The sequence below is a fragment of the Mandrillus leucophaeus genome, unplaced genomic scaffold (genome assembly GCF_000951045.1).
Source record: "Mandrillus leucophaeus isolate KB7577 unplaced genomic scaffold, Mleu.le_1.0 Scaffold874, whole genome shotgun sequence".
Lineage (NCBI taxonomy): Eukaryota > Metazoa > Chordata > Mammalia > Primates > Cercopithecidae > Mandrillus > Mandrillus leucophaeus.
Window position 1 is genome coordinate 186,685 of NW_012109519.1, and position 72,089 is coordinate 258,773.

At 34.6% G+C, this 72,089-nt stretch overlaps 1 long non-coding RNA gene across 1 annotated transcript; it reads right to left on the bottom strand.

The window, feature by feature from the left end:
* Window positions 1–16,523: 16,523 nt before the first annotated feature.
* LOC105531240 lies at window positions 16,524–43,073 on the bottom strand. The gene is made up of 3 exons (XR_001004762.1): window positions 43,024–43,073; window positions 17,508–17,564; window positions 16,524–17,258 (listed from the first exon to the last, which is right to left on the bottom strand). It is a non-coding gene; the product is annotated as an uncharacterized LOC105531240 (long non-coding RNA).
* Window positions 43,074–72,089: the final 29,016 nt, after the last annotated feature.

A 72,089-nucleotide genomic window follows, 5' to 3' on the forward strand; every position in this document is an offset into this window, starting at 1 on the left:
CTGATTTTCAGACTTTTCACCATTTTTGCTCTGGTTTCTCCCCATCTTTGTGGTTTCATCTACCTTTAGTCTTTGATGTTGGTGACCTACAGATGGGGTTTTGGTGTAGATGACCTTTTTGTGGATGTTGATGCTATTCCTTTCTGTTTGTTAGTTTTCCCTCTAACAGTTAGTTCCCTAAACTGCAGGACTGTTGGAGTTTGCTGGAGGTCTACTCCAGATCCCGTTTGCCTGGGAGTCACCAGCGGAGGCTGCACAACTGCAAATATTGCAGAACAGCAAATATTGCTGCCTGATCCTTCCTCTAGAAGCTTCATCCCAGAGAGGCAGCCTCCTATATGATGTATCTGTCAGCCCCTAAGGGGAGATATCTCCCAGTTAAGCTACATGGGGGTCAGGGACCCACTTGAGGAGGCAGTCTGTCCATTCTCAGAGATCAAATGCCATGCTGGAAGAACCACTGCTCTCTTCAGAGCCGTCAGACAGGGATATTTAAGTCTGCAGAAGTTATCTGCTGCCTTTTGTTCAGCTATGCCTTGCCCACAGAGGTGGAGTCTAGAGGCAGTGGGCCTTGTTGAGCGGCAGTGGGCCTTGTTGAGCTGCAGTGGGCCTTGTTGAGCTGTGGTGGGCTCTGCCGAGTTCAAGCTTACTGGCCACTTTGTTTACCTACTCAAGCCTCAGTCATGGTGAATGCCTCTCCCCAAGCCAGGCTGTGGCCTTGCAGTTTGATCTCAGACTGCTATGCTAGCATTGAGCAAGGCTCCATGGGCATGGGGCCTGCCGAGCCAGGCACGGGAGAGAACCTCCTTGTCTGCCGGTTGCTTAGATCTTGGGGAAAGCACAGTATTTGGGCAGGAGTGTCCTGTTTTTCCAGGTAGTCTGTCACAACTTCCCTTGGCTAGGAAAGGGAAATCCCCCGACCCCTTGTGCTTCTTGGGAGAGGCGACGCCCCACCCTTCTTCAGCTCACCCTCCATGGGCTACATCCACTGTCCAACCAGTCCCAATGAGATGAACCAGGTACCTCAGTTGGAAATGCAGAAATCACCCGTCTTCCACATTGATCATGCTAGGAGTTGCAGACCAGGGCTGTTCCTATTTGGCCATTTTGGAACAACCATAATTTTTATATTTTTAGTAGAGATTGGGTTTCATCATGTTGGCCAGTCTGGTCTCAAACTGCTGACCTCAAGTGATTCATCTGTCTCGCCCTCCCAAAGTGCTGAGATTACAGGCATGAGCCACCACACCCAGACTTCGTATAATTTTATGTTAATTCACTTATATAGTATGATGCATATTCTCTTATGTCATTCTTCTTTCACTGGACACACCAATTTTGAGATTTACAAATATTGTGTGCACTGGCACCAATGTTCTGGGTTTTTTGCAGAGTAGTATTCTTCTGTATGGACATACCTGTGTATAGACATTGGTTTTTCCATTTTGAAAATTAAGCTGGTATGAACATTCATGAACAAATCTATGCATGGGCATATATTTTCATCATTCCTCCTGGGTAAATACCTAGAAGTAGAATGGCCAGGTAACTGAATATTAAAATTTGAATAAGCTCCCAGTGATTCAAAGTGATTGTAAGTTTCATTCCCTCATATTCTGACACTTAAAATTATCAATCTTTTGTTTTAGCTATTTTAGTAAGTGTGTCCTAATATATCATTGAAAATATATTTGCCTTTGCCCTTGGCTGATTTCTTCAAATTGAGTGGAATATTTTGATGATTTTATATATTTTAGATACAAATCGTTCATCAGATAGATTTATACTGTATTGTAAATGTTTCCCACCATTTTATGCTGACCTTTTCATTTCTTTTTTCTTTTCTTTTTCTTTTTTTTTTTTTTTGTTTTTTTGAGATGAAGTCTTACTCTGTCACCCAGGCTGGAGTACAGTGGTGCAATCTCAGCTAACTGCAACCTTCACCTCCCAGGTTCAAGCAACTCTCCTGCCTCAGCTTCCCTAGTAGCTGGGACTATTGGCATGCATCATCATGTCTGGCTAATTTTTGTATTTTTAGTAGAGATGAGATTTCACCATGTTGGCCAGGGTGGTATTGAACTCCTGACCTCAGGTAATCCACCTGCCTCGACCTTCCAAAATGCTGGGGTTACAGACATGAGCCACATCACCTGACATTCATTTCTTTAATGACATTTTTTGTATAGAAAAGGCCTTTAATTTTGAATAGTTTCTAGTTATTAATTTTTATGTGTGGTGCTTTCCGCACTTTAATTTTTAAGATAAACATTTGCTTAAATAAACTTTAAGACAAATATTTATTTTAAAGTATTTGCTTATCTCAGGTTGCAAAGAAGTTCTCTTGAGTTTTCAGTATTTTTATACTGTTAGCTTTTATATATAATAAATTTCTTGTTAAAATATGTGTACTATTGATATGGACAGGAAGCAGGGAAATATTGGGTAAAAGAGGGCAGTCCCCGGTGAGAGTCACACCCTTAAGCCTGGACCCATGGCCAAAAGTAAGAACATGCAGTACTGTTTTCCTGCCCAAATGTTGCCTTTTCCAAAACCAATCTGGCCCAACCCACCCCCTGTCTCGTACCCGTAAAATCCCCAGGCCCCAGTGGTGGAGCAACAGAGTGGCAGAGAAGGAAAGAGAAGCAGCAGCCATATGTTGGAGGGAAGCAGCTTGACTTTTAGAGGGATGGCTTGACAGTGGGACCTCAGAGAAGAGTTTGGCCAGAGATGCCCAAACTCCAAAGGAAGACCACCTTCCCACTCTGTCCACTTCCCAGCTCCCCATCCAACTGAGAGTCACTTCCACCACTCAATAAAATCTTCCACATTCACCACCCTTCAATTCATTCAAGCGACCTGATTCTTCCTGGATGCCAGACAAGGACCCAGGTGCGGGTGCAAGAGGCTGTCACACTGACCCTCTACTGAGCTGTTTAACATTTAAACTGTTCATAGATGGCAAAGCTAAAAGAGCACTCTCTAACACACGCCCTCTGGGACTCCAGGGATTGCAAGCAACCCCTAGACACTGCTGTAGGCCCACGTAGAGTCCTGCTCCTGCGAATTGCACAGATATGCTTGTCCCAGCCTCTGAACCCATTCACTTGCATATTTCCCCTCCTGCAAGGGGTTGAGAGCAGTGTACTAAGTAAACAAGCCAACCCCTTTGCAAGTCCCACAAAGAGGTCAAGGGAACTATCCTGTTTCACTATGGTCTAGGGTTCATATTTATTTTATTTCATATGAATATCCAGTAGTTCTAAGAGCATTTGTAGTAAAGACTTTTTTTTTTCTTTTTTTTTTTTTTTTTGCCTTTGAATTGCATACGGACCTATGTTAAAACATGTATGTATCTCACTAAAATCACATTGTTTTGATTACTCTAGCTTTGTACTGTCTTGAAATAAAATACTTTAAGTCCTGTAACTTAGTTAATTTTCCAAATATTTCATCTATTTTAGGTCATTTGCAAAACTGAGTTAAGAGAGCAGGGATGATTTACTTTATTCCACTCTTGTGAGATGGCAATACAAAACTGTAATTTGACAATTACAAAATTAGATACTGTTTGTGAATTACACAAGAAAAGCCTTTTGGACTTTTTATTAGGATTCTGTTGAATGTAGATCAAATTAGGAAGAATTCACACCCAAGCAATCCAGAAACATAGTCTCTCTTTCTCTTTATTATTTATGTCTTTTAAAAATGATTTCAGTAAGGTTTTGTAGGTTTTATAATAGATGTCTCACATTTACTTGTAAAAACTTATTTGGAAATATTTTATGTTTTTGGCAAGACTTAACAGAACTTTAAAATTCATTTTTCATTTTTTCCTGCTAGTGTATAAAATTCAAATTATTTTAAGAGTAAACTTATGAACACTTGCCAAATTCATGTATTCTAATAGCTGTCTTGTAGATTCTTTAAGATTGTATAGGTAAGCTATCATGTCAATAAGAAACAATTTTATTTCTTCTTTTCTGCTATTTATGTCATTTATTTCTTTTACATGCCTATTTTGCTATAGTTAAGACTACTAGCGGAATACTGAATAAAAAGGGCCATTCTTACATTGTTTTCAATTTTAGGAGGAAAGTGTAGGATATTTTACTATGAAGTAGCATAACTGAAGGTTTTCCATAAATGCCCTGAATCAGAAAGAAAAAATCTTCTTGTCTGAAAGTCTATATCAAAATGGTTACTGAACTTTGTCAACTTCTTTAATGCATCTTTGAAAATGAACATCTGTTTTTTCATTTGATTCTGTGAATATGGTTAGGTTATATTATTTGATTTGTGACTATTGCACACATGTTACATTCCTGGAACAAATTCTATTTAATCATGATGCATTATCTTTTTTATAAGTTTTATATTCAATTTGATAGTATTTTGTTAAGAAATATAACTATGTTTATGTAGGAAGTTAGTCTGTATGTTATTTTCTGCAATGTCTTTTTGGGTTTTATTTTTAGATTCATGTCAACTTTTTATATAAAAATGGTAAACACCCATTCTTTCTTGTGAAAGAGTTGTAAGATTGAGTTTTTTTACTATGAATATTTATTAGAATTTGCCTGCAAAACCATAAAGTCCTAGAACATTTTCCTTTTAATACAGAAAGATAATGAACTCAATTTCTTCAATTGATATTGAGATAGTCAGACAGTATGTTTCAGCTTTGTGAATTGATTAGGACATTTTATTTATCAAGAAAATCATACATTTCATTAAAGTTGTGAAAGTTTGTGGTCTATATTTATTCACATTATTCTGTTATTACTGTTTTCAAGTTTTTAAGATCTGTAATGGTAGCCCATCTTTAAATACTGATATAACTACTTTCTGTTATATTTTCCCTGGATAATTCTAGATAGGGATATCTTGATTTTTTCTTTTAATTCAAATTATTGGCTTTGTTCATTTTCCAGATTTTTATCTTTTTTATATTCCACTAAGTTTTTCTATTAAATATTTTAGTTCTGTCTACTTTGACTTTATTTTGATTCTGGAAGTTTTTTTAAAAAGCCTATGTAAGGTATTATGTCTTAGATTACTAAGTTCAGCTCTTTCTTCCTTTTGAATATTATCATTTCAAGCTAAGACTTTCCTCTGAGCACAAATCTAGATGCAGCTATCACATCTTTATATTTTTATTTTATTATAATTTAGTTTTCATTATTTTCTGCTTTCCTTGTTATTTATTTTTCTTAACTCATGAATTATTTAGAAGTGTGTTGTTAAATTTTCATATTTTTTGGGTGGGAGCTTCTTAAATACCTTATTTGTATTGTTTTCTAATTTAGTCCATTGCAGTCAGAGAATATACTCTGTATGATACCAATAATTTTAAGTTTATTATTACTTGCTTTAAGATTCATTATATGGCTTACTTGGTGAATGAACCTTGTATGCATATTTACTTGAAAATCATTATTCTGCACTTACTGAGTAGTGCTCCATATGGTGCTTAATAGTATGGTTTAGATGACTTGTGTATTTACTGATTTTTTTAAATCTAGTTCTTCCATTGGTTGCCCGGAAAGAATTGTTAAGACATCCTGTTATAACGATGAAATTGTTTATACTATGAGTTTTTGCCTCATGTATTTTTAGGCTCTGCTTACATGTTTATAATTATTAGCTCTCCCGTATGAATTAAGCCTTAATCTTTATGTAATATTCCTTTTTATCCTTAGCAATAATTTTTATCTTGAAATATGATTTTTGCTGATATTTATGTAGTCACTATATCCTTCCAAAGTTTACTATTTGCAAAGTATATGTTTATTTTTTCCACCTATTTTCAACTTTTTATTTAAAGTGGCCCTTGTAACCATTTGCTTTGCTCTTGCCTATTTCACCTTTTTGGTAATCTGGTAATCTGTGCCTTTAATTAGGGTATTTATTTGATATTATTAAATGTAGATCCTTGTAGAGTTGGACTTAGAGCTATCACTTTATTACGGTTTTCTCATCTGATTTTCCTTCTGTTTCCCATTTTCTAACTTCAACTGAATTGTTGAAATAGTTTTAGAATTATATTAATTCATTGAATTTTATGTGATACTGTTATTCATAATCCTTTGTTTGGAATACTGTAGCATGAGAACAACTTCAAAGGAATGTTTCAGCTTGACGAGTTAGGGAAGGATTCTTACAGAGTTTTACTGTGATTGGTCAGCTGAAGTCCCACTAGTTAGGGAAATAATTGTCTAAAGATGATCCTCTAAGACAGAGAGATTATTCTGTGGCTCAGCAGCCAGTCATTGGGAAGTTATCAAGAAGAATAGGAGGGATGGTTATGAGAGCCAAGGTCATATGTAGGCTAGAGTGAACAAGTTTTAGTATTTAAAATTTGTTTACACTACTCTACTTTGTTTTGACTTAATCTATTTCACTTTTACTCACAGTAAATATTTCCATTCTAAATATTTTACCTACTTATTCATTTCCTTTGTATCATTTGTTTGTCTGTTTGGAATGGAAACTTCATAAGTGCAGAGCTCCTGTTTATCCTGTTCTAAGTGTTGCCCATGTCTACATCAGTGCATAGCACTTAATAGAAATTCCAGAAATATTTCTTGAATTAAATTGCCTTAGAGAATAGATGATCTTTGGATACTACTCTCAGATTCCCTATCACGAACGAAACTAACTCTTTAGAATTTAGGTAAATTCTTTCTTTTGTTGCCTTCCAGTTCCCTCAAGTTCTAACTTTTTACAACATGAGGACTAAGTGTAACCATTTTTTTTTCTTTTCAGTAGACAGCAGTATACCAAGGATATAGCAAGCAAACAAATAAGGAGAAAGAAACAAATGGGTATAACCATTATGATGCAGAATGTGACCCTCCTTTACAGGGTATTAGGCTCATTCAGGTTCCGAGTACAATTGAAGTTTATTTTAAAATATCTACAGCAATGAGAGAAGAAACTAGACGGACAGGTAATGACTTCTTTCCTCTCTGACGCAGATGAGATTTGTAATTTCCATTCCATTAAAACACCTTTTCATACTTTAAAGTCAAAATTATCTTTACTTGCATTCCAAATTATACATTAATATAGACTCCTATTTGCATTTTAAACTAGGCAATACTACTTTCCAGTCCGAATCTTGATGGTTTCACTTTAATTTGCAATATGTTTTAAGGGAAGTCATATTTTCTCATAGTAGTTTCCCACTGAGAAATTTATTCTATTTCAAAACACATTTTGAACTGTGTTGTTATGTTTTCTCTCCTAGTGTTCATTCCTTTCTTCCTCCAGGACCAGATTGTGTGATTCGATGCCTACAACCCATTTCTTACATTCCTTAGCTCCTTCTTTTGTACTTTGTGTGGTCATATTTAATGTTTAATACCATTAGATTTTAATTATACCAAAAAGCAAAAAGATTTTAAAATGGAGATACAGAATTCTGAATATACAGCTAGTGTCCTATTTTAACAATTCTTAATAAGTAAATGCGTTGTAACACAAATTTGCTTACAGTATAATTGTTTTTATCAACATCGATGCTCTAGACAAGAAATTCTGCAAGAAGTTCCTCATTATTCCATTTTTGTTCGGCAAATGTCTTTACATTGTAATATTTTCCAAGTTTGATTAGACACCTCTAAAGATTTCTGAATAATTAACATCTTTTTCTAACACATTTTCCTCAAGTTATATTTCTATCTGTTTACAGGCTTGATCTCAGTTTGTGACTTGCCTGCAATGTTTTCCATTACAGTGCACTGTTTGAAAATGCCTTGATGGTGATAATCACTAGGCTCCTGGAGTGTGATTGGTGTGGTGAGCATCCCTGACTTGCCTTTTAAATTTTCTTCATTTTTCCACAGTTAAACAGATTTTACTCTTGTTTACAATTGGCCTCTTGCTTTTAATTATTTTGTCAACTAGGTAGTGTCATTATCTTTCAGTATAATTTTGTAATATGTGATTTTCATTTTCTTCAAATTTCTATCCTATGATTTTTTTTTCTAACTGCCAATTGACTACTGAAACTAATTGACTTCAAAATGTAGGGATAAATTTCATGAATGTTATTCATGCAAATTTTCTTGCTGTCTCTTTTCATGTAATCCTTTTGCCTTAAATGGTAATATTGCTATGTTTTATGTAAGATAACATTTTCTTTATATTCTTTTTCTTCTGGTTCCAGTCTATGATTCTTTTAAGCAATACCTATAAGTTTCTGGATGAGAGAACTACTAAGCCCTTTCTAAAGCAGGAATGCATGTGCAACGCACAAAGCAGATCCAATCATGTTGCCCTCTTTACTACTTATTTCCATAGCATCTTCAAGCTAATCTTTTAATTGTTCTGTCTAAATCACATTGTTCCAAGATTTCTTCTACAGCATTGAAATATTCCTTTATGTAACTCTGGATCTACAATAAGCCAATAACTGTTCGAATTATAGGACTGATTAAGTACGAATTTCGCTGCTTTTCTCTGTTTGATTTTGAATTGTCTACATATTAAAATGCTACATTTTATTAGTTAATGTTATGAACTGGAAATTACATTCCAAAAATCATATTCAAATTGACTTGTTTTAAAAATTATACTCCTTCTTTAATTGTTCAAAATATGAAAGAACCAATTCAAGTGTTTCTGTGTTACACACACACACACACACACACACACACGTGATCATTTATGCTAAATAGGTCAATGACCTAAATAGACTTGTGGTAATAACAAGAGAGACCATTTAAAATAAAAGATTCTTACTATTTTATACAAGTTTATTGTTTTCACAGTAAAGTCCAGCTCTGTTGTGGTAAATATTTTGTTGAAAGTTCTGTATTCTTATTAGGCATATTCAAATTCCTTTTAAAAATTTAGATAGTTTACTGAGTAAGATACCAAAGAAGTCTTGTATTTTTAAGAAGTATATTGTCTTATTTGTGGATCTCAAAGGCCTATTTGTCATAGGAATCCTTCTGATCCATCTGCACCCAGCCCGTCTGTGAGAACCCTAACATTTTATTAAGCAGGTAGGCACAAACTGTTAGGTTGGCAAGACAGGAAAAATCAAGAGTTTTATAGCAGGTGTGTATCAAGAAACATCCAAGTAATAACAATAGTGTTACCAATTTACAGGCTCTTTAGCTTCCAGGTCTAATAATTTGTTTGATTTTAGACATGATTCACACTACCTACAAATGTTCTCTTTATATAGTACACTTGTATTAAATTGATTTGACAACTTCTAGAATTTTTCTTAAGGGTAAGATACAGGCATCGAGGTCAGATTTGATTGGCTGGCAACAATAAGAACTTTGCAATGGTGTCATTTGGGATAAACAACAAAAAACAGTATCAACAACTTTTGACAAGGAAGAAGGAGACTTTAGAGGACAAAATGCATATTTGTTAGTCACTTTCCATGTGCTATTCAACTTATTCCTCAGAAAGCCCCTACAAATTAGGTATTCCCATTTTACAGATGAAGAAAGATTACTCCAGGTTGCTATAATCAGTCAGACCCTGCAAGTAACGAGCCTCAGTAGCTTTTATTATTTATTTATTTATTTTGAGATGGAGTCTCGCTCTGTCGCTCAGGCTGGAGTGCAGTGGAGCGATCTCAGCTCACTGCAACCTCCACCTCTAGGATTCAAGTGATTCTCCTGCCGCAGCCTCTCGAGTAGCTGGGCTACAGTCGCCCGCCACCAGGCCCAGCTAATTTTTTTTGTATTTTTAGTAGAGACACGTTTTGCCACGTTGGCCAGGCCGGTCTCGAAATCCTGACCTGAGGTTATCTACCCGCCTCAGCCTCCCAAAGCGCTGGGATTACAGACGTGAGCCACTGTGCCCGGCTGACTTTTTTGTGTGTGTGTTTGTTTTGTCTTTTTTAAGATGGAGCTCACTCTGTCACCTAAGCTGGAGTGCAGTGTTGCCATCTCGGTTCACTGCAATCTCAGCCTCCTGGGCTCAAGTGATTTTCCTGCCTCAGACTCCTGAGTTGCTTGGACTACAAGCACTCCACCACGCCTGACTAATTTTTATATTTTTAGTAGACACAGGGTTTCACAATGTTGGCCAGACTGGTCTCGAACTCCTGACCTCTGTTGATCCACACGCCTGGGCCTCCCAAAGTGCTGAGATTACAGGTGTGAACTGTTGCGCCCAGCCCTCCAGTGGCTTACTGATTCTTCCATGCGAGCCCCTGTATCCACCCACTCATAAATGTCATTTGAGCCCAACCTGAGGTTCCTGATGGGGAACTGGACACAGTGGAGTGGGCAGAATCAGAGACATGATGAGGCCTTAAAAAGGTGAAGCTAGGATTTAAGCCTAGGTGTATCTTACTTCAAAGGACTGCATTTTAATACACCATCTTCTGATTGAAGTAAAAATCAATTTATTAATCAAGTTAATGGTCTTTTAAACTTGTAATACATTATAAAAGTAGTTATTGATCATATGCTATAAGCCAAGAGCTCTGAAGGATTATCGTGTATGCATTGGTTATTCTTCCCTTCCCAATTTCCAGTTTTCAGTAAAGTGTGTATGTGCGTGTTTGTATGTGTACGTGTGTCTATATATAGACACACACATATGTATATGTATGTATACCTACATATGTATGTATATGTGTGTATATATACATATACATGTACCTACATATACACATACATATACATGTACCTACATATACACATACATATATGTGTATATACATATACATTTGAGAGATTATTGTGTATACATTATTCTTCCCAATTTCCAATTTTCAGTAAAGTGTATATGTGTGTATATGTCTACATACATATACACATATGTATATATAGCTACATACATGTATACATACATGTGTAAATACATATACGTATATATTTGTGCATGTATATACACACATATACACGTATATGCATTTACACATATACATATATTCATATACACACATACATATATACACACATATGTGTATATGTATACTTTTGTGTTTTTTTATGTGTGTGCATGTGAGCATATACACAAATAATAGAAAGTAGCAGAATGAGGAAATAATTTCCAAACTTCAATCCCTCAGAAAGTTGAGGCAAGAGTCACAGTAGACCAAAACATCATAGGCAACCTCTCGTCCTCCATCTCCCAATTGCTAAGAATTTGAATGAATATCAGGATAGCTGTGGACTCACCACAATATTTAGAGTAAATATTTTATTTAATTTTGTGTAGGCATTAAGGGATAAGATATTGAAACTGATGTTTGAATTATAAATATTTTAGAACTTGCCAGTTTTTAAAAACTTCATATGTTTTGCACTTCATCAATTAATCTGCATCTTAATTTGAATTCATTGATGTATTATTATTAATATTAAGAAGATTAAACAGATATTTTCTGCTTCTGTAAATAAGTAACCTTTGCCATCCCAAGGAAAAAATTCTGTAGGAACATCTGAAAGGAACTCTACAGACAATACACAATTTTACAGTATAATTTAAGGAAATAATTAAAAGTTAGTATGAGTAGAGATAATTTGGTATTTTAAATGGCAGAATTAAACTTTCTGTCTACAACTCTTAGCAAATCAAAAGTCTCTCTATGTCAACTAAGCAACATATGTGTGGTAGTCAGAGCAATGTCCCAACGGAGTAATCCCCAGAACCCGTTAATAGGTCAGGTTTTGAAGTCAAGGAAATTAAAATAGCAGATGGAATGAAGGTTGTTGGTCACCAAGCCTCAATATGGGAAGATTATTTTAGATTACCTGAGGGGCTCCAATGTAAACATTGTCCCGAAAAGTGGAAAAGAGAGCAGAAGCTTGTCAGAGTGATGGAGTGTGAAAATGGTTATTGCTGAATTTGAAGATGGAAGGATACCACTAGCCAAGGAATGCAGGGGGCTTCTAGAAGCTGGAAAAGACAGCAGAACAAATTATTCTGTAGCGTGTCTATAAAGGAGCACAGTCCTACCAACACACTGATTTTAGCCCCTAAGACCCTTTTCATACTTAGGGCCTCAAGAGCTATAAGACAATACATTTTCATTGGTTTCAGCCACTAAGTTTGTGGTAATTTGTTCCAGCAGCAATAGGAAGCTAAGTCCCTGAGTAGTGCTCTGAAGTATTGCTTTATATAGATGCTGAACATGTGTTCATTGGCTGAAGACAGAGAAATTAGGCTGGGCGAGGTGGCTCACCTCGTAACCCCAACATTTTGGGAGGCCGAGGTAGGTGGATCACTCGAGGCCAGGAGTTGGAGACCAGCCTGGCCAACATGGCAAAACCCCATCTCTACTGAAAAAAAAAAAAAGCCAGGGGTTGTGGAACGCGCCTGTAATCCCAGATTCTTGGGATGCTGAATCACGAGGATTGCTTTAACCTGGGAGATGGAGGCTTCAGTGAACTGAGATTCAGTCATTGCACTCCAGCCTGGGCAACAAAATGAAACTCTGTTTCAATAAACATATAAAAATAAATAAATAAATAAATAAGACAGAGAAATTTAGTGCAATTTTGGAAATCTTATGGAAAGATAAATTTAGATTTTTCGATTTTTTATGTTGTGTTTTAAAACCTCAGAGATGACCTTTTTGCCACGTGAGTAGTGATGAAACACGACCAATTTTCATATCTGTTTCTATCTGTATATGAATATATGCACTTTCAGAAAATCTGGAAAAATCTTAGACTAAAGAGTTCCAGAATTCACCTTTGTTATGGTCAACTCTCTACTGTATCCACTTACAGCCCCAAACATCAGGCATTAAACCATGCTGGCACACGATAAATATCCAGTCAAGTTTTAGCACAGTTCATTCAGAACCTTGCAACAGATCATTAAAACCTGACTATCTCTTCTTTGAGGTTTTATTCAGTGCTTCACTTCAGTGCCTAGAATAGTGCTTCACATGTGGTAGTGTCTCAAAAATATTTATCAACTGAATGAGTGAAGACAAGTACTGCTGAGTGTACTAAGTATTCTCTTTAGGCATTTTGTTGAGGCAGCTTTTGTTCAAGCACCGCCAGGGTCCCTGATGACTGTGTCTATTGCTCGGCCTTCCCCAGCCCATTTCAGAAGTGCTCAAATGTATGCAAAGGCTTTCATTTTCACATTTTGCTAATTTAAATTACGCTCAGGTATTTATATTCTCAATGTCTCAAAGGTTTTTGGCGTGTAATGGCTCTTTCAGTTTTCACCTATCCTTTTCTAAGCATTCTTACCTAAGACGTAGCCATCAGTCCATCCAGTAACTGGACTGGTATTGTACTGTACTAACAACCACTTTCGCTCTAATTAAGATTATTTTTTTTCCCAAGAACAACCTCTCCAATTCCCCATTTTAGTAGCCCTTTTTTGAGCTTTCCTCAGTAGTTCTCTAAAATATAACCCTACAGAGTAAAATGAAATTATAAATATGTTAGGTGCAAGCTAATACTACCATTGCTTTAGCTTCGAATGGATTCTTTATTTACCATTAGTAACCTTTAAAAAGCCTTTAACACAAAGCCTGATACAAAGCAGACCTTGAAAAGTATTAATTTTCCCACTCTTTTCTATGAAGAACCATGAAATACTGTCATAGAGTAAAATGTGCTTATATTCATGTGAATATAGTGTTTTGAATTTTTAAAGTCATACATCCAGTGAGACAACTCTTTAATATGATTTTCTAACAGATCTGTAGTTAATTTGAACAAAGTATGTAACGAGATGGAAGAATTTCTGTATATAATAGCTTGAGCTTTTGAAGTCCCATTGCAGAATTCTCCATCATTATGAAGAACAGAAAGTTTATCCTTTTTGCTAATGCTCCACTAAATTAAAAAAATAGCTTTGCCTTAAATTACAATTTCAAATTTGCAACTGAAGCTAATAATTAAATTAGTCAGTACAGTTTCTGTAATAAAATTTTAAACTTTATTCTTTTAAGAAGAGGACAATAATACAAATATGTTTGTTTAAATATTTGCCTTGGTCTTCTTACCTTGTTTCAAAAGTACTCTTTTTTTGTTTGTTTGTTTTTGTTTTTGTAAGAGTGGTCAAAGTATATTAGAAAATATGAGAGAATGCTTTATTTAATTTCAAGCCTTTTTTGAGTATAAGTCATTTTACTTTTTTAAAAAAGCCCACAATCTAAAGTATGTTGACTTATATAGTAATTAATTTTTTATAATCTAATGGGATTAAGCATACTTTTTTTGTGAAAATAAAACTCCTAGACCCCAGGCATTATAAATATAGAAAGCTAGTGTTTCATAAATGTTAGCAATTTTTCCACTTAAATTAGTGGAAATGCGTTTCAAATACTGCCTATGTCTAATCACAGAGAAAAATAGTAACTTTACAGTGAAAGAAGCTGTTGGACACCATCTTACCCAAGTGATCGAAGTTATCATCACCAACAAAAGGATAAATCATTGTCATGTGCCTCCGGATGTGATACACTGAAAAAGCCACTTTGTCATTTATGTGATATTCCTGCTGCCATATTCACAACCTGAATCCAGTTATAAGGAAATATTACACAATCCAAATTGAAAAACATTCTACAAAATACTGCCAGCAGTTTTGAAAGTGTCAGGGTCATGAAAGTAGAAGTACAACTGAGGAACCATTCCAGACTGAATGAAACCAGAGACCAGACAGCTAAATGCAATGTAAGACACTAGATCAGTGGCTAAATCAGGAGAAAATAATAGCTCTAAAGGACATTATTTGGACAACTGATGAATTAGATTTGAATATAGACTACAGATTATGGTATGGCATTAATGTTATATTTCCTAATTTTGAAAATTGTGCTCCAGTCATGTAAGAGAATGTTCTTGGTCATAGGAAATATACAAAAGACTTTCTGGCTGGAAGACACCATGTTTCCAATTTATTTTAATAATATTAAAATATAGAGAGAAATAGTACTAGTAATGATAGTAACAAAGCAATTGTGGTAAAATCTAAGCAATTAGGTGCAGCTGGCTAAACAGGGCAGAAGCTCTTTGTACTATTTTTATCACTTTTCCCTAAATTTGAAATAATATCAAAATAAAAAGTTTAAAGAATAGGGAGTCTGGGAAGTGTAAATTATTTAACCTTATAAGGTAAGTGTAGTGTATATATTTAAAATATAAAGATTTGAATATTAGATAAAGTCATTTTACTTTTCAGGAAATATGTAGTCTGGAAGGTATGTTCCAACAGAGAATGTGTAGTAGTATTCTACTTGCTTCTAAACAGCAGCTGATAACAATTTTAGTGAAAGCACTGTTGTTTGTAACAGTTTTGTTCTTTTCCTATTTCAGAGATCAAGGAAATAGCTCTCTTTTAAAACAGTTATGAGTCAAGGTGAATTCAAACCAGATGTTTAGAGAGTTTCATTTCACTTCAAGATTTCTGATACACTCTGTAGAGAACGTCTAAGACATAATGACCAGCCAACATTTTTTATTTAAGATTGGATATTCATGGGTCAGCCTTCAATGTTTGTTTTTCTAACTGTTTTATAGTGAAGTTTGGTTAAAAGACTTGGCACAGTGCTCTTCAGTTTAATTTTCAGCCTGACAGAAATGCTGGCCTCAGTGTGTGTATGTGTGTAATTTAGTTGCTGTGCTACTGGAAGTCTATGGAAGATTAATGAATGGTGAGGCTCCGTGGCAGTTGTGAGGGGATGCAGGATAGAGAAAACCAGCCACCATCTGTTCAAAATGCCTTTTGTAATGCTTTTAAGGAAAACAGTTACCAGCAGGAGACAGAGGCAAACAATGGCTTTAAATATTAATGTTTCTGTTCTCACAAATAAATATTGCAATTGTACTTCTATTATCTTAACAAATAAATAAGCATATTATGTTGCAACCATGTTGTGTATTCAATTCTCCAAAGCAGGAAAATTACCAGTAATTTAATATACTTACCAATACTTCCTTTCAATTAGGATCTTCAAGGTATGATATACATTAAATCCAAAGAAAAGCTCAGTAAATCATCTTCTACTTTGGAATTAATGTTTATCCTTAGAAGCACCTCCACCATCGTTTCATACAATTTATACAATATGCATTAATTACGTTCTCATAGATTCATTATCCCAATCATGCCTTCAAATCTTTTCAAAAGTGTCACTCTATAACTGGAATGCGAACTGTTATTTATTAATATGCTCACTAGGAAAACTCTAGACTAGCGCTTTTCAAACTTTAATTGAAAACAAATCACCTGGGGTCTTTTAAAATGCAGATTCTGATCAGGACGTTTTTGGCTTAAACCTGACATGATGACTTTCTAATAAACTTCCAGGTGATGCTGATGCTGCTAATCTATGGGTTACACAATGGTTATTATAGATTAATCTCTCTGATGTTTTTTTTTTTTTTTTTGCTGCAAAGAATAGTGGAGGGGGCCATTCAAAAAAGGTAAAAATATACATACCCACCTGAATGTTGGTATCTACTGGGCTCAGTCATTGCCAATGGTGGTGGAATGTCAATCACCCATTTGGCAACTGGGTGGTTAATATTCACCCAGTCACCAAATAACAATGACGACGACAACAACAATAATCATAGAAACTCTTTAATTCTAATCGAATACCATTAGAACCAGTATTGGGTTCTTTTATCAACACTTTTTGTTATATCAGGAAGTCATAAAATATGTACATAAAAACTTATACATTTTATCTTAATTAAAAAACATAAATGTTAATTCTTTCACCTATCTTTGATCCCAGGCCAAGGTATTTTATTTTAGTATAAGTCAGCAGATTAGATTTCCTTGTCATCTTTCATACATAAAAGGGATCCATAATTCATCACCTCAGATTTCCAGTTTTCATTTATTTCAAGTGGAGCAATAACTTAAGTACACTTGCAAAGAACTATGATTAGAAGATTTACAGTAACTTTCAATTTTTTACAATTAACTTCTCTATACCTAATTCAAGTGTAATTATTTTAGGGAAGTCAACTTTATTGGGAGGATCCAAAGCACCCAATACAATTACATAAAAACAAAAAATTCTTCTTCTTTGTGTTTTACTTGTTATTATTGCTATATATAATGATTAACTAAATTATAGCTTCGGGGACAAATATAGCCAAAATGTTTAATTCACTATTAAACATTGGTAGCAGAAATATGTGCGTAAACTGTGCAACTGACTAGCTATAACTGTAACTGTGCCATTAGTATCCATCAGTTTGTTTCACAGAAGGTAGAGAGAATAATAACCAATCAAAAAAGTGGTGGATGGTTAAGAAAACTTCTAATCTTCAAGAAAATCCAAAGCATATCTGCAACATTTTTAAAAAAAAATTAAAGGAATTAAATACATAATCTTCAGAAATGTTTCTCATAATCTCTTCTGATACTTCCCAATTCTGTTGTACATTTGACTCCTTTTTCCTTCCCATATTGAGTCATATTTCCTTTTCCATCACCCTTTTACCATCTCAGGTTTTATTTTGAGGTGTGGGTGTGTGTTTCTGTGTGTATATGTGTGTGTGTGTGCATGTATCACTTTAGCCACTTTACATTCTTACATTTTTCTACATTTTCTCAAGTCTCACCTCTAATTCTTCTTCAGAATCATGAAATATCTGGGGGAAAATGGGAAAAAAGGGCAGTCTAAAATTATTTTCTTGGTAATTAAACTTTTACATCTTACAAATATTTGCCAAATGTATTATCTGCCTGAGCCATCAATGAGCTAAGGTAGTAGTCTTTAAGGCTTGTGCGTTCCAATAGAGCAAATTAAAGTAACACTGCCATTTGGTAGTAGAGAATGCCTTATATAATAATGATCATTCAAATAATATAAAATTAGAGATTCATTAAATACAACACAAATAAATACATATGAATGAATTACCTGGAAACAAAAAGCCAGCCTAGGAGGTTTTCTTCTTAATATAATTACCTTAGTGCCACCAACTAATGGTAAGATCATGAACTATGAGCAAAATATAACTACATTTTTCACTCTTTTCTCTTAAAAATATGTGATTTTTCATTATTCACGATTCTCATGAGAGAAAGTAAACAAGAGCAAAATTAATTTAAAAAATGAAAACACGCTATAGTCAAAATTTCAATAGAACTATGCTAGAAAAAAATTACCAAAGAAAGACTTTGGATATTTGGAAAAAAAAATACATATATAAATTAGCCTAATTACTACTTATGCAAGAGATTTGGTTGTAGCTTTTATATCTACCTAATAATTTCATGATGTAGTGAGAAAAGGATTGAAATTCTGAAAACTTCAGCCTCATATCAGTTCAAATGTTTACTGATCATAGCATCAAGTAAATAATCTTTTGAAATTTATTTTTACTCAGTTATTTTCTGTAATTCTAATGTGCCTTTAAAAATTTTTATTTTCAGAATAAAATCTGGTATAAAATATTTAAAAGCTAAAATGGACAAAGTAGACAACAAATTTTTTAAGGAATTATTTATATGTTATACACATAAGCAGAAATTTAGGTTCAAATTAGAATATGGAAAACAAATGGTTTTAATCATCTATTTTCCTGATAAATAGCAAAATAGTTTTGTAACATTAGATGTTTTATTCAATATCTCTCTGTTAATGATTAGAAGAAGTTAAGAGTAAGTCTCTCCAGGTCCAGAAATTAGACATTTACAGTATTTATCAGCATACAGCTGTCTTTCTAAGGCTTTTGATGTACAGCCATACACATCAAGAGACACACACACCTGCAAACACAGACAAAACTACCAACTGATGTGGCTATGAATGGATGATATTCTATTTTATTCACTATCGGTTTGATCTCTTTAAATAAGTCATGCATTGTTTACAGGGCACTGTATTAGCAAAACTGATTCAATGTGATATTCAGGTTAATTATTTTATTATTCTGGGGTTTTGACCTGGTTTCTATTTCACAAGTCATAAACAGTGCAGATTTGGATTACTGAAACTGTTCTTGCCTATAAATGATTTTCCAATAGAAACAGCTCAAACAGTAAATCAAAAGCAAAAACTACCCTCAGAGAATTGTCATTCTCTAATATAGACACAACATTAAAGAAAAGAAACCCACCAAAACTTCTTACCAGATTTAGTATATTTTCTTTTAGAATTTTTTTTTTTTTTTTTTTTGAGACGAGTCTCACTCTGTCGCCCAGGCTGGAGTGCAGTGGCAAAATCTCAGCTCACTCTAAGCTCCGCCTCCCCGGTTTTGCCATTCCCCTGCCTCAGCCTATCGAGTAGCTGGGACCACAGGCGCCGGCCACCACACTCGGCTAATTTTTTGTATTTTTAGTAGAGACGGGGTTTCACCGTGTTAGTCAGGATGGTCTCGATCTCCTGACCTCGCGATCTTCCTGCCTCAGCCTCTCAAAAGGCTGGGATTACAGGCATGAACCACCGCGCCCGGCTTCTTGTAGATTTTTTTTTTTTTTATCAAGTTTTCCATGTAAATTGTGCTTATTAAGATATAGATATTTAATTGGAATCTAAATGTAGAATTTGTGATCATAGTCATGTCTACCTTACCTTAAGAACAAAATAAATATTGCATAACAATAAAATGAATCCAAAAAATCCTAAAAAATAAAAATGTAAGCAACTGGCCAGGCGTGGTAGCTCATGCCTGTAATCTCAGTACTTTGGGAGGCCAAGCTGGGTGGATCACTTGAGCTCATGAGTTCGAGACCAGCCTGGCCAACATGGTGAAATCCCGTCTCTACTAAAAACACAAAAATTAGCTGGGTGTGGTGGCGGGTGCCTGAAATCTCAGCTACTTGGGAGACTGAGGCAGGAGAATTGCTTGAACCTGGGAGGCAGAGGTTGCAGCCAGCTGAGATGCCATTGCATTCCATCCTGGGTGACAAGAGCGAAACTTGGTCTCAATTAAAAAAAAAAAAGTAAGGAACTAATGTTAATAAACAGCTTAGCTAGCTCACATTGCCTGTGTCCATGCTACAAAACTGTGGACATAAAGCAAAACTAATATCTGATGTTCTCATGTCCCTTTCAAAGATTGGGTTATCTTGGTGTATCCCGCAGGAGACTGTACATTTGACTGAAATAACTCACTATCAGTAATTTTAGAAGTGCTTTCTCTGCATCCCCAAAACAAAACTGTTTCTATTAGCTAGAACCTGTGAATATGATTTCTTACATGGCAAAATACAATTAGGTTTAGAGACCTTGAGGTGAGAAAATTAACCTGATACCTAGGTAGACCAAATCTAATCACACGATTTCTTAAAAGCAGAGAACTGATCCCAGCTGTGTGCAGAGAGACAGCAGCATGAGAAGGATTGGACTTGGACCACATCCAGTTGCTGCTTCTAATATGTATGGGGCTGTGTGCAAGGAACTGAATTGTGCCAACAACCCGAATGAGGGAGGAAATGGATCCCCCACTCTCACCCCTAGTCTTCAGAAAGAAATGCAACCATGCCAAAACTTTGACTTTAGCTGGAGTGAGATTAGCATTGAAATTCTGGCCTGTAGAAAATAATACACTTGAGTTATTTTAAGCCACTAGATCTGTGATCATTTATTAGGACAGCAAAAGAAAACGAATACAATTCCAAATCATACGTATGATTCAGTTGCCATGTCTCTTTAGTCTACTTCATTTGGCAGTTTTTTCAGTCTTCCATTGACTTTCATGACCTTAACACTTTTGAAGATTGCAGACAGATTAGAATGTCCTTCAATATGGGTTTCAGTGTCCATAGTGTTAGATTGAGTTTATGAGCATTTGGCAGATTACCACAGAAAGATTGTTATTTCTCATTGTATTTTGTCAGATAGAGAATGATTTTGATTCTGTCCATTGCTGCTGATATTCACTCTGACCACATAAATAAGTTATCTGCCAGGATTCTCCAACTGTGACGTTACTATTTTTCCTGTGGTAATTCTTAAAAGTTTTGGAGGGAGAACTTTGAACTATGTGGTTATCACTTTTGTCAACAGACTGTTAATTAATTTATTTATTAAAGTGTGGGCTCTTGGTTTCCTCTTTAATTTGAGGGTTACAGTCATTGCTTTTACATCGGTGTCTCTATGTCTCTCCAGTGGATATTCTCGTGACTGTTTTTGGATTCCCCCTTGTGCTACCTGACTATGAGGATATTCTGTTCATACCGTTGGGTTCCATGACTCCACACCAGGTTACCCCAGATCATGCCTTCCTATGGACATCACTTTCACTATTTCTTGGGCTCTGATGTTTCTCACCAGCCAACCCCACCCCTGGCATAGATACCCACCTCATTTTACTGGGCTGTGACTCTTAATTTTCACAATTTTTAAAACTATTTATTTGTTCTTTATGGAACCCAATAATGTAGTGCTGAAAATATATCAGTTACTAATTGGTGCACGATTTCAGGATACCATGGGATCAGTTGCAAAATACTATGAATAAAAATTAAATTATTAATTCGTCAGTGATTAAAGGGAGTTTTTCTTAGTTTTGTTCATATATTCTACAGAGTTAGAATGAAAAATTTCAAATTATTTAATGTGATACAAAAATTACATTCTAGAAAATTTCACAATTGCATTCAGTAAGCTTTAGTAAGGACGTATAGTATGAATGTTTATTCACCTCTTAATTTACTTAAAATGCTAACATAAAACACAAGAGTCATCAGAGTCAACAAGTTACAATGAAAAGTATTTTGAATGCTTACTCAGAAACCCTAGATTCAAATATATACCCTCTAATTTACCACGGGCAAATTAATTACCCTTTTTTTCTCATTTATAAATAGAATAATCTTTGTCTTGTTCACAGTGGAAAGCTCATGATCTTTAAAGTCAGATAAGTTTGGTTTTGGATCTCTGTTTTCGTATCAATAGCTATGTGACTTTTGACATTTTGTTTAATTTACCACATCTTCTATTTCATCATCAGTAAAATGAAGATAGTAATTGCTACCTTAGCAATCAATCTGAAGTAGGAATGAAATGGGACAATATGCGTAAATACCTAAGCCAGTAGCTGTTAGGTGCTTATAGTGTGTGACAGTAGTATCAACGATTGGACAAAAAAAGAGAGAAATATCAAAAATATTTTGTGAATTTTAAGGTGTTATAAATATGTAATTTATTTTATTTTTTAAATAATAATAAAACACTTTGCATTTCTCCTTTTAGGCATTATGGGAATGTAATAATTTATTTTCTAGTATTTTTAAGACCATATTCCCTACTGAAATTTAATGGAGGAAAAGAACCACATTTGTGCTCAATGTCCTAATATTCACTTATAATATTTTATTATAGCTATTTGTGTGCATCTGTATCTTCTTTCACTTGAGAGTAAACTCTCCACAGGCAGTGTCTGTCATGAGGTTTGACTTATGAGTAAGTGTCAAATGGATGTGAAATAAAGAAACTAAAAAAATATGTGTGAAGTTCACATATATTGATAGAAGCAAACAGCAGTATTGGTTCACATTCAGACCATCTTTCTAGTTCAGATCTACTGAACATAGAATATTTTAATAAAACCATAGAACACCTGTGCTTTTAAAAATCTGTTTGAATATGAGAAAATACATGTTACAAGAATTTCAAACTAATTTTAAATATGTAAGATATTAGTTTTTCATTAAATAAAACTGAATTCACTTCCACTACTAGAAATAAAAACAAACAGGCCAGGCGCGGTGGCTCATGCCTGTAATCCCAGCACTTTGGGAGGTCGAGGTGGGTGGATCACGTGGTCAGGAGATCGAGACCATCCTGGCTAACACGGTGAAACCCCATCTCTACTAAAAATACAAAAATTAGCCGGGCGTGGTTGTGGGCGCCTGTAGTCCCAGAGACTCCAGAGGCTGAGGCAGGAGAATGGTGTGAACCCGGGAGGCGGAGGTTGCAGTGAATCGAGGAGCACCACCGCACTCCAGCCTGGGCGACAGAGGGACATTCTGTCTCTAAATAAATAAATAAATAAATAAATAAATAAAGCTAAAATTAATGTGTACATTTTTTAAGTTACACTTTTTGTTTTTTTTTTTTAGAGACAACATCTCAGGTGTATCACTATTTGCCCAGGCTAGAATCAAACTCATGAGCTCAAGTAATCCTCTCATCTCAGCCTCCAGAGTAGCTGGGACTACAGGCATTTACCATTCTGCCTGGCTTATACTTTAAAACCCAAAGTGAATGTCTGGAGGCAATTGAGGAACTGTGTCCAGCTCAAAACTATAAGAAAGGAGTAGCTTGAAAAACAAGTTTGCTATTTCCACTAATCATTTTATTAAATTCCTCAATATTATTAAAACTTCAAATCCTAATAATTTTGTTATCATTACTATTATTGTTAGAAGTGTTTTTTTGTTGTTGTTTTTTTTTTTTTTTTTTTTTGCTCTTAAATCTTTCCCTATAAAGTTGTAAAAATATTCAGCTTTTACTAGTTATTTTATCTGGAAAAAGTAGTACATGTTAAATTTTTGACAAGGGCGTGTAGCATTGGCCCAGAAAGCTAAATAACTTGTTATCTAATATGCTTGAGGAGAGTGAGTGTTGGGTATCTAAGTGAATGTTGTAAATTCCAGAAATGGAGCCAGAATGAGAACTTAGGGTCACTAGAGTGAGAGAGAGATAAATTGTTATGTCATACAATACCCAAACTACAACACTAGAATGATCTTTCAAACGTTTCTAAGAATCATTTGGCTAGTGGAGCATTTTTAGGTGGACTAACCTAAATACTAGTAATTGCTGAATAGCATATAAAACTGGGTACCTGGAACCTAGTTTTTAAACCCAGTTTATATTTAAATGAAATATATTTTATTTATATTTAAATGTTAACTTATGACAAGGTAACATTTTTTCTGTCATCAAAAACATTGACATTATAAAATAAACTACTTTCCCATCTGCGCTATTTTACAAAATTATTTTTAAAAATTCATTTGTGCTATTCTGTCTTCTCTGATATTCTAAGCTAGTGGTAAACACTGTCAAATCCCTTTTAATGTAACACAATCATTTACAAAGTAAATCTTGTTTTTCAGAGAGATGCATTTATATCTAGAAATAATTCACTCGACATGTGATAAAAGGAATTTAGATAGTTTTACATTTTTAAACAAGGGCCACTGACATTTAGGGATTTCTACTGAGTGCTCAAGGAAGTCCATTTAGTAATGAGATAAATTCTGAGTACTACACATGGGAATATCATTTGTAGTCCACGAGGACTTTCGAGTCTACCTAAAAATAATAACAGTTAACACAGGTTGGAATTTAATTAAAAGACTGATGAGAAGCAACAAGAGCAAGTGGAAAGATGGAAAAAGATCCCTTAGTGCTTAAGAGTAAAGAATTGTATGTAGCATTTTAAGGACAGTGGTTTGAAGTGTTAGGATGGTCCAGGACAAATTCAAGGCCATCATATCCCTCTGCCTCTGCATCTTTCCACTAAGACTGGAGAGTGAAGTATCTTACAATCTATGCTCCCTGCTGCTGGTGCTTTTCAGCGATAACCTAAAAGTTATCAAGCTTCCCAAAAACCTAGTACAAGAAATTTCACTTAGTTTTATTGTGATTTGGATCATTATTGCACAGAATATATTATTGAAAGCATACAAATACTTGTAAGCTGTTGGTAGGCAATTGACATTTAAAATGAATATCTTTAAATTAACTTTCAAGACTACAAGTGGTTAATAGTGGGGAGAGAAAATGAGGAGTTTAGGTTTTAAGTGATCCTTTTTTTTTTCACCTGCAATTTTAAGTTTCCCTGGAAAAATCTTCCAAATTATTTAAAAGGCAAACTTGTTCATATTGCCTTCCTGGTTAATATTCTTCTATGACTGTTAATTAAACAAGATAAAACCCAAATTCCTAGCATATAGTCGGCAGGATTCTGCCCACTTTCCTGTTTCTATTTAGCCACTTCTCACAAACCCTTTGGAAGTCGATTTCAGTAAGCTGCTAATTGCTTTCTCTATGCCTTTTATGTGACGTTCTCTCTGCCTCAACTAACCCATTTATTTACTCAGTGAGTGCATACCCATAGGAAAACACCTCAACTCACAGCCCTGCACCTTTGTGAATGCTTACAAGCTCAGGCAGAGTGTGGCACTTTCTTCTTTGTGGCTCACATGTCTCTAACGACACTGCTGTAATTATGCTTAGGTGTTCATGTCTTCCGTTAGTCTTCAAATGCCCCAGAAAGAGAGATCACGTTCTATACCTCCATGATCCTCTTGTGCCTAGACAGAATAGGTGTTTTGTAAAGCACTGTTGAAAAATAAATGAGTGAAATAGATGGACGTGAAATATTATCAAGATGCCAAATAGGTTCAGAACACAGACGAACGAGATGGTTCTAAGAATAACAATTCATTTACTTGACAATTTTCTTAGGAACAACTAATCTAACTTTCCTTGCAAAACCACCTTCCCCATCCCATGTATAAAGAGTAGAATAAAAATGATACCATTACATTCAGTGCACCCTAGTGGTTACAGAGAATGGACAGCACTTAAACATAGGGTTTCACTCTCACAATACTTTTTAACACCTCATCTCTACAGCTCAGCTGACTCCTTAACAATTGAAAAACGTTTGGGTGATTTGAATATTTATAAGATCTGCCATTTGTAATTTTTTGAGTTTTTTTTCTTGCTTATATAAAATGACATCTATAATGCTTTTAATCAACTTCTGTATCTAGCATTCAAATGCTGTTGACATTAAGGTAAACAATATAATTTGCACTAACACTATGGAAACCTTTAAGTTCATGTACACACAATATGTTATCTTCTGCAAAATTTTATGGAAATATTCTGTATTTTTTTTTATTTGAACACAGTAGACAGGTACTTGAACAAAAATGACCTTTTTATATCCTAAGTTCCTCAAATCCACTACTGTGATTCAGTTTTGCATATTGCACCTGCTGAGTTCCTAATGCAAACTATCACAGTGTGTGGTCCCTGCTACTATAAACATGAATTCTCTCATTGTGATTTCATATCTTCAGCACTGATTATAATGATTCTTTGTCAGCTCTAAGCTGTCAACATTGTTCTCAAAGGACTACAACCTTAGCTAAAAAAAAAAAAGAAAAAGAAAAAAAAATACTGGGAGCTAGTCACATGGAATTAAAGGTGAACTAGTGTTCTCAGAAAAAGAAAAGGAAGACAAATGTTTCTCTACTTTCTCACTGACAAGAAAAAAAATGAACCGTATAGTTTTGGTTTTGTCATATCACCTTATTAATGAAACTTAATATTTTTTTAATGAAACACTTGGCATCACTTTTATTTTTTCTTATTTTACTACAGCAATATTCTAAATATAAGCCACTGATAGTTATTTTTCTGCTTAATCCTCCTTAACACATTTCCCTTTTCATAAAAAGTGATAAACTACACAAACACTCAACTGCCTGATTACGCAAATACCTCTGCTAATTTGCCAAGGTTAGCAGAAATGGTGCGTACAGTATTTTGTTGGCTATGCATGGATGAAAGGTGCAGAAACAGCACAAGGCTATATATTTCACACTCCATAAACAAAATGGTGAAACATACACTAGAAAGGTGCAATACTTATCTAATCTAAATTCAGGCAACATCAGTAGCTTTGATCTCTATTAGGTTAAATCACTGTCTCTTCAAGGAATGACCAAATCATTAACCCAACAAACCAGTTGATGAAAATACTCACATATATGAATACTGAGTAGACAACATTTCTGATACAGTGCCAAATAACTTCACATAGTAGAGCGTAATAATAATGACTGGAATAGCTTTAAAGTTTTATCCTTCACCCCCCCTCCGTTTATTTGTCCATTCATACAAAAAATACATTAAACATCTCTGAACTGAGCAAAGTGTTAGGCATTAAAATAACAAAGATAAATAGCAGTTTTTAATGCAATGAATCTCATAGTTTAGTGGGAAGAGCTAGCTCTACAGACAAATTAATAATACAGAACATGGTTAGAACTCGCATTAGTAAGGATAATCTCGGCCATAACAAATGACCCCGAAATTGCAGTGGTTTACAAAAACTAGTATTGTCCTCATCATTGGGCTATGCTTCTCCTGTATATTATATTCACTATGGAACTTAAGCTAAAAGAAATATTCTCTGTGAAATATTTCTGATTCTTAATATTATTTTTATCTGGAAGGGACACATGCCAATTTCACTTATATTTCACTGGCCAGACCAAATAACATTAATGTGGTGGGACTGACATTAATGTGGTGGGAAAGTATTATTCTCCCTCCACAAGGGACAAGAAAAAAATTGGAAATAACTATTCAGCTCTTATAGTACTATAAAACAGAGGTGGACCAAGCACTTTTGGAAGATACTGGGTAAATCAGTGTTAATTCTGAAAGAATCTGAGGTGAAGAGGACATCACGGAGGAGGTGACAATTAAAGAACAAAATATACCCTGTCAATATTACCTTCTCACATTTTTATGGGGTAGAGAGCGTAATTCTCTACAGAAATGTAGTGGTCTAGAAGTATAAAAGAGAATGGTATGCTTGGATAGGAGTGAAAAGTTCAGGACCCAACATACAATATTTTGCAGAGTAGGAGAAGTAGTGACTTTGGTGAAAAAATAAAGTGTCTTCAAGACTAGATTATAGGGACTGGACTATATTTCATTAGCTCTGGAGAATGAGAAATATTTAAACAAAAAAGAATATGGATTGTAACCAGGTCCCTGAGACCTTCTAGGGGAATGGGAAATACTGAGCAGTTAGACTATTCTCAAGAAGAAGATGAAGGCCTAAAATAGAGAGGAGCAGTAAGAATGCGAAAGGGTGACGTGCTGCTTCCTGGGAAGTTTTAATTTCAGATATATTAGTTGATAATTGGGACCTTAGTTAGTCTATCTTTGATAATAAAATAAAATACAAAGATATAAAGACATTTATTAATTGCAACTGACTTTAAACATTATGCTAGTAAAACATTATTATTTAATGTTTTAATAACTTACGTTAAATGTTATGGGAAAAATATATATGAAATTTACCATTTTCACCATTTTTAAGCATATAGTTCAGTGGTATTAGGTGTAGTAACATAGTTGTGCTACCAACACCACAATCCATCAGCAGAATATTTTCCATCTTGCAAAACTGAAACTATGTACCCATTACAAAGCTTCTTATTCCATCCTTCTCCAGTCCTTGACAATCATTATTCTACTTCCTTTCTCTATGAATTTGACTAAATACCTCATATGAGTGTTTTAATTGTATTAAAAGAAGGAAAATTATAATTCTATGAAGTGTATCTTTTTTGAAAGTATATCACTGATTATCATAAACCAACTCATAAAATTATTATGAAATGTGCTATTTTGGTAGACCAATGACTGCACAAGCTCTCTAATTTACTGAAAGGACTCATGTAACTAAACATAAAATTATACACAACAGTTAACAGTTATTGCAGCAAAGCATATAGTGAAAGATTACAGGAAAAAGATATGCAATAGGCAAAGGGGAATGGTCACAAACACAGGCTTCCTTGCCTTCACTTTGTGGGTATCACATTATAGATGCATCATTTTCTCTACCTGCAAATTGTAGATTATGTGGAAGCAATCTTTACCCAGGAAAGCCCACTTGAGTCTTGGGCTCCAACATGGTGCAGACCCTGAACCAGGCATTAGAGGCACATCAGGAATCTTCATGTTTACTCTGAACATGCTGACAACCTGGGCCATCATGATGCACTTGGGATGCACGGATGTACAGAATGCTTGGGATGTATAGAAAGAACATCATCACTCAATAGCTACAAAAATAATTCAAGTTGTTTTGTTCTCAGAGTTTGCATGTAATCACGATTACTAATAGGCAAGAACAGAATAAAACAAGACTGCTGCATTAACTTTTTCCATATATATGTGTATGTAAACTTGTATATATCTAACAAAATATACAAATATTCAAAGTCTAGCAGCTTTCTTAGTTTTAATTTCAGTTACCCATCTATTTTTTAAAATAATTAGACAAAGACCTTGCAAATCGTTTTTGATACAGGTTGGGTGTCTTGAAAAATTTTTTGAGTTCCTGGCATGATGTTCATTGTGCATGTAAGTCAATAAGACTTCAACCACTAGTCACAGAGACAAATTTATCTCATTAATTTATAGTTATTCCAGTCAAAAATATTATTGTATAGTCCAACCTTCTCTTCAGAATGTAGAGAGAGCAAAGGGCACATGAAGGACAATTCCGGGTGCAGAAAGTTGGGTAAGGAGCATTAGCACAATATTCCTTGGAGCCTCAAATTTCAAAATTATGCCACCAAGTCTTCCCTCATTACTAGAAATAAAATGCTTCTCTTTGCCTAGCCAGTCTGCCTATGTTAACTTCTCTCTACCACATTAAGGTGATGTGAGCAAGCAATTTCAGTCCATTGGCTCATAATTTACTCACAAATACAGATTTTGGGAAGAAATCAAAGTCAAATCACAGACTTTGACTTTGTTTCTTCTTTTTTAGATGACATAGAAGCTTAGTGTCAGAGAGACTTTCCCAAGCCAGTGTCAAATAATCAAAAGCAAAGGGCAGGACCTCACACTAGCAGTTGGCTGGAGCCAGGTTTACCAGGAAAGATTAGCTTCAGGAGGAGGAGGAGGAGCTGTGACACTGCTGTGCACTGTATTCCAAAGAGTGCTCAGAGATCTGAAAAGGCTTGTTGTCATCCTGCGGAGGAGAGGCACTGACCTTCGGTCTATTGAGTTTTTGAGTTACAGCCTTCGTTGGGAAGCAGTAGTTCCACCTCTTTTTGATGGGGGGTTGGTAGCATTACAAAGTGGCAGAACCTTGGTTCCTGCTCTAGTCCATTAGAAGAGCAGTAATGATTTGGTGAGTGCCAGGCCTGCTTCTGGAGTGATCAGGAGCTCAGATTCAAACCTTATGAAGGCAATTGATATGACCTAGGGGATAGATAAACTGGATTCCATCTTGGTACCATTCCAGATTGATTTCACAGAATGTCACAGAAGGCCAACATGGAGGCACTATAGTTACTCCTTATTGCTTACGTCTCAGTCACCCAGTTAATTTGAGAGCTGGATGGAAATTCTCATCTTATGTCTGTTCATTCAGTCTTTCAAGTAAATATAATATCTGATGAGCTCCAACTATGTACTAGGCAATAGGAATATGACAATGCAGAAAATATTGTCTCTATCCTCAAAAATTTGATGTCAGGTGTCATACATAAATAAGTCACCAGGTGATTTCAATCCAGAGTATAATAGGGACTATTATGAAAGAAGTATACTGTAGCACAGAAAATAGATACCTACTTCAGTCTTTGAGAATCAAGAAAACTAGAGTGATTTTTAATAGCTTGAAGTACAATTTATTTCTGTTAGAGTATGCTTCTTCCTAGTAGCTGTATTTTCCCCAGAATATATCACTGTGATTTAGTTTTTGTTTTGTTTTAAAATATCCATTATGATCCTCAAACATTGTCCAGCTTTTTACATTTATGGTTAGATTATTAGTCTTCATAATGAACCATTCCTAGTTCTCAGGAGAGTAGATCAAGGTTATTTTCCCGGTTTCTAAATTATTTTTATCACTCACTAGCTTTGGCACCATACTAACTTGTTGGCAAAAATGTGTTCATAGTGTCCCTCTATTATCCCTTTATTATCTGTTGGTTGTTAATAATAACCTTCTCTCTTTTATTCTTTGGTTGGTAATGTGTGCCTTGTCTTTTAATTTCATGATCTAACTTGCTAAAGGTTTGTCAGTTTTGTTTAACATTTCAAACAAAAACAAAAACAAAAACAAAAACAAACTTTGGTTTCATTGATTTCTTTATTGATTCTGCTTTCAGTTTTATTTATTTGTGCTCCAATCATTATGGCTATGTGCCTGCTTTTGCTTGCTTTTTACTTAGTTTGCCTTTTTTCTAGTTTCTTAAAGCAGGAGCTTGGCTATTGATTTGAGGATTTTTTTTTTCTTTACTGATTCAGGGATTTCAGGATATAAATTTACATCTAGATACTGCTTTACCTATATCTCATAAGTTTTAAGGTGTGTTTTAATTTTTATTCTATTCAAAATCTTATCTATTTCCTTTGTAATTTGTTCTTTGAGACATTTTTTTAAAATGTTTATTTTCCAAATGTTTAGCATTTTTCAGATTCTTGTTTCTGTTATAGATTTCTAATTTAATTCTAGTCAGAAAACATATTTTATATGGTTTCAATATTTTAAAATTTATTCAGACTTATTTTGTGGCTAAACATATAGTCCATCCAGGAGAATATTTCATATGCAGTTGAAAGAACTTGTATACTGCAGACTTTGGATTGTGTTAAAAATTTTAATTTTTACAATTTATCAATTTAGTTGATAACGTTGTTTAAGTCTTGTGTATTCTTAGTGATTTTTAGTTGAGTTTATAAAAGAACACAAATAGGTAAGGCAATTCTAAGGAAATAGGACAAAGCTGAAGGCATCACGTTACCCAACTTCAAACTATACTACAAGGCTACAGTAACCCAAACAGCATGGTACTGGTATGAACACAAGCACACAGACTAATGGAACAGAATAGAAAACCTGGAAATAAGGCTGCACATCTACGACCATCTTACAAAAACAAGCAATGGAGAAAAGATTCCTTATTCAATAAATGGTGCTGGGTTAGCTGGCTAGACATATGCAGAAGATTGAATCTGAACCCCTTCCTAACACCATACACAAAGTTAACTCAAGATGGAATACAGACTTAAGTGTAAAACTCAAAATTATAAAAACCCTAGAAGACAACCTTGGCAATACCATCCTTAATATAGTAACGGACAAAGACACCAAAAGCAATGACAAGTGGAATATAATTAAACTTAAGAGCTTCTGCATAGCAAAAGAAGCTATCAATAGAATAAACAGACAATGTACAGAATGGGAGAACATTTTTGCAAACTACGCATCTGACAAAGATCTAATATCCACCATCTATAAGGAACTTATGCAAATTTATAAGAGAAAAATACCCCACTAAAAGTGGGCAAAGGATATAAACAAACATTTCTCAAAAGAAGACATACTTCATACAACAATCACATAAAAAAGGCTCAATATCACTAATCATTGGGTAATGCAAATCAAAACTGCAATGAGATACTCTCATACTGGTTAGAATTACTATAATTAAGTCAGAAAATAACAGATGCTGGTGAGGTAGAGGAGAAAGTGCACTGTTGGTGGGAGTGTAAATTGGTTCAACCATTGTGGAATGCTGTATGGTGATTCCTCAAAAACTAAAAGCAGAACTACCATTGGACCTGGTATCCCATTACTGGGTATATACACAGAGGCATATAAATCATTCTACCATATACACAGCTGCATGTGAATGTTCGTTGAAACAACGTTCACAATAGCAAAGACACAGAATTAACCTAAATGCCCATCAATGATTGGATAAAGAAAATGTGGTACATATATATCATGGAATATCATGCAGCCATATAAAAGAATGAGATCATGTCTTTTGTGGGAACATGGGTGGAGCTGGAGGCTATTTATCCTTAGCAAACTAACAAAGGAACAGAAAACCAAATACTGCATGTTCTTCCTTATAAGTGGGAGCTAAATGTTAAGAACTAATGAAGATAAAGAATATAACAGACATGGGGGTCTACTTGAGGATAGAGAGTGAGAGGAGGGAGAGAACCAGAAAAGATAGCTATGGGGTAGTGGGCTTTATACAGGGTGATGAAATCATACGTACAACAAACTCCTGCTACCTGTGTTTACCTCTGTAACAAACCTTCACATGTACCCCCAAACCTAAACTAAAAGTTAACAATTAAAAATAAACCATTGAGAGTGGGGAATATAACTTATTGAAGATTATTGTTGGATTTCCTATTTCAATTTTCAATTCTGCCAGTTTTTGCTTCAACTATTTTGGATTTTGTTGTTAGGTGCATAAACATTTTTTTTTTCTCCCCTGAGCTTATCCTTTCATCATTATGAACACTGATGGACCCTTTTGTCACTCTTTGTCCATCGTAACGTCTCTTAAAGTCTCTCATATCTTAATGTAGCCACTCCAGCTCTCCTGTGGTTGTTTTTTGACAGATATATGTATATCTTTTGCCATTCTTTTATTTTCAACTTATTTGTTCTTTTGAATCTACGGTATCTCTCTCAAAAACACCATATAGTTGAATCTTGATTTTTTAAAGCCAATCTGATGATCATTACCTTTTTAGTTAACTTATATTGTGGAATTTACATCTATCATTTTCATATTTGCTTTGAATTTGTCTTGTGTCTTTGTTGTTCTTCTGTGATTACTTTATTGCCTTATATTGAGTTAAATAAACAGTTTTATTTCTCTGTTGATTTTTTTTTTTTTTTTTTAAGGCAGAGTTTCACTCTATCACCCAGGCTGGAGTGCAATGATGCGATCTCGGTTCTATGCAACCTCCACCACCTGGGTTCAAGCTATTATCCTGCCTCAGCCTCCTGAGTAGCTGTGATTTTTTAAACTATATAATTTTGACTTTTCTTAGTGGTTGCCCTAGAGATTGTGATAGAATTTTAATTTGATTCTGGTAAAATACCCAATCTTGGCCCCAAGTAACTCAACTTCTCTCCTCCTCCTCTGCGCTATGATTGAAATCTCAGTTATTAGTGGTTTAGGATAAATATAATTGGAAGCCACTGAAGTGTTTTGAGTAATGAAGAGCTAAGTTCAGATCTGCACACCCTTAGGAGATCACATTTGTAAAAATGTCCTTACACACACACAAACACACCACACACACACACACACACACACACACACACACACACTTCCTGTTACCTAATAGATGAATTTATGCTTCTGGAAGAGCAAGAATTTCTGAATGAAAAGCTATGGTTCCATTCCAGCTGTTATATTGTTAAGTCATATAACACTGTAGAGTTAGCCCTTCTTGTAAAAAGGAGCTTGTGTTCCATAGACTTTTATGGCTCAGTCTGTGATAACATATATCAGCTTATGCTGCATCTTTGGCTGAAATACAGTCATCACAGAGGTTAGTGCCCATATCCCTAGGTACTCAAGCAGCAAGTGCTAACTGCTCTGTTCCATCAGCCAGATCTTGGCTCTTGCCCCTGAACCCTTTTCTTTTGCCAGCTTTTGTATACAGTGTAGAAACTGACTGAACTAATTTGCTACCCTGAATATGGTGGGTTTTAGCCTCATTGGTAAATCATCTTTAAGACAAATTTTCTTTTCCAGAAGAAATATCGTTTCTTATATGTAAATATTAGTAATTACATTTCAAGGAAAGAACAATTTGTTAGATAGCAATGTGTTATTGATGAGTCATTACAAAAAAAATGTTAATTTCATTCTCAGTGGTAGACATGTAATTCTGTTTTTTTGTTTTGTTTGAGATGGAGTTTTACTCTTTCGCCCAGGCTGGAGTGAAGTGGCACGATCTCAGTTCACTGCAACCTCCGCCCCACCAGGTTCAAGTGATTCTCCTGCCTCAGCCTCACAGGTAGCTGGGATTACAGGTGCCTGCAACCACGTGCAGCTAATTTTTGTATTTTTAGTAGAGATAGGGTTTCTCCATGCTGGCCAGGCTGATCTCGAACTCCTGACCTCAGGTGATCTACCCACCTTGGCCTCCCAAAGTGCTAGGATTATAGGCATGAGGCACCGTGCCCAGCCTCTGTGTGTGTGTGTTAACAAATTTTTCAACAAAATCAGATTGTATATAACAAGTTCTCTATTGTTCTTTTCATAAAATAACTTGCAGGAACTGAGTCGAGAATCTCCTCATATGAAAAAAAATTTGCCTGTCAGACCTAAGGATAACCAGGACATTGAGGTAGAGGATGAACTACAGTCAGAGAGAGCAAGTGATTAGCCATTTTTAGATGGAACATAGCAGATCTAAAATCCACATAAAAAGGAGTATTGATATGAAGGATTTATGAGAAATAACAGACAGAAGTCAGAAGGAAAACAAACTCAGGATCCAGACTGTTTCCTTAAATGTGTTATTTCTGCTGACTATGTGAGCCCTAAATATGTACAGGTAGACTCTTCTTTAGGGAGTATTTGGAATTCTGACCTGTTGCATAATTTAGTACATTTAATATGACATATAAAATGGAGTAAAGTTAGACATTTATTGTGCCATGTCCATATCATATTTAGAAACTGCAGTCTTATTTTTAATAGGACAACATAAGGGATTGTATCTACTAAAGACAGAAAGCCCTTCCCACTATAATTCTTTTCCTTAGAGAATTATGAATCATATGACCCATTGGGATGTCTGCAAATGATACATTCCTATATTTTAGTTCTTATTGTGTATACTAAATAGATTTTAGAGAAAAGGTTAAAAAGAAAGAAAGGAATTGTAGAATATTCACTCTAACCATGAAATTAGGGTGATATATGGAACTGAAATAAAAGAAAGAGGAGCATATAAACTGGAATGTAGATTACTCTCATTCCCTCTATAGCAAGAATGCACAAAATGATGCCAACACTGACCTTCTTTATATAAGCCATCTCCTGCAAGTGAGAAATACACTAAAGAAGATCTTTGAATCCTGGTCAGTAAGACATAAGAACAAAGTAGGAGAAGACATTAGAACATTTGATCATACTAGAGGAGGTGGACTTCCCAGTATTTCTGTGAATTCTTCATAAATCAGAGGGCTTCACATCTTCTTTCATGTGCATGGTGTAATTGTCTAGATGTGCCAGGATGAGGCTCATCATTTTACAAGCACAAAATATAAACACATAGGGTAGTTAGAGTTTTTAATGTGAAAAATAAATTAACATTATATCACATAATTTATGGGAAATGTGCAATGTATTTTATTGACTGCCTGTAGAACTTGGAAATATGATTTATATGAATTTGCCATTTCAGCATGATGAATTGATTGTCACATTGAGGATTATGGAATTAGCTGGAAGAACAGATGATTAACCACCACAGCATTTTGGCTAGTGAAGTTTTACCTTCTGATTTTTGAACATTAATAAATCATACTTCAGCATATGGGATTATTTTGGCAATAGAGTCACTTATCAATTTAGTCATTTCAAACCAGAGTAATGTATAAGTTGAAAATGCTGCAGACATGAAAACCAGTTCCTGAGAACAATTGAGTATTATTCTTATAGTCACATTAATTACAGCTGAAACAAACCTTGAAGAGCTAAGAAAACTTAGCACAACTTATCTACTATTTACTAGAAAAAAAAAAAGAAATCGATACGGCCATTAATTGCACAAATAGCAATAAATACTTTGGCTGCTCTCCAGGAAGTGTACCAACTGAGAGAATTTTTCGTACTGCTGGTTTCATTACACAGATCGCAGTCACAGTAAAGCGGGCAGTGGACTGCTGTTCAATAAACTAAATTTAATGTTACTCAATTATGATCATCGTGCTCAGATATAATACTAATAGGAATGTCAACCGCTATTACGTTTTCAGATTTATGTAAAATAATTCAAATGCTATTTGCTATCCCTCAGATACAAGGTTCATCTGGTTGTTTATGCAGTTGGTCGATATTGATCATGCACAGCAAGTAGCACAATAGAGGCCCAATGGCAAGTATATATAACATCCCCTGTGCCAGCAGCTAGGGTGCTATGCCAAGCACCAGGGGCAGCATGCCAAGTCATCAAGCAGATAGCGCACCTCTGCAAAGCTACCTTTTTTTTTTGTTTTACAATATTTCTTTGAATTACTCACATGTGCCATGAATAATTCTTGCCAACATTACCCAGCATGAAAACAGAAATGAAAGCAGGAAAATGTCTTTCTTAGGTAATTCTTTGCAAAGCTAAATGAATCCAGTGAAGATATCACTCTGGCATCATTATATGTTGTTATGTGTGGCTGGGGCTGTGTCATTTAGCAAAAAAATGTTACAAAAAACTGTTCAGTGGACTGAACAGCTCGTACATATGATTTTGTATACCACCTGCAAAAAATATGCCAAACCATATAATCAACCACCTGGCCAAGTAAGTAGGGTAGCTAAACACTACTTTGTTGTTGTACCCACATTTTCAGGAAGTTGGAGAACATAAACAGACACAGGCACAATGAACATGTGTACACGATAAGGCTTGTTAAAGCTTTTCTGTTCAATAAAGCATACAGTGCCTGCTGTTCAGAGTACTGTTGAACAGATTTGCTTTATTTCTAATGAAGGTGTTTGGGCATTTTCCTGGCACAAATGGAGTGAAATTATGTACTTAAAACAACATTTTAAAACAACAACACAACAAACCACCACTTCTATTGCATTGCAACAGATTGGAAAAAATGAAAATAGATATAAACTGAAAGTCAATAATGAATTAGTGTTGCTACTATGGATGAATCATTCATTTAGGAGAATCTTGCTTAGTTTTAAACAACCTGTGTGTCTAGCAACTTCCACTGAATTCCTTCCTGCCTAAAACATGTGTTTATTATAACAGTCTCCATACCAATGCTCGTGGCGAAAATACTTTACAGGTGGCCTCTTTACTTATTTGGCTATAAGTGAATATGAGAGTAATTTGATTGTAAACTAATCTTTATATCACCAGATTTCCAGTGTCAGCAATGTCAATCTCATTATCTCACCTTTTCACTAGCTCAGCACTGGCTTGCTTTCTGTGGCGATGCACCTTTTAAAATTCTAGTCCCTCATTGTTTGACAGATTACTGGAGGAAGAACTAATAACTAGATGAGGGTATTCAATGTGAAACAAAGGGAGTTGCTGCTTACAGACCAAGGTCTCTTGCTCTCATTATCTCTGTGGTTCTGAGTTTAAGCTCATTAGATTCTCCCTTTTGTCTCTTTTTAATATAGAAAGACTGATTTGGGATTTGTTGACTCTATCCCAACTCCTTAAGAAAAACGTTAGGATTTTGAACACATAGAGAAGTTCTGCTATGTAGTATTAGTTTTCTACTTAAAAATCTTTTTTTATTTTGGGTGATTTGGTTACCTCTTACCCCAAATTTTTTCCATCTTTCATTTGAGAATAATTTTACGACATGGGAGGTTTAAAAGTGCATTTGCTTTGTGAGAATATATAAATGTATTTTGCCAGTCATTTCAAATGTTCATGTTAACTTCTATTTCCTCTAGAAAAAAAAAAATAGAGGAGAAGTAGAAGAGAACTTTTAAAACCTATTAATAAATACGCTGTATATATTAAATGCAAAAACTAGAATAGGGACAACATGATTTTCTTTTAATTCAAAATGATCTCTAGACAAGAAGAAGCTAAGAATAAAATAAATTTCTTATAAACATATAATTAAAATACATTACATAGTGTTCTTAGAATTAAAAAATAAACTTCGACATTTATGTTTAATGTTCACTATGAGATAAAGAATTTCTCCTCATTATGTAACCTCCCATCTTTCCTCATGTCTACATTTGTTTTGGTTTTGTTGTGTATATTTTCATTTTATAATTTTTAACTTTTGCTGTATGCTTTGAAATAGTAAGAACATTATCTACTTTTGAAATTTTTGGCTGTCATTGAATATATTATGTTTGAATATATTAGACACTGAATATCAATCACTTCAGAGCCCTGTGTTGCAGTTAGACTAACTTGAGAAAAGTAAATAATCCATATGGCCCTAAACTTTGCCAAAGTACATTTTTCTAAACATCCAGGACAATTACTTTTCAAAAATATATTTTCACCTATTCTTCTTCATCCTGAAGTCATTCTGTCACTATTTTTAGTGCCTCATATCAACTTTCTCATAGTCCTACTTCCACCTTTTTTTTTCTTTTCCAAGAGAATATTTCAGAATATATAGGGTTTTGTTTTGTTTTGTTTTTGGAGTCTCACTCTGTTGCCCAGGCTGGAGTGCAGTGGTGCCATGTCGGCTCACTGTAACCTCCGCCTCCTGGGTTCAAGCGATTCTCCTGCCTCAGCCTCCTGAGTAGCTGGAACTACAGGTGCACACCACCACACCCAGCTAATTTTTGTATTTTTCGTAGAGACGGGATTTCACCATATTGGTCAGGATGGTCTCGATCTCTTGACCTCATGATCCACCTGCCTCGGCCTCCGAAAGTGCTGGGATTACAGGAGTAAGCTACAGCATCCGGCCAGAATATTTAGTTTTATGTAACATAATGGTAATCAGCACTCTCATTACTTTATGACTGAAAATGTCTTTATTTTGCCTTACACTACAATATATTAACTTAGAATTTGAAGTTCACAATGGTTTGCTTGCATAGTTTTCAAAACTTTCAAGATGTCACTATACAGGTTTGCGGAATCTGGTGTTATGAGCACTGTCTTAGATCAGTCTGTTTTCTAACCCTTGTGGGTAGGATGGTTTTGTATATACATTATTTCTTTTATCTTGCTTCAGTAATTTGTGAACAGTCAAATCTTTGAAGACTATGTTCAGAGTATTTTCCAGGGATTTGTGTTTTCTATTTTGTTTGTAGTGGTTGTGTTTTCTATCTCGTTTCTATCTCATTCTCGGCTCTGAAGCATAGGCAATTGTTAAATAACTGGAAGTAAATCTCCTTGTTAACTCTTCTCTTACATCTGCTTTCTTTTTTCTTTTTTCTTTGGCTCTTTATATTAGGATATGTTTTCAGTTTATTGTTCACATCAATAGCTGGCCCTTGAAACTTATCTCTTTCTAGCTATATATTGATAATACTGTTAATTTCCAGAAACCCTTTGTTACTCTTGTTATTTTCTTTCCTTAATTTCTTCATTCTTCCATCTCGTCCTCACTTTCTCCCTCCCTTTCTCCTGTCCCCTGTCTCCTGTCTTCTATTGTTTTCCTTCCTTTCCTCTTTCCGTTCTTCCTGCTTTCTTTCCTTTCAAACATATAGTAGACTATTCTGGCTTTCTTGAAGTAATTACCTATCAAATTTCCCTGATGATGTCAACAGGAGTTTTTTCAATCTAGATGCAAATATTAATGTAAAATGTTATTTTGCTACTTTATTCTGTTACTGACAAATGTTTAATTATATTTGAAAAATCTGGGGATCTGAATCTACTTTTTCAATTTGTTTTATTATATATAAATAAATCAAGTATTTCTGATAAAAATTTAGTATCTGAAATTAGATAAGCTATAAATGTAAAATCATGCTGGAGTTGGAAGAACAGTAAAAGAAAGGAAAATATATCATCAATATTTTTATAATGATTTTATTTTGAAATGATATTTTAAATATATTGCAAAATGAAATATATTACTAAAATTAATTTCGCCTTCATCTTTTTACTTTTATTGTGGCTACTAGAAAATTAAAATACATGTATGTTTCTTATTATATTTTACCAGACTGCACTATATATACCACAGTATATACCACATGACTGATATGTATATATATATTCATTATCAATAAACTCAATTAATCTGAAACCATGTTATCTCTATTTTGGTCTAGTGTTCCCAGAAATTACTTTTACCCACAATTTGGATTTTTTTGGCCATATATGTATTAATATTATAATCTTTTTTATGGTGCGTAAATGTTCTGGTCCTTTGGGACTCAGCATGCTGAATCTGACCTTAGCAGTGGCGCTGTTAGCACTGACAGGCAGTGGAGGTGGACATGAGGTAATGCCCCTTCAGGGTCTATAAGCAAGGCATGACTCTGCGGTCAAGTGAGGCTTCATGGGAGTGGGAGTTTGGGAGTAATTTAAATCAAATAAATCATTTCAAATATCATTATTCTCAGTATCAGTCTCCAACTCTTTCCCAATGATTACTCTAATTAGTACATAAGATACTAGAAGATTTTGTGAATTTAATGTATGTTGTAATTTCTCAACCCAGAGCATCTGGCTCTGCATTTTTTTTTTTTTAGGGTAATCATAGAAATGATTTTCTTTTTACCGTGCCTTTTTTTTTTATTTAAAAAAAAAAAAAAACTAAACAAAACTTAAAACCTATCCTGTTATTGCCACCTTAAACTTGCCAGTGTGTGAAACAACCATTCATCCTTATGGTCTTATATTCCTCATTTGCAGTGTGATGGTATGGCAGCATCCATTCAGTCTGCCAAAGAGGGACTGTGAATGATAATTTAAGCAAATCATTTGCAATCTGCATGTAGAGGTTACTAGTACTCTATTTGAAAATAATTTAATCACTGCCATGGAGATTAACCAGGAATCAATTCCAGATTCCTATCACCAGAGTGGTGCTGTAAGTTACTGTGTTATGTGAGTTTCAGTAACAGATGGAGAATCTACTCTAGATAGTTTAACAAGAAAGAAATTTAAGAGAAGAAATTAAGTTTAACATTGTTGGGTGATATAGTATAATATCCAGAAATGACTGCCAGAGCAATGCCTCAGAACTGCCTACCCCTGGGAGCTATAAACTCTACCACTTCTGAAAATGTAAGAATCAAGGAGCTATCATCACAACTTCAATTTTCTAGATTACATTGCCACTGTTGTTACAAAATAAATATCTGCGTAGGATTTTGTGAACCATCTGCAGTATTTCTTCATACTAGTTTCCAAGAACAGGAAACTTAGAACCAGAGAAGTAAATTTGTGAGAAGATGATATAGAAATTCAGGAAAAAAGGTACTAATGTGAAGAATGTTATAGATAAAGAGAGACACAAAATAATAGCAAAAGCATTTATACAGAAAGATATGATCATTCTAAACTTTTGTGTATTTAGTAACATATGATTAAAATATGCAGCACAAAAAAGATATAAACACAGAAAAATACACAAATGTACTATCAGAGTGGATGATTTAATATACCTGTCACAGTAATTGATAAATCAAGCAGACAAAAAAAAATCTATAAGGGTATAGCCAATTTGAATAACATAATTAAGAAGCTTGATTTACATATATAAATACATACATTCTGAAAAGTAACTATAATATAAATAGTAATAAACATACATTTTTCCGAAAAGTAATAAATAATAATAATCTTTTTTGTTCAAGCACATATGGATATTAAGCTTTAAGCATGCTTGCCTTTCACTCCACAGGGAGACATTACATCTATCTTCCAAGGCTGTTTACTATGCAAAAATCCTTTAAAAGATAATCCTGGACAAAGGGTAGTCATTGCCTTGCTGGCATGACATAAAGACCCATGGAGAATTGTTTACTAATAATGGCATGACTGCAGGATGGCAGTTTGAGATTACTCACTAAATATCTTAAATATATATCATCACATGTGTCTTATGTTGCCTTTGAACTCTTAAAACACTTGCTACAAGTAGTTTTACAATTTTGTTGTTGTAAGTAGTACACAGGTGCACTAAACTCTCTTTCACTTATGAGGGTTTAGTGGATGGTATCATTTGTTTAGAATTATGCTTTTGCCTTTGCTCTTGCTATGTTTTATCGTGGAAGTAGTATAATTCCCTGCCTCACTGGCACTGGGCTCGGACATGTAATTTACTTGGGCCAATGAAAGATGAGTTAGCTTCACACGTGCTTCTGTGAACTTGCCTTGTTTAGTTTTCACTCTAGGTGCCCTGCTCTGTGCCATGAAAAAGAAAAATACTCAAGATAGTGATTGCTTCTTCAGCTTAGACCTTGTTTCAGTCTATTTAGTGTGGTGATAACAGACTACCTAAAACTGGATAATATCTTTTAAAAGTTTATTTGGCTTATAATTCAGGTGGCTGGACAGTATAAGACCAGACAACTGCATCTGGTGAGGTTCTCTGGCTGTTCCAGTTCATGGCAGAAAGCAGACGAGGCTCTCTTTGCATGTGCAAAGAGATCACATGGACAGAGGGGAAGGTGGGGAAATGTCAAGCACTTTTTCATAACCAGCTCTGCCAGAAACAAATAATGTGAAAACCCCCTCACCCCCAGGGAGGACACATTCATGAGGGTTCTACCCACCTGACCCAAGCACCTCCCACCAGCCCCTATCTCCAACATTAACCCATTGGAGATCAAATTCGTGCATGAGGTTCAGAGGGCACAAACATTCAAACCACAGCAGTCTTAAAATGAAACATAAGCAGAACTGACCTGAGCCCATTCTTCAGGCTGAAACACAGGTGCTGCAGCCACTCCACAGACAAAAAAAAAAAAAAAAAAAAAAAAAGGTTGTGTTGTAAGCCACTGAAATTTTGGAAACTACTATGCAGAATTATTGAAACAGAACTTGACTAATTTGGAGAGAATGTCTTTTTTATTTTCCAGACCACTGGACACCCAGGAAATTTACTTAAGTCCAGATGTCTGAGTTTTCATGGGAATTAGTTCATATATCTTTCCAAATAAAGAATATTTCAGAAACTTTTGTCTAAAACTGGGCGTGGTTTTCAGTGCTCAGATCTAATTACTTCATCGAGTATGTTGTGTGACAATTTTCTTCACCTCAACCCTCACACATATATTATGTGAAATTTGAAGCCTCTGTATCTGAGGTGTGGCTCACTAAGCAGAGCAATTAAATTCCAACCTCAAGACCTCCTACTTAATTGGGGAATTCACTAACAATATCCATTAAAGTGAGGCTTTCTTACTGCTAATCCAGTTCCTGGGTGATTGCTTTGAGTTCTACAGAGGAAATCTTCTAATCCTCCAATTTATAGTAGAAATGATTTGTTTCAAAGTAATTTCATATGGCTCTTTCTTTTTTAAAAAAATGTTAATCATAGCAATATTATACAATAGTAATTATTACTTCTGTTTTATATATAGATTACCAATGTAATTAATAATTTATTAATAAATATTTTTGTTTTATGTATAAAGAATAATTAAAAATTAGATTATACCAGTGTTAGTGTGGGAAATATTCTTTGGATAATGAAAGAATAATTTTAAAAAAACATGCTATCAATGGATAAAACTCTAACTTGCAAATAAAGATTAAAGAAATGTCTGAATGAAACAGATTTGAGTATTGATTGTTACACAAGACTTCAATTTCGTGAAATAACATTATAAAATATTTTTAAAAACAGGCTGGAGTCTATATATCTACATATTTACATCTATATCTTTATGAAACTCTCCAGAATTTTCGAAAATACTTAATATGTATCCATTATCTATGTATTAAAGAGTTCATCTAAAGTAGAAAAAGCAACTAGTAAATAACTAATGTCAGTAAAGACCCACCTGCTATTACTTAACCATACCCATATTTTGCCACAAAATAGTCATGTCAGGGTCATTACTGAGAAGAATGTCAAATTGGCCAATTTAATGTTACTTAGGGCTTACTTTATCTATATAACTGTCTCAGATAAGAATTGCAAGCTAATAATAATTACATTAGTGTCAGAAGTGTAGGGGACACCTATGGTTTATTTAGTAGGGAAAGATAGTTTTAATGTTTAAATTGAATTTTACTGTCTACTTTAAGACAGTTAAAATAGCATATGTAAAATATTCAGCCCCCCCTTTAATGGTTGATAGCTGAAAAATACAATGTTGTTTGAAATAGCTTGTCTGCTGCTACCGCAGTCAAAGTTGCTTGTCAAAAGGCATGTTGTACCTTAACTTGGTTATTCAGAAATATAAATAATGTTACTATATTTTTATGAAACATAATTTTAAAACATTATTATTATTAGAGACAGAGTCTTACTCTGTCACCCAGATTGGAGTGCAGTGGTGAGATCTCGGCTCACTGAAACCTCCGCCTCCCGGATTCAAGTGATTCTCCTGCCTTAGCCTTCTGAGTAGCTGGGACTACAAGTGTGCACCACTAAGACTGGCTAATTTTTGTATTTTTAGTAGGGATGGGCTTCACCATATTGTCCATACTGGTCTGGAATTCCTGGTCTCAAGTGATTTGCCAGCCTCAGCCTCCCAAATTGCTGGGATTACAGGCATGAACTACTAAGCCCAATCACATTTAAAATATCTTATTATTAAAGGTTACCAACTCTCTGTTCTTCATTTGTACCCTGTGGATTTAAAAACTTTATTCCTTTTGGTATAATGTTCCATTTTCCAAATTCATATACCTAATAGGAAAAAAATTACAAAAGTAAATTTGTAAACAATAACCTTTAAAGTAATGTGATCTACATATGATCATGGTCCTCATTCACAGATCCAACACACACACTCCAGATTTCACACACACACACACACGCACACACACACACTCCATATTTGACACAGAGCCACCAGAAGAATTATGAAAGAGTATAAAAGAACACAGAAAACTAGTACAACCTGAAAAGGTATTTTGGAAATGAAGCCTATCTGTATAATTTTTAGAAATTCTTAATTTTCAAAGACAGTTAAGATTCCCCTATATATATGTATCATACAAACTAACAACCACCTTAAAAATATTTGCGATTGCCACAATAGTAGGTTGTTTTTGTTTTAAAACTTTCCTATCTTTAAAATGTTAAAAATGATTTGTTACCACATCTTCATTCATAATAGAAATGTTGAACGTGTAGAATAGCAACAAAATTTAGGTTGATGATACGTAAAGAGAAACAATTAGATTAACATGTGATTGATTCAAAGTTAGCATGAATCTATACTAAATAATCTAGCATGGCAGAGAGCAAGGATACCAGAGAGCTTTTGGAGGATGTTGCTCTTTTCTATCTGGAAAAAAAAAAAATTGGAATTGATAGCAAAGAGAGACTTTGATTCCGTTGCTACATCAACCAATGTGGTAGCAGTTAGAAAGATTAAATGTAAAGATGTCTGAGGGGGTCCACGTTAGTCTTTCTCCTTCATATGAAGCTCAGCTTGTCAAATCTGTCAGAATAACTGGTCCAAACGTCCAGAGAGTTCTTGGCCAGGAACAACAGTTAACAGAACAACATATTATGTATGTTCTATAGTTTACAAGGCATTTTGCCACACATTATCCCCTCTGTTCCTCACAACCACCCAGAGAGATTGATACATTGAATATTGTATTTTTCAAGTTCAAAGCTAAAAGCTGAATGAGTTTTAAGTAATTCACTTAGGAACACATAGCTTATGGTAGCATATTCAGGACCTAGATCAAAGTTTTCTGATTTCTGATTCTAATCACAGACTTATTTCGATTGCATCTGCTCTCTAAGAAGATTCAAATCATATATTTCATCAAGACATAAGATATATCATAAGTTTGTTAAATGTCAAAATATGTGAAAATTTTTCTAGATGGCTTCAAATTCCCCATGAACTTATTTTGTTCTAATATTAATTAACATCATGAAATATCTATTCTGCAAAGCATATGAAATAACACAGCTAACTTCAATGTTAGCTGTGTTAGTGGTATGATAAATCGTTTACTTGGGGTAAGATAATTTGCAATGTTTTTTACAAATATTCTTAGGGAAATCATTCTAAAAGCAAAAATAAACAAAATGAAATGTAAAGATATAGGTGTTTATGAGTGTGCACATGTGAACATTTCTCACTTCAACCTATAGGGTGCTTCCTATGCCAATTTTCAGGCTAGACCCTGGAAATGCAACAAAAGAGTGAGTTTTATTAGCAGTGAGTTTTATTAGTAGCAGCAATTGCTACTCCTACACATAAGCTCCGTCTCATAAGGAAGACTGATAGTAATCAAATAATCATTTTTTTTCATTTGTTCTTTAATTCAGCTAACATTATTTGGCATTAAGCAATGGGAAATTACTCAAGTGCTACAGATTCAACTTCCTAAATGTAAATGCATTACTCACAGATATGAAGTAATATAGTTTGTACCTTCATACATTCTATAACTGGAACACACCACCAGATCTGCCTGAAAGCAGAGGCTCATGAACAGTTCACCATACCACAGCCCTTTTTTGCATACCTAGAAAGTGCCAGTTCAAGTTGGAAATTTATTTGAAGCATTTTTTGGCTCAAAAATATATGTAAGTTTGCATTATTAAAATATATGTAAATATGTATTTATACATATAATATATATTATTACAATATGAAGATACACAGATTTTACCTCCAAATTTTTGAGTAACATTGATTCTTGGAATAGATGTTCTACTGAGACATATTTGGGGAGTGGGACACAATTATTTCCTTTGCAATATTGTTTAACATGTATTTTTTAAAGTACAGGAATTAAGACTGAGAGACGTACAATAAGAAACTGTTCTGAAGACCCAGAAATGCAAAGATGAAATAACATACTCAGAAGGACTTATTGCATTATTTTTTCATGTTATTAGAGTGATTAATACGTATCTTGCAGAAAACCAATGAAATAACATATATAAAGGCAGTTCTCAGCGCCTAGGGCATATAGTAAAAAAATCAATCAATATTAAAATATATTCTTGGCTGCTTTTTGCAATAGCTCAGTTTGGAAGTAATGAGGCAGTCATTAAAGAGAGAGATATTTGGGATGCAACATCTCTGGCATATGTCCTATCTCTTCTTCCTCAATATCTGTGCCCCAATTCAATATAAGAACAAGGAAAAGATAACCCTATTGCTAGGAATCAGAGTGACTGTTCAAAAGATAATGAATTGAATAGAATTAAGAATGCCAGTGAGCTGGGTCTAGTTTGTTTGTACAGGTGAAAAAATACATGTTGTTTTATTTAACTCTTAATAAGAACTTATTTTGTTTTTTGAACAACAACGTAAAATACTGAAGTTCCTGCTATTATTTTTGAAAACTATTTGGAAAAAAATATTTTCATCATTATCCCCCCAGATGCAGTATGATAGCTGTGATGAATGCTTGATTTGTAATAAATGACCACCTTTTATCTTACAGGTAATTTTACATAACCGGCGAAATTTGCCAACATTTCAAAATGGGAAGTATGATGATGTGGCAGATATTAAGTCTTATAAGGGTTAATTATAAACATGGTCCTACCAGTCTATGATTCAAATATAAAATGAAAATGTCTTTGTTAGTTATTTCCAAAAACAAAGTTGTAATTCCTTACTAGGTGAGAATATAAAGTGGGACTTTTAAAGTCAGTGCAGCAGTCATGTGTAACATGACTTGTACTCCTATGCATTATATAGCCCAATGTCATAGAAAGCTGGATTGAATTTTGTTTATTATTTTTATATTATTTTATAGTTTATACTGACAAGCACATCTGGATATGATATTATCCTTTACATCATATCTAGGTTCAAATATCATTTATTTCTTTAATATTTCTCTACTTTACCTATATGTATCTTTACTGATTTCTCTAACATTTTTAGAATACTGGCACTTTTTCCTCATCATTTGATTTTCTGTAATTATTATAATTAGAGATTTTATCTTCAATCCAACTTTCCCCTTTTAGGAGAGAAAGCTAAAAATTGGAGTGGTTTCTCTTTTTGCCAATTCAGATTTTCAAATGGCTAACAGTTTACAAGTATTAAACTTATCAGAATCCTTTAATTTCTCAAAAATAGTTTCCTTCATATAGAAGAGCCTCGTATTACCTCTGAAAAAATTAGTAGCCTCAATATTTTGTAGACCAACATGGAGGTAAAGGGGTCTGGAATATTCTCTAAATTGTTTTCTAATTGGTTCTGTGGTGGTGGTGCTGGTGATGGTGTGTGTGTGTGTGCGTGTGTGTGTGTGTTTGGTGTACACACAATCCTGTTCAACCTGTGTCTATTGGTGGTGGTAAAGTACTTCTTTCTCCCTTTTCAAATAAAAATGTCTTATTGTAAAGAAGACACATAAACTACCAAATGCAATGTGATGTTTTTGTTAAATAATAAGCAACAGAAGCATGCAGAAATAAATATTTCTCATGGAGCTAAAATATATACAACTATAAAATCATAAATATACTAGAGAATTATAATATGAATTTGTAAATTGTATGCAAATAGCTTGAAACCAGATCTATAAAGACATAAATAAAGCAACAAGACTGAAAGGTTTATACGTTGGCTTGTTTATAGAGTAGCACAAACATTTTTCTTTTTTAATTGGCAATTAATTTTCGGCAGCCATCTAGGTACTTTCATGTCAAATTACTTTCCCTACACTAAACAAGATTAGGCATCCAAGCAGCAAAGCACTTACGTGAAAGTGAGAAACTGACTGTCAAGTAGATATTTTCCACCTATAACCAATTAAAATGTTTCCTTTTTGATGAATGGGTGTTGTAATATCACATTTTGTATTTTTACCTAAGTACATACCTGTATAACGTCCCAGTTCACAAGTACTAAAAAAGATGGGTACTGAGATTTCTGTTAGTTTCTTTATGCAATTTACCTTCAGAATAAAATGAACGAGCATTTTCCATGAAGGTGAAGGAACACTTTAAAAGACAGCTTTCTTACACTGCTGCACACAAATATACAATAGAACATGAACACATATAGGTTTATGGGATTGTGTAAAAATATATATAGAGAGAGATGCATATATTTGTTTTAAGCAATAAACTTCAAAAAATATTTTCATCAAATAACTTTTAGCCTCTGAGCTCCTTGCAGATTATCATTTTACATTAAAATGTAAAGATGCCTGTATTTAAAAATTAGATCATTGACACATAAGGTAAAAAAGTAATGTATTATTGATAATCTTGAAGTGAATGACATAAAAAGAAAAATATTGATTTTTTGAAGATGTCTCATTTTTCTTACTTCACAGAAGACTGATGCAGGTTCATGAGCCTATCAATATTATTTGAATTAATGCATATTCCTTACTATTGATTGTTTTAATAATGATTGTCATAACTGATTTATGGGCACTTATGCCTGTTAAATATTTTAAGAAGTAAATATCAGATTTGTATATATAAGTAGATTGACTTGAATAAACAACAGAGTTGGATGTTAATATTATGCCTTTTGGTTCAATCCATGTTGTTATACATTATGCAAGATGCATTTTTAAGATAGTAGCAAAAATCCAACTAAAAGTTGATATTTGATCACACTGCTCGTTAGAAGTAAGTACAATGAAGTATTTTCAATTTTGAGGCAGTGGTTCTCATGTTACTCGAAAATGTACATAACATCTGTGAGAACAATTAAGATCTATTAAACTAAAACATAAAATTTCAGCATACTCAATATATTTAAGATGGATTTGTTACTATAGCTTAGAATGGAATATAGGATTACAACTCTTATTTTCAGCTTTCTGTGAAGACTGATACTTAATACTTCCCCCATTCTCCCATTCAATAGGCTGTCTTTTCATTTCCTTGATGATATCATTTTCAGCACAAATAATTTTAATTTTCATTTAGCTAGATTTGTCTATTTTTCTTTTATCACTTATGTTTTTGATATAAAACCTAAGAAATTATAATCTAATCCAAGGACATAAGGACATATTTCTAAGCATGCCTCTAAGTGTTCTACAGTGCTAGCATTTACGTTTAGATCTATGATCTATTTTGAGTGAAATTTTGTATACGGTGTGAGGTAGGAGTTTGAATTCATTCTTTTGCATGGGAATATTGTCTCAGTGGTAGATTTCAATCATTTGTTGAATTGATTTGTTTCCCCAATGATTTGTTGTTTGCCCATTTAATTGTCTTGGTGTCCTTGCCAAAAATGAACTGATCTAAATATAAAAGGGTTAGCAACAGGCTGTCAATTCTACTCCATTAATTATATGCACACACGCGCACACACACACATACATATATGTGTACATGTATGTGTGTGTGTATATATGTATATATAATCATCTATATGCTTATACTGATACTACGCAGTCTTGATTACTCTGACTGTATAGTAAGTTTTAAAATAGAGAAATGTGATTTTTTAAAATATACTCTCCTTTTTCATGCTTATCCTCCTTATCTTTAGTAAAAACTTTTGTTTCAAAATCAAAAACTTTTGTCAGAAAGTAGTATAGCCACTCCAAATCTTTTTTGATTGTTATTTTTATAGTATCTTTTCTAATCCTTTTACTTTCAATCTATTTAGATCTTTGGATATAAAGTGTATATCCTACAGAGAGCAAGAAACTGGTTCTTATCTTTTAAAGAAATACAGTTGGTGGGTGCGGTGGCTCACACCTGTAATTCCAGCACTTTGAGAGGCCGAGGCGGGCAGATCACGAGGTCAGGATATCGAGACCACTGTGAAACCGCGTCTCTATTAAAAATACAAAAAATTAGCCAGGCACCATGGCAGACGCCTGTAGTCCCAGCTACTCGGGAGGCTGAGGCAGGAGAATGGCGTGAACCCGGGAGGCGGAGCTTACAGTGAGTCCGACATTAGGCCACTTCACTCCAGCCTGGCGACAGAGCAAGACTCCGTCTCAAAAAAAAAAAAAAAAAAAAGGAAAAAAGAAATACAGTCTGTTAACTTCTACATTTTGACTGATTGTTAATTCATTAACATTCCTGTTGTTATTGCTATAGTTGAATTTACATCTACCATTTTTATTTTTGTTTTATATATGTCTTACGTCTTTTTTGTTCATGTGTTTTTACTTTACTGTCTTCTCTAATTTTAAATGGATGTTGTTAACTGTCACAATTCTATTAGTAATTTTATAATTCTAATTTGAAATTATTATCTTCAAGTTTGCTCTAGGACATACAATAAATATCTAAATTTTTGAAAATCTACTTCAGATTTATACTAATTTAGTACCAATTAACATATAATCTTCATTCTTATATAGTGGCCCTCCTTCCTGCTTTTTGTGCATTTCTGTTAAACGTATTGTTATGAGTGTTTTCCTCCAAAAAGATATATTGGTGTTCAAACCGTCAGTACCACAGAATGTGATCTTAATTGGAAATATAGTCATTGCAGATGTAATTAGTTAAGCTGAGACAAGGTCATACTGCAGTAAAGTGAGAGTTTAATCCAATATGACTGATGTCCTTACAGGAAGAAGGTGTGATGACATAGATTCTCAAGAGCAATGCCAAGTGATGACAGACGAAGCCATTGGAGTGATACAGCCATCAGCCCAGAGCACTAAGGATCCATGACCATCAGAAGCCATAAAGATGCAAGAAGGGAATCTCCCCTACATGTCTCAGAGGAAGCATGGTTCTGTGGCCATATTTATTTCAGACTTCTATCTTCCACAATTGTTTAAGAATTAATTTCTGTTGTTTGATTTTCTTAACTATGTATTAGTTATTTTTAATATTATTCTTAGAATAATTCCTAAGGAGACATGTTTTTTTAAATTATGGGAAAGTATATATAATATAAAATTTACCGTCCTAACCATTTTTAAATGTACAATTTAGTAGTGTTAAGTGCATTTATATTGTGGTGCAAACAATCTCCAGAGCTCTTTTTATCTTGCAAAACTGAAACTCTTTATACCCATAAAACACTAAGCTCACATTGCCTCCTACCTCCCAGTCCATGAGAGCCACCATTCTACTTCCATCTCTGTGAACTTGCCTGTTCTAAATCCTTATATAAATGGAATAATACAGGGTTTGTCTTTTTGTGACTGGCCCATTTCACTTAGCAAAATGTTCTCAAAGTTTATTCGTGTTGTAACATGTAAAAGACTTTCCTTCCTATTTAGATGAATAACATTCTACTCCATGCGCATATTGCATTTTGTTTGCGTATGGACATTTGGGTTGGTGCTACCTGTTGGCTATTGTGAATAATGTTGCTGTGAACATTAGTGTACATATCTCTCTCCAAGACCCTACTTTAAATTATTTTTGGTATATACGCAGAAGTGCAATTGCCAAATAATATAGATGTCAACAGAAAGAATCAAACTCTTTTTTCTGTTATTTTAATCAATTCAGTTTGTGGTACATTGTTATAGCAGTCCTAGGAAACTGATGCACATGTTAGGTCTACGTATGCTACAAATCTAATAAGAAATTGTTATAATTTTATGTATTAGTAACCAGCTGCCATAGATTTAGTGGAATAACAGTTTGTATTAGTTATCTTATAGTTCTGTGGGTTAAACATTGGACATTGGTATCATTATGCTAAAATCAAGGTGTTGGCTGAGCCACATTCATTTTTGTAGGCTCTTGGGAACAATCAGTTGCTTTGCTTTTTTCCAGTTTCCAGGTAACCCCTGCATTTCTTGGCTGATTGCCTTCTACCTCCATCTTGAAAACCAGTAACAATGAATTGAGTCCATTTCATATTGCACTTTTTGAACACTCTTCTCTTCCTCCTCTTCTTTCACTTTTAAGGATCATATGATTAAATTTGGCCCAAACTAAATTGGGCCAAAATTGCCTCTGTAGGTCTTCATTTCTTCCTGCGGCTTAATTTATCTAGTGTCGTCCCTTTCTCCAATACTCGGTTATTACCTCTTGCCTACTTTACGCTGTTATTATTGAAAAGATTACGCATCTACTGTGTGATGCCCTCCTCCTCCCAGATCCATATATTTAAGTCAATCCCCAGTAGATCAGAATGTCACTATATTTGGAACTAAGGTCTTTAAGGTAAATTGAAATACTTAGGTAGGTCCTAATCTAATCTGACTGATATCCTTATAAGAAGAGAAAATTTGGATACAGACATGTACATGTGCATGAACAGAGGAAGGATATTCCAAAGACAGAGAAAGAAGATAGCTATTTAAGGGTCAAGACACGAGGCCCCAGAAGAAATCAGTTCTGCCAGTGCCTTGATCTTGGACTTCTAGGCTTCATAAATGAGAGAAAATAAATTTCTGTTGTTTAAATCACCCAATCTGTGGTACTTTGTTATGGAAGCACAAGAGAACTAATATAATGTGTATGTAGTGTAAGCCCAATAATAAAATTATTATCTGTACATGTGGATATCGATATCTGTATCTATATCTGGAATCCACACAAAAGACTGAATGTTGGAAAAGGTAATTATGTATAGTACATGAACTTATGTCCATCTGTACAGGTAAGTAGTTTTCTAGAACTGCTACAACAAAGTTCCACAAATTGCGTGACTTGAAACAGCAGAAATTGATTCTTGCTCAGTTTTGGAGACTAGAAGTCTGAAACCACAGTGTCTGCAGTATCATGCTCCCTTTAGACTCCATGGAATTCTTCTTTCTTCTTTGTCTATTCCTAGCTTATCACTAGGGGTGTTCCTAATTGTTAGTGTCCAATGACTTAGAGTTACATCACTCTAGTCTCTGCCTCTGTCATCACATAAACTCCTTCTGAGTGTCTATATATCTTTACATGGCTATCTTCTCTGTGTGTCTCTCCTTTTATTATAGGACACCAGTAATATTAGATTAGGACTCCACTCGGTATGATATTGGCTGTGTGTTTATCATACATAGCTCTTATTATTTTGAGATACAGTCCATCAATACCTAGTTTATTGAGAGTTTTTAGCATGAAGGGGTGTTGAATTTTATTGAAACCCTTTTCTGCATCTATTGAGATATTCATGTGGTTTTTGTCATTGGTTCTGTTTATGTGATGGATTTCTTGATTTGTGTATGCTGAACCAGCCTTGCATCCCAGGGCTGAAGCCAACTTGATTGTGATGGATAAGCTTTTTGATATGCTATTGGATTCAGTTTGCCAGTATTTTATTGAGGATTTTCACATCGATGTTCACCAGGGATATGGGCCTGAAATTTTCTTTTTTTGTTGTGTCTCTGCCAGGTTTTGGTATCAGGATGACGCTGGCCTCATAAAATTAATTAGGGAGGAGTTCCTCTTTTTCTATTGTTTGGAATAGTTTTCAAAGGAATGGTACAAGCTTCTCTTTGTACCTCTAGTAGAATTCAGCTGTGAATCTGTCTGGTCCTGGGATTTTTTTGGTTGGTAGGCTGTTAATTACTGCCTCAATTTCAGAACTTGTTATTTGTCTATTAAGATATTTGACTTCTTCCCGGTTTAACCTTGGGAGGGTGTATGTGTCCAGGAATTTATCCATTTCTTCTAGATTTTCTAGTTTATTTGCACAGAGGTGTTTATAGTATTCTCTGATGGTAGTTTGTCTTTCTGTGGAATCAGTGGTGATATCTCCTTTATCATTTTTTATTGTGTCTATTTGATTCTTCTCTCTTTTCTTCTTTATTAGTCTGGTTAGCAGTCTATCTGTTTTGTTGATCTTTTCAAAAAACCAGCTCCTGGAGTCATTGATTTTTTTTAAAGGATTTTTCATGTCTCTCTTTCCTTTAGTTCTGCTCTGATCTTAGTTATTTCTTATCTTCTGCTGGCTTTTGAATTTTTTTCCTCTTGCTTTTCTAGTTCCTTTAATTGTGATATTAGGGTGTCAATTTTAGAACTTTCTTTCCCACTTTCTTCTGTGGGCATTTAGTGCTATAAATTTCCCTCTAAACACTACTTTAGCTGTGTCCCAGAGATTCTGGTACATTGTGTCTTTGTTCTCACTGATTTCAAAGAACTTATTTATTTCTGCCTTAATTTCGCTATTTACCCAGTAGTCATTCAGGAGCAGATTGTTCAGTTTCCATGTAGTTGTGTGATTTTGAGTGCGTTTCTTAATCCTGAGTTCTAAATTTGATCGTACTGTGGTCTGAGAGACTGTTATGATTTCTGTTCCTTTGCATTTGCTGAGGAGTGTTTTACTTCCAAATATGTGGTCAATTTTAGAATAAGTGTGATGTGGTGCTGAGAAGAACGTATATTTTGTTGATTTAGGGTGGAGAGTTCTGTGTGTCTTTGCATGTGAGAAGGGTCTCCTGAATACAACACACTTATGGGCCTTGATTCTTTATCCAATTTGCCACTCTGTGTCTTTTAATTGGGGCATTTAGCCCATTTATATTTAAGGTTAATATTGCTATGTGTGAATTTGATCCTGTCATTATGCTAGTAGCTGGTTATTTTGCCCATTAATTGATGCAATTTCTTTATAGTGTTGATGGTCTTTACAATTTGATATGTTTTTGCAGGGGCTGGTACCAGTTTTTTCTTTCCATATTTAGTGCTTCCTTCAAAAGCTCTCGTAAAGCAGGCCTGGTGGTTACAAAATCTCTCAGCATTTGCATGTCTGTAAAGGATTTTAATTCTCCTTCATTTATGAAACTTAGTTTGGATATGAAATTATGGGTTGAAATTTCTTTTCTTTAAGAATGTTGAATATTGGCCCCCACTCTCTTCTGGCTCATAGGGTTTCAGCAGAGAGAGTTGCTGTTAGTCTGATGGGCTTCCCTTTGTGGGTAACTCGACCTTTCTCTCTGGCTGCTCTTAACATTTATTCCTACATTTCAACCTTGGTGAATCTGATGATTATGTGTCTTAGGGTTGCTCTTCTCGAGGAGTATCTTTGTGGTGGTCTCTGTATTTCCTGAATTTGAATGTTGACCTGTCTTGCTAGATTGGAGAAGTTCTCCTGGATAATATCCTAAAGAGTGTTTTCCAGCTTGGTTCCATTCTCCCCATCACTTTCAGGTACCAGTTAAACGTAGGTTTGGTCTTTTCACATAGTCCCACATTTCTTGGAGGCTTTGTTCATTCCTGTTCACACTTTTTTCTCTAAGTTTGTCTTCACATTTTATTTCATTAAGTTGATCTTCAATCTCTGATACCCTTTCTTCGACTTGATCAATTTGGCTACTGGTACTTGTATATGCTTCATGCAGTTCTAATGCTATGTTTTTCAGCTCTTTTGGGTCATTTATGCTCTTCTCTAAACTGGTTATTCTGGTTAGCAATACGTCTAACTTTTTTTCAAGGTTCTTAGCTTCCTTGCATTAGGTTAGAATATGCTCCTTTAGCTCAGAACAATTTGTTATTACCCACCTTCTGTCGATTCATCAAACTCATTCTCCATTTTGTTTTGTTGCTTTGCTGGTGAGGACTTGTGATCCTTTGGAGGAGAAGAGGTATATGGTTTTTCAGCCTTTTTGTGCAGTTTTTTCCCTCATCTTTGTGGATTTACCTACCTTTGGTCTTTGATGTTGGTGAACTTTGGATGGAGTTTCTGTGTGGACCTCCTTTTTGCTGATGTTGATGCTATTCCTTTCTGTTTGTTAGTTTTCCTTCCAACAGCTGGAAGCATTCCCTTTGAAAACTGGCACAAGACAAGGATGCCCTCTCTCACCACTGCTATTCGACATGGTATTGTAAGTTCTGGCCAGGGCAGTCAGGCAAGAGAAAGAAATAAAGTGTATTCAAATAGGAAGACAGGAAGTCAAATTGTCTGTTTGTATATGACATGATTGTATATTTAGAAAACCCCATTATCTCAGTCCAAAATCTTCTTAAGCTGACAAGCAACTCAGCAAAGTCTCAGGATACAAAATCAATGTGAAAAAATTCCACACATTCCTGTACACCAATAACAGACAAACGGAGATCCAAATCATGAGTGAACTCCCATTCACAATTGCTACAAAGAGAATAAAATACCTAGGAATACAACTTACAAGGGATGTGAAGGACCTCTTCAAGGAGAACTACAAACCACTGCTCAAGTTTGGATATGAAATTGTGCATATCCATACTGCACAAAGTAAGTTATAGATTCAAAGCTATCCTCATCGAGCTACCATCTAAATCTTCAGAGAATTAGAAAAAAAAAGCTACTTTAAATTTCATATGGAACCAAAAAAGAGTCCACATAGCCATGCCAATCCTAAGTAAAAAGAACAAAGTTGTAGGCATCACCCTACCTGACTTCAAACTATACTACAAGGCTACAGTAGCCAAAACAGCATGGTACCAGTACCAAAACAGGTATATAGACCAATGGAGCAGAAACAGAGCCCTCAGAAATACTGCCACACATCTACAACCATCTGATCTTTGACAAATCTGACAAAAAAAGCAATGGGAAATGATTCCCTATTTAATAAATGGTGTTGGAAAAACTGGCTAGCCATATGTAGAAAGCTGAAGCCGGACCCCTTCCTTTTACCTTATACAAAAATTAACTCAAGATGGATTAAAAACTTAAATGTAAGACCTAAAACCATAAAAACCCTAGAAGAAAACCTAGGCAATACCATTCAGGATATAGGCATGGGCATAGACTTCATGAGTAAAACACCAAAAGCAATGGCAACAAAAGCCAAAATCGACAAATGGGATCTAATTAAACTAAAGAGCTTCCGCACAGAAAAAAAAAAAAAAAAAAAAAAAAAACTATCATCAGTGTGAACAGGCAACCTACAGAATGGGAGAAAATTTTTGCAATGTATCCATCTTAAAAAAGGCTAATATCCTGAATCTACAAGGAACTTAAACAAATTTACAAGAAGAAAACAAACAACCCCATCAAAAAGTGGGTGAAGGTTATGAACAGACACTTCTCAAAAGAGGACATTTATGTGACCAATAAACATATAAAAAAAGCTCATCATCACTGGTCATTAGAGAAATGCAAATCAAAACCGCAAAGAGATACCATCTCACACCAGCTAGAATAACGATCATTAAAAAGTCAAGAAACAACAGGTGCTGGAGAGGATGTGGAGAAATAGGAATGCTTTTACACTGTTGGTGGGACTGTAAATTAGTTCAACCATTGTGGAAGACAGTGTGGCGATTCCTCAGGAATTGAGAACCAGAAATACCATTTGACCGAGCAATCCCATTACTGGATATATACCCAAAGAATTATAAATCATCCTACTATAAAGTCACATGCACACATATATTTATTGCAGCACTGTTCACAATAGTGAAAACTTGGAACCAATCCAAATGCCCATCAATGATAAAGAAAATGTGGCACATATACACCATGGAATACTATGCTGCCATAAAAAGGATGAGTTCATGTCCTTTGCAGGGACACGGATGAAGTTGGAAACCATCATTCTCAGCAAACTAACACAGGGACAGAACACCGAACACCACACTTTCTCACTCATAAGTGGCAGTTGAACAAGGAGAACACATGGACACAGGGAGGGCAACATCACACACAGGGGCCTGTTGCAGGGTGGGGGTTAGGAGAGGGATAGCATTAAGAGAAACACCTAATGTAGATAATGGGTTGATACGTGCAAAAAACCAACAAGGCACATGTGTACCTATGTAACAAACTTGCATGTTCTACACGTGTGTCCCAGAACTTAAAGTGTGTCCCAGAACTCCCAGAACTTAAAACAAACAGTCTAATAACTTCATATTAACTTGATTATTTCTGCAAAGACTATTTCTATATAAGGTCACATACACAGGTACCCAGTATTAGGTCTTAAAACTTACCTTTTGGGGCAACAAAACTTAACCCAATCTTTATATCTATCTATTTATCTACCTAATCTTTTTATCTGATATCTATTTTATCCATCTATTTTTGTATCTGTCAATCATCACCATCACCTATTTAGTTTTCTGCAATTAATTCTAATCCTTTAACCAAAAAGGAAATTAATACGATCATAATTTTAAAAAAATAGTTACCTACATAGTTTCCTTTACCAACACTCATTTTATATGTGTGTGTCAGTAGGTTTGGATTACCATGTGTTGCCACTGATTTTAGCCTGAAGGGCTTATTTAGTATTTGTTGCAAGGCAGTTATTTTTTAGTGAAAAAATCAGTTTTTGTTTATCTTATGATGATTTTATTTTGTCTTCATTTTTGAGAAATAGTTTTTTCTCGGTATTAGATTATTTATTTCTTCCTTTCTTTCTCCCTTTCTTCTTCTCTTTCTTTTTTCTTCCTTCTTCTCTCCCTCTTTCTCTCTTAAACTTCAAATAAAACATCCAATTGTCTATCGTCTTCTGAGAAGTAGCTGTTAATCTTAATGGAGCTTTCTGGTATGTAGTGAGTTGTTTTTCTCGTAATGTTTAAAACATCTTATTTTTACCTTTGGCTTTCAGCATTTTGGCTGTTATGCCTGGCTGTGGATCTCTGCATTTTGGCTGTTATGTCTGGCTGTGGATCTCTGCATTTTTTCTAATTGAAGTTTGCTGAACTTTTTGAATATGTAGATTGTTATTATTTTTAAACAAATCTGGCAGGTTTTCAATTACTATTTCCTCAAAAAAGTTTTCCTTCTACTTTCTTTTCTTCTCTCCTTCTGGCACTCCCAGAAGCATTTGTCAGTGCACTTAACAATGTCCCACATTTCTCTAAGAGTGCTTATTTGTGTGTATTCTTTTTTTTTTTTTTTCTGTTTGGTCTCCAGATTGCATAATCTCTATTGACCTATATTCAAGTGTGCTGAGATTTTCTTCTGCCAGTTCAAATCTACTATGAGACTTCTACTGTATTTTTTATTTTATGTGATTTTCAACTACAAAATATTCATTCACTTCCTTTTTATAATTTATAAAACTTTATGAATATTTGCTGTGTGATATTCTCTATTGAACGAGACATTGCCATTGTAGCATCATTTAATTCCTTAAGCATGATTACATTCAGTTCTTTGAACATATTTATAATGGTTGCTTTGAGTCTATCTGCTAATGCCAACTTCTGGGTCTATTTTTTCTAAACATGCATTTCATATTTTTCCTTTTTCATGTCTTATGATTTCATCTTGAAATCTGGATGTTTTGGGTAATATATTGTAATAACCCAGAACCATCACTCTTCCCACCCCTTTGAGGTTAATGTTGTGTTTGTTTAGTTGTCATTAAGTTATTAGTTTAGTGATCTGGCTGAAATTACTCTGCATAATCTTTTTCCATTTCAATGTGAAGTCTCTCATGATCTTCCTTAGGTTTGTTTCATTTTTTCTTTCTTTTTTTTTTTTCTTTTGTCTGACTACATAGGGATTGCCCAGAGTCAGTATAAACCACTTATTGGTCAAAAGTTGTGCTTAATTCCCACTGGAACTCTAGATATTTACTCTTTAGAATTTAATGTATATGTTGGGGGAAGCTGCTCTCCAAGATCCAGAAGTTCACATCTCCTCCACCTGCCATTTAGTCCAGAGGTAGTCACATAAATTTTTCACTCCTTAGAGGCAGCCTTGAGTATGTACACATTCTTCCAGACTGCCAATGTTGTGTGCAATTTATTTATTTATTTATTTATTTATTTATTTATTTATTTGAGATGGAGTTTTGTTCTTGTTGCCCAGACTGGAGTGCAATGGCGCGAACTCGGCTCACTGTGACTTCTGCCTCCTGGGTTCAAGCGATTCTCCTGCCCCAGCCTCCTGAGTAGTTGGGATTACAGGCACCCACCACCACATCCTGCTAATTTTTGTATTTTTAGTAGAGCCAGGTTTCAACATGTTGGCCAGACTGGTCTCGAACTCCTGACCTCAGATGATTCACCCGCCTATGGCTTCTTAGTAATTGCTTCTGGGTCAGAGTAACCTACGTTCAGCTAGTGTTTGGTCAGAGGTTATTTTTAATCCCCTAGGCCCAGTGGGGCTTTTGCCCTTTGTTACCTGTGTGTAATTTAAGGACTGTTTTCAATTTTGTCAGCTTCCCTGTTCTTAATGTCCCTCAGTTGGATCAGCCTAGTACTTGTTCACAGTTTTCCTGTATCTCATGGTTAAATGTGATCCCAGTAAAAGTTTTTCATGGATATTTCCTTCCCTGATTCTTTCTGTTACACTTATGATTGCTGTGCCATTGCACTGTTTGCTACTATTATAATAGAGCTATGTGTGCCCTCTTAGTTGCTCTTTACCAAGGTCTCCATTGTTGTGAACATCTCCCCTTTCTCCCATGGGCATGGAATTCTTCACACTGTTACAAATAAAGTCATTCTTCTCATGAAGACCTGTGAAGTATTTTGTACTTAAGACATGTTTGTCCTGGTGGGCATAACCTCTACAGAGATGCAAAAAAGCTGGAAGCAGAGACAATGGCCCATTTCTTCTGGAGTTACACAACTCTGCTCTATGAAAACATGCTGTGCAGATGCAGGGTATGTTCTCCAGTCTCCTTGGCTGGCCCCTTCTATGTAACCTCCACCCTAAAAGCAAGATGAAATGGAATGATCAGGCCCCAGTATTCCTATCCGGTGGTTTCTGCAATAGATCTTTTGCTCTATGATTGGGACTGCATGCTAGAAGGGAGCCTTTTGACCATGCCTACCTATAATAGAGTGTTGACAACATAAAATTGAGGGAAATGAGAAATACCAGTAGTCTCCCCATCTTGTGGCTGAGACTGTGAACTAGTTGCTGAGCCTGTGAACTAGAAGGTGAGGGAGCCCCCATAAAGTAAAGCTTGTTGAGTATGGGGAAGAAATTGATTGTGACTGAAATGCTGTAACTGAAATGTTCATTGTAGTTACTAAAATTAAGCAGATTTAACTGGATGAATGTTTTCCCATTTGCTGTATGCCCTTAGAACAATTTCTAGAGGCATAGAGGAATTGTTCTTCATAATTTTATTTATATTTTTGGGTGAGAATCTTCTATATTCCTTATTCTGCCATTCTAGAAGTAAGTTTCTCATGGAACCAAAATCATTGTTAGCATAATTTTAATTAATAATTTACAGTCTAATTGCTAATCTCATTCTGCACTAATTTATAATTCTACCTATGTCATAAATATGAATGGATAGTTTCCAGTCATACAATATCAAGCATTTGTTCAAGGACTTCCTTTAATTACTTCCATTATTACTGATCTTGTGGTGTAGGTGGGAGAAATTTGGGCAACCCTTTGGATGCTACCAATGCTTTATGTGTCAAAATTGGATTAGATACTATGCATAATGCAAATAACCATGTAATTATTTTGAATTTACAATGTATTTACTATGTAATTGCATAGTAAGTACCATATAATTACAAGATGATTACATGATTATTTCTGCCTTTTACACAGCTTTAAAAGCAAAAGATTTTGTTGCAATTATTATTGGCATTTATTGGTAAGTGTTACATAGTAGAGAACAAAATATTTATCACGCAATCAACCGAGTAAGCAACTGTTATTGGCTCCTTTCAGTTGCAAATTTATATTTAAAAGTTATTGTTGTGAATTTAAAATTACTCTAAACATAAAGTTTATTGATTAAGAAAGTTATTGTACTTGAGAAGTGCAATGCACAATTTGTTATCTCAAAAATAGCAGATTATTCTCTACATTATTCTGTTTGACTATTATGATTGTATAATTTGAAGTTCTGAATTTCAGATTTTTTTTAAAAATCCCAGAAAATAGTTTTAGACTTTTTACACACATATACAATAATGCCGTTACCATAACTGTTTAGCATATAAGTAATAATTTCATTCAAAGTTGAAAGATGAGGCTATAATTTTTATTTATGTATTAGAGCCAAATATAATAATTCTAAGAATAATGAAAAATGTAGACTAAGATAAGTAAGAAAGAAAATAAGACTGCTATTTAAGGGATCTGTGTAGTTCCAAAACAAACAAAGAAAAAACAAGTCGAAGATTCAGAGTAAGTCACTCCTATTATATACATATAATTAAAGACACCAGAGAGAGCTTACTATTCTTTTGATCTAAATTCTTGTGATGATTTTTAAGAAACATTGCAATGTGAGATTTCATTAGACAACATATTTGGAAATAATGAAAACAAATCAACAACATAATTTAGGAAATGAAAAAAAGCATCAACAGAAATAATAAAATAAAATAGACTCCATCTTAGAGAAAACAGCTATATTCTTCCCCACCTGAAAACAGCTACTCAGATGCCTCAGCGGCTGACTCTGAATGCTGAATGTTTCTCTATTTCTCACATTGAATTCTGAGTAATTCAGCAACCTTTTAAACACATACAGAATTTAATCACTGCTCAACTATCCCCACAGCTAACACCATAGACTGAACAACATTTTCTTTTACCTGGCCTTGCCATAACTGCTAATATACTTCTTCACTTTCCCCTACATCCCCAGGCAGTTTATTCTCAACATGGCCACCAATTGATTCATTTCAAACATCAGGCAGATCACATCACTGCTCTATTCAAAACTTTTCAGTGGCTTTTTACCCCACCCAGAGTAAGCTCTACGTTGGTACAAGGTCCTATAAGACTTTTCACAGACTAGCCTCCTGTTCTTTCTCTAATCATCACACTTCTATTCTTGTCCCTGGCTTATCCTGGTCCTCAACCTGACAGCCATGCCCCAGGCTCAAGGGCTTTGGTGTTTCCCAGGCTGCTCCTCCAGAACTCCACAAGTGTTGCTCTCCTACCTAATTCAGGCCTTTGATCAAATGTCCCCTTCACAGTCAGTCCTTTCTTGACTTCCCTAAAGTAGTAACCACCCTTGCCCCTCCAATTCCTCTTTTCTTCTCTTATTTTACCTTTCTCCATAGCCCTTATTATGATGTGACATAAAATATGTGTTGCTGATAGTATCCTATGCTAATATATGCTCGAAGGAAACATGTTCTTTTTAAGGGAAATTTTTGTTCGTTTCTGTATGCCTAATACCTGGAAGACAGCTTGATAACTCAAAACAAAAATACAAAGGATTGAGATTATCACAAAAATAGAGTACATCTAAAAGAAGAATTCAGATAATCTTACAATAAAATTATAATAGTTCAACAGCAAAGAAAAGAATATAGGAGAAGAGAAAATAGGGAAAATAAATTCCTATAATGTTTTTCAGATTAAAAGTCCACACATCAACTGCCTGGCACATTCATAAATTTATAAATAGATTTATAGACTATAGCAATAAAAAGAAAATTCTAGAATAGGTTATCTACATAGAACCAGAATTAGACTGCCATATTTTTAAAGACTGAAATGTAAAATACATATAGCAATCTTTATGGACTTATACTAGAAATAAGTGTGATTCTAGAAGAGTATGAGCATATTTATGAGGGGGACTAAAGCAACTGAGGAAGGTCCCAACTTGTGGTGGACACTACCAGCCACTTCCATAGAGCAAAGTTGGTACCTGGGTCATGAATGCACACCTGGCCTCATTCCCGCCTTCTGGTTAGCAGATGCCGTGTAACTAAGCTACTGACACTGAGATAAGAACCTATGTGATATGTACTGGATTTATGGCCTAAGGCCTCTGGGTGTGCTTTGTTCACCACCTTCTTTTCCTTCCCAGTTTCTACTTTCTAGAAAATTCATTGCTCAACAGTATTTAAAAGGAACCTGGATCTTTGATAAAATTCAAAAGGCAGAGATCCCTTAAACTTGCAGAAAATTCACATCAGTGCAGTGAAGAAAAAACCATCCAGAAATACAGAACCCTTGTTTCCGAGCTTAAATGGGCAGATCAAGAGCCAGGCAAATCAAGGGTGAAAATACACACACACATATACGTCCAGGTATAGTTCTGAAATCCAAGGTGAGAAAATGTAATTTTCAGTTGTTTAGCCCCTGAATTTTGAGTATTTCCATCATAAAATATAGCCTTCATAGAAAATAGTAAGCTCCGCATTTGCCTTTCTCTAAATATTATTTAATCAAATATTTCATGGGAAGAAAAAATAACTTTTACTTTTAAATATACTCTTCTAACATTGTAATGATGTGAGTTACTTTCTACTTTTTCTCTAATAATAATGTTGACTGTAGAAGAAAGTTAATAATCCATAATTCCAGTATAGGATGTCTAGTCAAATAATTTAGCTTAATTGGCTATTAAAAAGGGAAAAAAACCAAAAACAATCAATATTTCAGAATGCTTCTTGTGGCTCTTGCATACTTAAAATAGTCTATTCCGTCAGTTCTTCAGCCTCAAATGATTTTTCCTTCCTTCTCTTTTTGATCTATATTTATATTGCAAATATGTGTGTGCATGTGTATCTATACATTATATATAAAATATTATAATACTGTCTCTTATACACATCTAGATGTGTATAAGAGACAGATAATATATAATATAATATATATTATATATAATATATGTCTCATATATTATTTATTATAATATTATATATATATGTATTTTTCCTTAGCCTATGAGACTCAATTCAAATATCCCCGTCACATGATGTTAAGTGAAATAAGCCAGGCACAGAAAAGCCAGGCACAGAAAGACAAATACTGCGTGATCTCACTTATATATGAAATGTAAAAAGTCAAACTCACATAAGGAGAGAGTGGAATGATGATTACCAAGGGCCATGGAAATGGGAGACTTGGATGAGGTCTTTGTCAAAGGGTGCAAAATTCCAATTAAACAAGAGGAATAAGTTCAATAGCTGTATTGTATAACATAGTAACTATAGTTAATAGTAATGTATTATATATTTTAAAATTGCTGTGACCGTAGATTTTAAGTGTTTTTTCTACAATTAGATAAGTATGTGAGGCAATGCATATGTTAATTGACTTGATTTAGCCATTTCACAATGTATAAATATTTTAAAGCATCATGTTGAACACTGTACATGTAACCATTTTTATTTGCCAATTAAAACTTTACAAATATAGAAAAAATAAAATCCATATATCTCCTTCTCCCATAAAGTTTATACTGCATTACAACTTTTGTAGCACATGATTTTATAATAATCTGTATAAATGGTACCTTCTGATTCTAGGCTATGGAAATCTTGAGACAAGAAATTTATCCTAGGGTGACATTGATGCCTACAGTTTCAGTTTCTCTCTCAAAATTGAGAGGATGACCAAAAGGGGATTAAATTAAGTTTAGCCTAAACCTGCCTCTTTACATATTTTAAAGGTTTCTCCATACGTAGTGAACTATAACCTACCTGGATGTATAAACAGACTGTAACCTACTCTTGTGTCAATCACCAAATGTTAGTCAATTTTAGTCACGGACAGCCACTGTTCAAACTGTGTTCAAACAAGGCAAACAATCTGGTCCTTTCTTTATCTCCCTTCTGTTTTTTGTACATCACTTTCCTTTTTTTTTTTTTTTTGTCCATAAATCTTCCACCACATAGCTGCACTGCGGTCTCTCTGAACCAACTCTGGTTTGGGAGGCTGCCCCATTCATGAATCTTCTTTGCTCAATTTAACTCTGTTAAATTAAAAGAAAAAAAAGAAAGAAAGAAAGAAATGTGTCCTGTGCTGTTATTTAATGAAGAAATAACATTGACAATTATGTTCACTGTGCATACCTACCATTCCCTAAGAGATACATTACATCATGTGCTATACTAAGCCAATATTGGTAAGACAAGAATAGATGAAAAATGTGAATTCTTGTATTTGGGTTCAAAATAGCAATTTTACAAGTGAGGAAGAATTGGGCCTAGGTTAACCACAGTTCATATAAAATGGCTTATGAGATTCTGTTAAGTACACAGCATGTGAGTCAACAATGTACCATGGCTGCCAAAATAAGCAATAAGCACAATAAAAATGTTTCATTTTGCCAGATTCAATAAACATTATTTTGCTGTTCTGATGGTCTCTAATTAGGATAATTAAGGACTGAAGTGTCAACATTGGCCTCATCTACTAATTTCCTGATTGTTCATGGACTTTAGCCACTCAACATTCTGTTGCTCTGCATTCTGCCACACTGATCTTTTTACACTGCCTGATAAAGACCTATCACTTACTTACTTTTAGCTGTTTCATTGCATTTGTTGGACAGTTTTCTCTCAATGTCCATATAGACGTGAGAAGATATGCAGTTCTAAGAGCTAGCAGGAGATAATAAGAATTTTGCCTTAATATCAGTTGCATCTTCTGTCCAACAGTGGCTCTAATACTTTCTGATCAGCACTAAAATTGACATGATAGATAGGAAGTATTAATTAAGATAGGATACAGTGTTATTTGATTGGAGTCTAATGGAAAAGTAGAAATTCAAAAATTTGAGAAAAATTCTTAAAATTACATAATGAATGGAAAATGTGAGAGATGTGCCTAACTGTGGTGTTTAGAAGCAGGAAGTCTACATACCTGTATGTATTTCAAAGTTAACAGGCACTCTAATGCCTAGCTGTTAGTTACACAGACTGCATAATACTTCTCAATTAATATTTCTATTTAAAATACCTTATAAGCATATTAATTTAAAATGATGGGTGTATTTTCTAATAATCTAGAGTGTAACAGAAAACAAAAATGAATCAAAAAGTAAATTGCAATTAAGACTTCTAAATTATCTTTTTAAAACTTAATCTGCAAGCCAATTGCATTTTAATTGGGCCCTTGCTGTCATCCATATGTATGTGTGTGTGTGTGTGTATATATACACACACGTGTATACATATATATAGAGATCATCTATATATGTGTGTGTGCGTATATATACACATACACTATGTTTACACATATATATATATTAAAAAAACTATGGGGGTGTGTGTACTGTATTCATTTCCACAAGATACTGAAAATCTTGTGTCATCTTTGTATCCTTCTATATTTCCATGTAATTATTAATAATACAGAATTGTATCAGTAAATTAAAACAATATTAAAAAGAGAGTCATACAAACACACACACAATGCTCTTATTTTCTCTACTTTAAACCGTGAAAAACATTGACTTTTAGAAGCAACTGCAGATGTTCAACTCCAACCTCAAAAATACCTTTCTATGCAAAACATGGCTTTCTAGAAACTATAAAAACAAGCTAGTGTATTTTGACTAAAAACTATTGATGAAACTAAGACAAACTGAAATATAAAATATTCATGTCACTCAAATTAGCTTTTCTATTGCGTTGAATCATAAGGTATATTGAAATGTATTGGTTCTTTCTTTCATAACCAGCCAAAAATCTTCTACCCCTTTCTTCTGATTTGACAAAATCTTAAATATAACAACTAGTCTTTAACTTGCAGTCATTTCATAATTTTTAATGTCAAAGTCATAATTCTTTAAAGCAGTTCATTCACCTACTCATGCATAATTGGATACAAATGAAAAATACACTAATTCTACAAATAAGAACTAGAAAGGCCCAAGGAATATTTGTTAACGTCTTTCATTTTATGGTGCTTCTTTAAAGGTGACATTAATCCCAAATCCTAGACAAATTCTAGCCCAATTTGATATATGAACAATAAATACATTTAAAATATTTATAGGGACAGACTACATTTCATTCTGAAAGACAAAACTGTGGGTGGTTAGGAACATCAAGTCTTCCGAATCACTTCAACTCTATTCACTTCTAGTCTGATCAGTGACTTCCATTTATGTAATAGTTTGTTGCTTATGCCTGTGATAACAACAACAAAAAAGACATTGTCTATGTGTTTTAAATATAGTAGATTAATCATATGGTAATATTTTTAAAACAATAAACCTTTTCAAACTCATATAGTTAATTGAAAGTATCAAATGTTCCTTGACATATGAGTTATTATAGTTGTTTGCCTAAATGTTTGATTATGTCATCATTAATAAACACTTGTTTTACTCTTTGAAGTGAGTTACCTCATAATCACTACAAGTAAGTGCAAACATCTAGAGAGAATCAGGGCTTTTCCAAATTTGTGAACCTGGAGCCAAATGAATTAAATTTGTTCCTTATAATTATTTTACCTTTGGGTAACACTCAAAATGCCAAGTAAAATTATGTTAAACAATGTTCCAGTTCAAATGGTAAAATAATGTTTATCCATTCTAGGAGGTCAAGAGATCAGTAACTCGGAGAATACCATTCATGATATTCTCAAATCATCACTCTTCCATCTTTGACCGAAAACTGCCCCCTCTTTTGAAGCACAGAAAATCTACATACACTATTATGTATAAATTGTTGCCATTAAATTTGTCAATCATAAGAGTCAGTCCTCCAGATAACTGAAAATTTGGATTCTTGACTCATATCCATCTCCCCTAAAATGTTTCCCCTCACTTCAGCAAATTCAAAAATTTAAATATTTTGGATAAACTATCAACATCCTAAATATAGCATATTGATTTTCTCAGGTCCAATATACTTTATGCAAATTATACCTGATATAACCATTGTAATATACACATTTTTAACCTTCTTAATATCTAAGAGTTTTCTACTTTTAAATTTTTGAATTATACTGACCCAATTTCTAACTTATATATTTTTTTCTCTTTCATTTTCCTTCTTCTCCTTTATATAACCAAGTTCCATTTCCATTTCTATAAGTATTTCAGCCACACAGTTATCTGTTCTTTTTAGATTCACTTTATATCTTCTTCCGCCAAAATTCTATGTTCTGTTTTTTTGAATCACTGTATTTTCATTGGTTTCCTAGGTTTATTTCGTGTCAGTATTTTTGTGGCACACCTATCAAATGCATCAACAGTTCTAAAAAATATGTTTTATACTCTGTTCTCACTGTGATTCCTTCACTGGGTCACTTGTATGCTCTAAGAAAAGTGTGACTAATCAAAAGATTAGTGGAACTATGCATTCATAATCTCATTGTTCACTTGGGCCCTCATTGTTATGTTCATTCATTTACTCACTCCCTTAAGCTTTCTCTCAGTTTCTGCTTTTTTTTTTTTTTTTTCAATTAAAGGGATGATCTTGCTTTATCCATTTTATCATGAAGACAGAGAAGAACTCTTCCAACATATTTTATCCTTAAATTTTAGTTAAATCTCTTATCTAAGTCAGAGTGGAAGGTATCTCATTTCCTACCTGGGGATCAATTTTTACATGTTAATTTCTCCAAAATCTATAAACTACTTTAAGTTTTTCCCATATTAGAAACAAAAATTGTTTATTTTCCCTGACCTGCTCCCCAATTCCAGATGTATAAATGTTAGGTGGAAAACATGAGACAAGAAACAGAGCCTGAAATACGTGACTGGGGGCACATAATTTATCAAGGAAAGAATTTTCAAGAAAATCTCAAGGGAGGAAGTGGACGAGGATAAAGAAAGGGAAAGTGCCAAGCAAGAATGTGGATTCAGGCCAAACCTAGTCTTTGCCTGACCTACATGGTGGAAGGAGAGAGATAAGGAGAATAAAGGGCTCTGCTGCACTGTCCATATTTGAGCTGAGGGGTTCAGCATTTAAAACTCCATGTCAGGCATTAATTGGTTGTGATCTTCCCTCCTAGTTTATGCAAGGGTGTATAACTTCCAAGGACAATTTTCCATAAAACGAGTGACATCTACTTGTGATAGCAGACAACATATACAGCAGCTCAGAAAATAGTCCATGACCACATCCACAAAAATTCTGAAAAAGGCATAGCTTTTTCAGAATGTTGTGGTCAATATTTCTGAGACATTTACAAGAGGACAGTTCCTGGGAGAACTACAGTCCACCAACACCAGTGTTGTAGTAAGTGCTAAGGCTGTGACTAAGTTTGTAATTTCCCTTTTTTACAACCCCTTCAGATCTCCCTCTCTCTTGGGTAATACTTTTGCTGGATGAGCGGCTTGCAACATAGGTTAACTCACACCCCAATATTGGAAGGTCTTAGTGTCTGTGCCTCAGTTCACCCTGCTCTTGTCAGATATGGATGTGCTTGCTCATTTACAGTTAAAATCGGCCAGGTGAATACGACCAGTTGCCCAAGTGCATCATCTGAATATCAGATATATTTCTTCCTTTCCTAATTGTAAAGTGGCAGTCTTACCTCTGATAATAATCAGGATCAACTATCCCTACCAGCCTGTATACTGGCATAAGGAGTCCAAAGTGATACTGCAGCCACCCTATTGGGGCTCTTACTGTGTCCCCTGTTAGAAAGATCACCCCTCTGAGAATGAGGAAAGAGACTTATACGTTCTTCAAGAGGTACTCATAAGCAGGGTGTTACAGGCTAAATTGTGTCTCCCCAAAAACGTCTTGGTTGAAGCTTTTACCAAAGTACCTCCGAATGTGACTATATTTAGAATAGGCTCTTTGAAAAGGTGATTACATTAAAATGAATTTGTCACTGTGAGTTTTAATTCAATCTCACTGATGTCCTCACAAGTAGAGGAAATTTGAAGACACCAAGAGACACCAGGGATGCTTGCACACAGAGGAAACGCCATGTGAGAATGGTCCTGGAAGCAATCATTTGCAAATATAAGATGGGCCTCAAAAGAAACCAAACCTGACAACATCTTGATTCTAGCATACAGAATGATGAGAAATACATTTCTCTCATTTAAACCACCCAGACTTTGGTGGTATATTGTTATGGCAGCAACACCAAATGAATGCATGGGGAATACTTTTTCTTTTACCCCCTTATTTCTAGATTCACATATTCTGTCCACAGGGGACACAGTGACATAATGGTTAATGTTTTAAGGAGTATATTAGAATGGTGCCTTTTCTGGGCAATGCATTATTTCTTTTTATGTTTATTAATATGAGGCTTGCCTATTGCTCTTTCAGGCAAGCATTTTCTGAGTGGACACAGCGGTGGTGAGACCAGTGGATTCCATGGTTGTGAGTGTGCTGCCATACAATTTTACTGTGAAATGGGTCCCTTTGTCCAAGGTGACATCAGGTGAT